The 72,089-nt window shown below is 38.7% G+C and overlaps 1 protein-coding gene across 1 annotated transcript; it reads right to left on the reverse strand.

Moving 5' to 3' along the window:
* Positions 1–21,216: 21,216 nt before the first annotated feature.
* On the reverse strand, positions 21,217–46,647 carry LOC113833499 (CXXC-type zinc finger protein 4-like). The gene is given in 5 exon segments (XM_035451141.1): positions 21,217–25,176; positions 42,717–43,323; positions 43,325–43,386; positions 43,388–44,013; positions 46,572–46,647. Coding segments are annotated over 4 exon segments (1,083 nt in total). The 5' UTR covers positions 43,757–44,013; positions 46,572–46,647; the 3' UTR covers positions 21,217–25,131.
* Positions 46,648–72,089: the final 25,442 nt, after the last annotated feature.

Consider the following 72,089-nt stretch of genomic DNA (forward strand, 5'->3'; position numbering starts at 1 on the left):
TCACTTAATTTTAATAAGGCATGAATCTATCTAGTGTTTCTGTAAAAGTCAGCCATAAATTATTATATGGTGGCATCACACATTTAACAAGAATATTCTAGTTTATGTGTTGGGTTGCATAATGCATAGCAGTAACATTAATCTAATGACCCTTACCTTTGCATTTTTCTTCACAGGGACTTTCCAGCTCATAGTCATAGCATGTGATTCAGATAACTACCATGGGTATGTGAAGAGAAACCTGATATAAAGGCCATCTATTTCCAAATTGACTTCACCATCTGTACCTCAGTGTAATACTGAACTGAAAGTGAAAATTGTGGCAATTCTCCAAGAACGATGTAGAAGTCTTTAGTATCATGGGTCTTTTAATTCATTGATAATACATTACATATGAGAGATAATTCAACAACAGTAAGAAAAGCCTAGAATACTGGTCAGAGGTATAAAAGATAAATCAGGTTTATCAAAATATCCCATATATATTCTATATATATTATTATTTTATAATTTATATATTATACTAAATTTTATAATTTATATAATCTATAATGCCTTACTTTAAAATAAAAATAAATATAAATAAAAACATATCTGGATCTTAAGGAAAGCACAAAAGAAAAACTAAGAATTTGGAACTGAAACCCATGGTTCAAACACATAAAATAAGATTATATTTCTGAAAATAAAATGTTTCATACATTGATACATTATTAAGAGTAGGCAACCATTTTTATAATTTAATGTACTTCTTATGGGTCCCAAAGTATTTTCTCTATATTTTCCTGCATTTTAATCAAGCCCTATATCCAAAAATTTGCCTAAAATAAAAACAGTGAGGAAATTATGCGATAGACAAAGAATCAAAGGTTTTGGACATTATTCTCACTTTTACTAATTGGTAGTATTCAGTGTAAGTTTATCTCTATAAATTAGAGTATCTTCATTTGTAAGAATGAAAATATAAGGTGTCTCTAACCTTGCTGCATGTCAAGACCTGATAAGATCCATGGCAGTGACACTTGAAAACACTACCATGCCCTTCATACTAAATAACTGTTTTAAAGTTACATCTTAGATTTTGCTCTACTGTTCCAGACTTCCTTAAAAGCATCCTGAACAAATTCCATGGCAGAAGTGACACCTGTTTTTAGTGATGCTCTGATCCATGTTATTGGTGGAGAGCTTGTTTCTGAGCATTCTCCTTACATGTGTTAAAGAAACTCAACCCCAAAGTGAGTGAGCCAACAGTCCTGCCTTCCTGTTTTACCTCAAAACCTATTCTTTAGTAACTCGAGTAAAGGACTGATTTAGCTTATAGTTTACAGTCCTTCATGAAGGGAAGTCAGTATAGGAACTCAAGACAGACACCTGGAGGCACAAACTGAAGCAAAGATCATTGAGGAATGCTGCTTACTAGCTTGCTTTCTATGGTCATCTTCAGCTACCCTTGAGATACACACAGACACACACAGACACAGACACAGACACAGACACAGACACACACACACACACACACACACACACACACACACTATATATATATATATATATTATATATATATATATATATATATATCAAAGAAAGGATAGAACTGTAACTATGCAGAATAGGCATTCTGAAGAGCCATTATTTCATGTAGGCAGGTTGTGGAGTCTTGTTAGCCATATTACTGCCCACAGTGGGCTTAATCTCCCCACATCAATCATTAATCAAGAATATTCCTGACAAACTTGCCTACAGGCCAATTCTGACAGAGGTATTTTCTAAACTGAGGTTCTTTCTCACCAGTTGATCCACTTTGTATCAAGTTATTAAAAAATTAACCAGGACATTATCCTCCCACTGTAAGCTTGGGCTAACAAGACTCCACAACCTGCCTACACATGAAATAATAGCTCTTCAGGGTGGCTATTCTGCATAGCTACAGTTCTATCCTTTCTTTGGTCAAGCCATGGCCAGACAGTTCATCGTTCAAGGCATAAGCATAGCATTAATCCATGACACCCTCTCTACTATCCTTCTCTCCATAATACAAATTGCTTTTTTAATCTGGCTTCTCTGAGCTTTATATCTGCTTCTATAACAGCTCTTATAGCTCCCAGTTCCTTCAGTCTTTAGATGATAGTTTTGATTCTAGTGCTCAGTGCCTTCTAAGCACTACTGTATCTAATTGCTCACGCTGTCATCAATGTCCACACTAATCTTTGGAAACTGATGCTACAATCACTTTGTGATCTAAGAAGTCTTTAGCGATGGGCTTCACTTTATCAAGAGATTGGGGCAACAGTCTCACAAGTTCAAGGCCTGTTTAGGGATTCAAAGTTATCCTGGTTAACTTAACAAGACCTTGTTTTAAAACCTAGAAAAATGATAAGGGGTTATAAATGTTTCTCAGCAATGAAGCAACTGCCCAGAATTCAAGTCCCAGTATTGCTAAATATATGAGTTAATAATTGAATAGGCACTGCAAGATATGCCAACTGAGTTTTGAGAGGTCAGTAAAGGATTAGGCTGAATTTGGAAAATAACACAGAGGAAAGGATGTCATTCCAGACCCAAGTGGGTTAGTAACACTGAATGAGAAACATGTCCCTGTTTACAAAAATGCAAATCCTACATGGAAAGAGCAATGATAGCCAGTCCTTGACAGTGTTTCCAAATGCTCAACCCAACCCAGTAGCTGGAAGGAAATGTAGTGGCCACTGGCATAGTCCATTAAGTTGGACTGAAGAGGGGGATGGGATCCCAGAGCACAGCAGAACCACCAAGAAAATACATAGTGCAAAATCTTAAAGGCTTTCATAGACACTAATTGCATACTGAAAATTCAACAAAGGATTGTTTGTGGGCAATTATTGAAATCTGCACAAAATGGACAGTGAAGAGTTAAACACAAATGCTCCAAAATAGCATTTCTACTAGCTTTATACAGGATTATGTTGTGCAGCCACTTAGCTGCTTCAGCAGAGAAACGCTTTAAAGGGAAAGTGCAGGAAACACTGGAAAGAAAGGTTCTGTCATGTTTCCCAGGGGAGAACTGTGTTCCTGGTGCTGTTACCCAGAAGGCGGTCCTCTCTGACAAAATGGTGAGGACGACAACGACGGCGATGATGGAGGATAGATGCAAAGGAAATTAGGAGAGCCTGCATATGAATGCAAATAAACAAGTAGACACCACAAAAGTAATGATGCTAAGTAAGCAATGCCAAGAGCACAGAGAGGGAAGTGAGCATCTGTGTAGAGGGGAGGCAGCATGACTAAGAGGGAACAAGGAAACAGAACTAAGGAGAGGGAATAAGCATTTCCTGGAAAGGAGGCAAGCAGTGGTATCCGCAGGAAAATAAGATATCTGCAGAGACAATCTGTAAGTCTCCCTCAAAACTCAGAACAACTGTGAGAGCCCTGGAACAGAGAAAGACTCTCCTGGAAATGACAGCCTGCTCATCCAGCAGACTGTGCAAAGACAATGTAGATTCTAAAAGAAAACAAAGAAATAAGCTAGAAAGGTGAGAAGGAATAGCCTGTGAGCCAGCCCAGCCAAATCAAGACTAATGCATTCCAAACAATTAGTTTGAAATGCCTTTCATTAACCGTACATGTACAAATTAATTCTTCACTAAACTGATTATCATTTTAACATTCTGTGTATACAGAAGTGGTTTCAGATAAATCAAATAGTTGATTAAGCTCCTAATCATGGAGTGGCTCAAAATATTACAGCCAGGTATTGTCTAAGAGAGGAATTCAAGACTTCACAGATGAAAAAAAACACATGTGAAGCCATGTGACACAGAGTCAGGAATGTGAACTTTGGTGTCAATTTCTGCTCTAATGCCCAATGGTCATGTAAACTTGGTGTCGGTTTTAACTTGAGGATAATGCTGGTCTCCCAGCAGAGGCTTTCCTGGAGTCCCTTTAAAACATAGATGGTTAATGTAAGCTAACATAGTGCCTGGCACACGTGTGCACCCATGTATTAGACTGTGAATTAATTATACTGGAGTTTACTATTTACTTGATTCCCATGAGGTGAGAAGGAAACATGAAATGTTAATATCTTACAGATTATAAACTACTTCTCAGTTTTAAGATCCTATCATTACTTCTAATTATTTATGATATATAGGGATTGATTTTGTAAGTGATTAATAATGACAATTTTTAGAGCATCAAGAATTTGCATGGGTATGCTGGCTTGCCATAAAGGTTCAAAGCCTTATAATTATAGCAATAGACAAATTCAGGACATTATTTTGTAAATTAGTTATATATTAGTAAGAAATCCATGATTCCAAGAAATATCAGAGGTTGTGGCTATTTTCAATTATATTTTCTTTTCTCTAAGTTCTTCTGCTTGCTTTATTGTAAAATACAGAAATATTAGGGCAAAGTATATATTTGATTACACATTACCAGGTAATTCCAAAATAAAATAAAACTATATATACCAAATATAGGGTCTTGGAATTACAGGAAAGAAAATAATCACTATATTTTTAATGATTTGTAACATCAGGTAGTATATATGCACATGTATATGTATATATGTATATATACACACATGTATATATACACACAATTGTAATGTGTGTGAAATGTTAAAAGAACTCAAATTAAGTGAAGAACACCTATTTTATCTCTGTTTAACAACTAATGTTTATATTTACTACAAAGTTTTCTACAGTTACTGTCTCTTTTAGTACCTCATTACAACCTTGCAAAATACCCAGGATAGGCAACACTCCTGCCTCCATGGCTGACAAAAAGGGGAGTGTAACCAGCTTTGTACCAAAATAACAGTGCAAGCAGTAACTATGTATTTCACTCTAACAGTATGGAGTAAAGACACTGAGTAGTGGTTTTATTTAAAAAAGAAAAGAAAAAAGCTTATGATGTGCTGATTTTTCAAAGATTAAGAGTATGTATTTATTAGAATATACATAATAAACCAACCAAGAGGCCTTCTGCCACTGATAGGCTTTCCTCTGAGTTGATGGTGTTTGGCCTGGAAAACAGAGGGGAGGCCTGCAGCCTGGCTGGTTCTGAGGTGGGAGGGGCTTAATGCTGTTGAAGAGCAAGCATCTGTAGGTATAATAAAAGGCAACTGCAAGTACCAAGGCCAGAATACGTTCCTCTCAACCTCTGTTACAATATGACGAAGTACCGAAAAGGACTTCTGAAATACACAAGTCTCCATGTGTGCCACAAGTTGGATCTCTTGGGAGCAGGCTCTGAGTGGCAGGTGGGTGTATCAGGCATTTGCTAAGGAGTGTTCATGGGATCCATTTTTGTGAGAGAGGAAAAGAAAACAGGAGTGAACAGGAAACCTAAAGTCACAGTATACGGCCAGTGTCAACCCTCCATGGATAAATATGCTTGAAAGCCAAAATGGCTAGATCTCATTTTTTCAAATTATGTTTTCTTGAGTCATACAGTTTTTAGAAACTTATGACATCCAAATCATGTTGTGCTTTAAGAGTTATTTCAGTTTTTGAAAATTGTTTGAAAGTCTTATATACATACTAACTCTTAAAAATGTCAGAGTGAATAGGTGAGACTTACTTTGGTCATAATAATAGTGTCTAAAGAATCAAGGACAAGAAATTAAAACCTTAGTTATTGATTCTTTTATGTAGATAGAAAAACTTTGTATATAATTTATGTGCCTGACTGAAAAATTGATGGGTTTTAAATGCTGTATTAAGGAGTTGGAGCCAAAACAATTCAAATGGCCTTTTGTATTCTCATCATACTACTACTTCCCGGCTACCTCATCCCCAACAAATGAAAAATCAAGCAATGGCAATGTCTATTATTAATTACATAATGTAACGCATTTTCCTTAACTTTAAAATGTCTGATTTTTGAGTGAGAACATTACACTCTTTGTTCTTTATTTCCATTTTCTCTAGACCTGTAGAAAAAATGTTTGTGAAGTATCGCTGTGTTACCAGGAAACCAAATGACTGAAAGCATTCTGGAGCAGCAAACTAGAAGCTGAAAAGCTGCATTGGCTCGGGGAAAAACATGACCCCCTCTCCCTCCCGCCCTGGTGGTTTTTCTATTCTTTACAACAGGAGCTTATAAAACAAATTCCAGAAGTGAATGTCTCTGTCTTCTGTCTAGAACATTTATAAAATTAAAACCAAAGCAATTTTGCTATCCCAAATCCCTGCATAAATTGGCATAGTTCACTTTTCTTTCTCCAACACTGTTTACCACAGCCCTAGCTGGCTTCTAAGAGAAAGGTGTAAGAGGGAAGTCAAGAATATATATTATTTTAGAAGATGAAATGCCAGAGTGACAGATAGATAGATCAATAATCTTACCTGCTTTCTAGTAAGTAGAACATACCTTTTCATATTTTCTTCCCAGTAGTTGATTGTGAAGAGTAAAAGAGAGAAAAGAAACAAAAGAATAAGGGAAGGAGGGGAGGGAGGGAAGAAAGGGTCAGGGAAAGGAGAAAAAGCTATTTTTAATCTCTGAAAGCTAAAACAATTTATTGGTGACCTACTATATTATACAATATTTTTAATTTTTAAAGTGTTACCTGACTTGAAAATTTAAAGTGATACTGGGATGACAGAACTTTCTGAATGAAGTGTGTAGTAAGAAACCACAAGAGTCTGTTAAAAGGTCTCAGGAATTTATTTGAGTATAGGATAGGGACAAGCACTGAATGATACAAAATCAATTAAACTCTGCTGTTGATCCAGCCACCTTTGTCTAGTCCTTCTGCCAAAGGGTGAAGAGCACCAATAGTAAGCTGCCTCTCCACCACCTGCTCTGTTCCAGCCAGCCAAGAGAGCAGAAGAGCCACAGTGAGAGACCCTCACCCTCAGCTTTTAAGTTGTCATGTAGGCAGACAAGACCACATTGTAGTGCTTGCTGCACCAAAAGTCATTGACTAAATGGATGGAAATCCCACAACAGAAGTGCTAGGCAGGGATGGTATGACATGAGTGATTTTGACTAGAGATCAGGTTACTGGGAGAAGCATGGTGTAAATCTAAACAGATTGGAGAATCTAAATCATCCTATGTTGTAACGAAATATATCTTATACAAAATGTCTTTTTAAAACATACAATATATAATTCTATGGTCTTATACCACTAAACTCTTTCTTATGTTACCAAGGCTGAAATTCTAGGTGTTCTTTCTTTGTGCTTCTGCCCACTGCTTAGGACTCACCTGACCCACAATCTCTGTCAAGGCTTCTACAAGAAACAAAAGATGTCTGTTCTACACTTTCAGGTTAATACACACATTGCTACTCCAGGGTTCTTAATCCACTCCTTTTCTGAAAGCTACCACAGAAACCACATGCTCTTTAAGTCCTACTGCTATAACAATCTCTGGCCATGATGGAGGTCCTTCATTCAAAGCACTGTCTCCTGAGCCTGGTAAAATGGGTGACACAATGTAGTCTGTGCAAAAGTACGATAGTGATACATTGCACCTAGTTACGGCCATGTCAGTAATGCACAGTAACAGATAAGGCCCATTCAAGGGTCCAGGGAAACACAAGTAGAGATTCAAACAAAACTTTCCTCAACTTCCTATAATTCAACACAATAGATTCTACTTCTTTAATTACTTCCTTTCTCTATGGCTATGTTAGCTACTGAAAGTAATATAGGTTCTGAAAGGAAAACCTTTTCCCCCAGCCAATTAGGAACAGATAATCTAGAGGGGAAAAATGAATGTGTGAAGATACTGAAATAATGTTAAAAAGAAACACTTGAGTTGGAGTAAATACACAATACTTCTGAATAGAAGAGGCACCCAAACTTCAGCTTAGCTATACAGGACTCTGGCTGGTGTTAGAAAGAATTTTAGAAACAGGAAAAGCCCAAGCAGAGACAATGTAGAAGGGTAATATTTTGAGATATTAACTAAGAATTTTCTCCTATAAAGCATTCCCTTTACCTCTCCCCCTTTCTTCTCATCTCACATTAGAGGGCAAGATAAGATTTTACACTGCAAAGAAAAACTTTTATAAATGAAAATGCCAGGTCTTTTCTGTGAAGGAACTGAAGGCCTCAGCCATTCAACACAAGCTAAGATCAAAGTTTATGCTATAAACAAGGAATAAAGAACCAGAGCTCCCTTCGAAGACTACATAAAGATTCCACAGGCAAAGGGAAATGGCAAATGATAGAGGAGGAAGCTAGGGTTTAGATACTTGGATGCTCCTTGAAAGATCACTGCATTCAGCTCTACCCTATCTGCAGAAGTTATAATTAAACCCTTATATATGACTGGGATATCAAAACCATGGTGAGAGACAGACAACATGAAAATAAGGACAGACAAAATAAGGTAAAAGCTAGCCTTGCTAAAATACTTAGTAGGAAAGCATTCTTATTCTGAGTAGTTTATCAATTATGAGAGACTTATCATGACAGTATCCTAATTTATAGATATTAACACTAGGTCACAGAGAAGTTATGTGAGCTGAACCATTCCTTGACAGAGTTTGTGTTTGAATCTCATCATAGTCCAGAGTTCATAAGCAATGTGTTGAGGGATACCCAGAATTATCAAAGATGTTGTTTCTAATACAATTTAGGATCAAAAATCAACAGGAAAACAATCAGTTGCAGAAAAACAAAGCAAACTACTTTTTAAGTGAAAGAATTTATACTATCTGAAGAGAAACCAGAGTACACTATAGTTTTTTGAAAGGGTAACCTGTAGACATAATTAAAACAATGATAGCACCAATTAAAACTTTTCTAATCCAATTGAAGAGCTTTTAGTAGGTATAAGTACTGATATTAAATTTAGGAATGAGAAGTTCATAACATCAAACTTGCCAAAAGGTCAATAGCTAACAAATGATCAAATGATAACTACATGTTACCATGCTATTTGATTTCCAGACATGTGCTCATAATCCTTGAGCCAACTTTGTTCCTAATTGCTATACAATTAATATAGTGGATAAGTGACAACAATTGCATCTGTAACTTATACATCCTGCTAGGTTTCACTGAGTTCCCAAATACTGTCCTTCTATATCCACCTTTGCATTCATTCCCACTGGACACCCCATCCAGTGATGATGCATGAAGAGCATGGCTCAACCATACACTGCTCTTCCAAAGTAAATTTGGACTCAACAAAGCTCTCTACTGGCCTAACTGAATCTCTATTAATTGTACTATGTCTTACGCTTGATCTACTCAATTCTGCTCTTTTTTCTTTCTTTCATTTTTAATCCCAACTGTCGAATTTACAATCCAACTCTTTTCTTGCTTCCTGCTTTCTCTCTTCAATGAATCTCTCACATCTCTAACCTCTAACCCATCTTTGGCATCTGCTTCTCAGGGGACCCAAGTGACTTGAGTGGTATGTGAGTGAGTGGAGGGGGAAGAAATTTAGATGTGGGTTAGCTTGGCTCACAAACCGTCCATTCTGACAGAGACACAGTCAGAGTGCACGGCACCAGTCCCAGTAGCTAAAGTACTCAGTGTGTTGATAGGTGATGATCTGATTTGCAAGTGTCATGGTTTAAGGCATTTGAAGGACAGATGAGTTGGCTGGTTAATTTTAAGTTATAGTGACACTAACAGCCTGCAGAGACAGAGAAATTGAGACCCATTAACAAATAGTGCATAGGTGTGAGAGCCGGAGGGACCCTTCAAGTCTTGCCCCAAACTGTTCCAAACATAAGAGCAGCTTGATTTAACAGTGGACCCAAGACCTGAAAGACCCAAACTCCAGAGATTTCCAAACATCCACCAAAGGCAGATGAGTTGTGTTAAACTCAAAGGCCAGATTTGGAAAACCTGAGGCCAATCCTTAAATATTGGATGACAAAATGCAGATGAATGCTCTAGAGGCTCCAGGCTTTGTACAATCCTCTAATCCCTCAGAATTTGGAAAGGAGGTCTACCACAATCTACCACTAGAGAACACTTCCAAAGACTCTTGCAGAAGTTTTCAAGGCAGCATTGCCTTTATTCAAATCTTCTCAGGCACCAAAACCAAATTCAATTCCAACATTATATAGCTGCCAGTTGTTGGGCTTGGTGAAAAAAGGAAGATACTATTTTCCAACAGACTTTCAAAAATTAGCTGTCGTATACCAAAAAGAATCTGGGAAGTGGCCCTGGGGTTAATTCACAAAGTGCTTACTCTAAAGGGCTAGGAAGTAAGAATAGATAAGGAAAATTTTATCTACTTGAGAGTATTTTCTCCAGACCTAATTTTCTTCCAATTTAACACTCAGACAAGAGTCCTCAAGGAACTAAGCTTGCTGCTCTTAAAAATCAGCTTTGACAGCTCTCTCTCGAAACCATGTGGCATCACAGTACTCTTTGAACCACATCTTCCATCCTCCATGCTCTGTTTAAACGTGTCAGACCCCATTATGCTCTGAAGATTCTCCCACCTTCCCCTGTTCCTGGTGACAAGAGTTCCCTTGCATTTTTCATCCCATGATAATACTTGCTCCTAAGTGGACCTACCTGAACCTGAAAAGTAAACACAGATACAGATTTTATAGGAACAAATACAGGGAAGAAGACTCGAAACTAAAACCTGGAAATGATAGTATACCTTGAAGACCAGGAAGAGGAAATAGATCTTAACAGAGAGAAAAGTTGTGAAGATGTAAGTTCAGTGGTAAACATACACAAAGACTTTGTCAGTAGGATAGTTTTGGATCATGGGTGGGGGGCAAAAACTATTAGGAATCAAAGATTTTTGAAAGTGGTATAAAACTTCAAAACCTAAGGTATTGACACATGCATCCTTGTGTTAATATACAAGATGTTTATATTGAAAGACTTAAATAAACAATGGCATATAACTAAGACCAATACTTCTTTTTTCATGTTGTTTTGAGGCCTAATTAGGGGGATGTGACTTTCAGCTCCATTAGCTGTTTTGGTGAGACTAGGATACATTTAAGTCAAGATAGTGCTGCCTGATTTAAGTGGTTAATGTATTTATAAACAGATTTCTGAAACCATGAATCTATTGGTGCCAGATGAACTATTACTGAGTTATAATTAGAGTCCCATTTGGCACTGTAGGAAGAGGCATTCCTAATGCTGAAGTCTAGGTGATATGGAGATCTCAGAAGGAAGGCTTCTTTCAAAGTTGGTAAAGCAAGTTTGTTTGTTTCAAAGTTGGTAAAGCAAGGAGGTAGCCTCTCCTCTGTTGCTTAGATTGTAGTTGGTGTTATCCTTATAGATTTCAGAGCGTTCCCCTGGAGCCCGATTTCTCTTTAACCCATAATGGCTCCCTCTATTACAGTATCTCTTATCTTGCTCTCCTCTATTCTTCCTCCTCACCCCTCCTCCTCTCCCCTTCTCATTCTCCTAGCTCCCTCTACCCTCCCCCAATGCTCTCAATTTGCTCAGGAGATCTTGTCCCCTTTCCTTCTCTGGAGGACCATGTATGTCTCTCTTAGAGTCCTCCTTGTTTCCTAGCTTCTCTGGAGGTGTGGGTTGTAGGCTGATAATCCTTTGCTATATGCCTAAAATCCATATATGAGTGAGTACATGCCATCCTAGCAGCTGATGGAAGCTGAAGCAGACACCCACAGCTAAACACTTGAACTGGAATCCAGTTTCAGAGAGGGAGTGATGAGCAAAGGGGTCAAGACCAGGCTGGTGAAATCCACAGAATCAGCTGACCTGAATGAGGGGGAGCTCATGGTTCCCAGAATGATAGCTTGGAAGCTAGCATGGGATTGGAAACTAGCATGGGATTGACACCCCATGAATGTGGGTGTCAGTGAGGAGACCTCGGAAATCTATGGGGTCTCTTGTAGTGGATCAGTACTTATCCCTAGCTTAGGAATGGACTTTGGGAGCCCATTCCACATAGAGGGATACTCCCTCAGCCTGGGGGAGGGCCAAAACCCTATCCCAAAGGATATGACAGACTCTGAAGACCTCCTATGGAAGGCCATATCCTCCCTGGGGAGCAGAAAGGGTATGGGGTAGGTAGGGTGCTACTGGGGGGCAGGGGAGGAGGGGAGGGACAGGGAACTGGGACTGACATGTAAAACAATCTTGTTTCTAATTTAAATAAAAAATGGAAAAGAAGAGCCAGGCGTTGGTGGCGCAAGCCTTTAGTCCCAGCACTCGGGAGGCAGAGGCAGGTGGATCTCTGTGAGTTCGAGACCAGCCTGTTCTACAAGAGCTAGTTCCAGGACAGCCTCCAAAGCCACAGAGAAACCCTGTCTCAAAAAAAACAAAAAAAAAAAACTGGAAAAGAAATAAAACACCAAAAAAAGAATGTGTTAATATAAATATAGACAAAGTATTCACAGTATTAAATCTAAGAATTTATCTCAAGATACAACACCTAGATTTACAGCCACTGTAATATACAGATGACAAACTTTTCAACAAATATGTTGATTTATAGGTCAATTGGAACAATAAATAAATAAAAACTGAATAAAGAAAAACCATATGTAGATTTCAGAGCAGTGTCTCTGCATCGGGGTTTTTCACATCAATGTCCTTAATGAAGCTCTATTTTATTCACTCAAATTGTTTCTCCTTATGCAAATTTAAAGAGAAACCCAACTCAAAAAATTACAAATAATTATTTCTTAGCATTTCTTGTTTGTTTAGGGATTTCACTTTAAACATAAACATTTTCATCCCTCTACTTGTCTATTTTAGTTAAAAAGAATGAATTACATATACTTTTATAATTTTTCTTCTAAGGAATGAGAATTCTATAAGTCCAGAAGTGCCAGATAGAAAACATGTCTTTATAGGGCAATATATCCTTTTAGTTGATTTTATTTTCCAGTTGGATATTTGTATGTTGTGCAACAGATGAAACATGGGTTCCAGATCTTGGGGGTCACTGCTTTATTTATCTAAGAACATCACAGGCCTCACTTCTTCCTTTATGTTAACAGATGTATGTGTTGAGACCTTGTGAGTTTCCATTTCCCCATATAAGAGGCAGGAACTTTGTTGATTCTGTGCCTATACCACTTCTTACGTCAACGAGTCTCCAAGAGCCTCTAGACACCAAATCCCCTCTTCCACCAGCCTGGTTGACAAGGATGGTCCATTCCCTTGAATGAGTGTTGCAGGAACAAGTGTCATGCATGCTAAGCCAAACCAGGATGCTTTTGTTTCACTCTCTCCAAGAATTCCCTAGAAAATGAGAGCCTCTCTTGCCACTACTCAGTCAAAGGGGTATTACAGGGTATGTTTTACAGGAGCAGATTGTGTTACCAGCAAGAGCAGAGCGATAGCCTCGTTGATTGAGGTTTGTAGTTTGTCACTTAATGAGCACAACTACATAGGCTAATCTCCGGTGAACAGGATAAGATTGTGAAATGATATTGACACAGATTTTAGAGGAACCGCAACCATGCCTGCAAAGCCCTATCAAACAAGAGATTGCTAGTATTGTAAAGTACCATGGAATCAAATGCTTTCCTTGTGTCTTTTACAGCTTAATTGAAACAAACCACACATGCCAGGATGGCTAAACATTAAGTAAAAGGGACATGAATTGCCAAATAAATTGATATATTTATTTTCGGAAAAAAAAAGATTCTGAAATAGGCCCTTTAAGTTAGTACTGCCTTTCAAATACTTACAAATGGTCTTCCATCAAACATATACATCAGTCTTGAACAATGGTACCTATGGAGTATGTACTGAAATCCCAAAGTACCTCTGATATAGTGCATTTGCATTCATCCCTGCTGGTGTCTGTTTGAGTGATCTCTACCTACCGATCTGTCTTCATGGGCATGAGTCTTTCTTTCCTCAGCTACATCAAAAAGACCGAGTAGCCAGTGCAGGCCTATTTCATCTTCACCAGGTACTTCCTTTCTGGAGGGTCCCCAGATTTTCTCATGTAGTACTGATCTCTGTTGACATCACTAATTGGGTTCTGGGTGCTGCCCACCTCTTCAATGACATCTCCTGCTGAGATCCTTTACATAATGATAAGTTGGAACTCACATCTCATCTTTCTGAGTTCGGGGCCTGTTAGGTTTCATTAGACATCTCTGGGGAGGTTCACGAATACGGCCATTTGTCTGGGTTCTTTTGATTGTAGCCTGACAGTGATGTCATTCTGCTGTTTTTCATTCCCAAAGGAAAACTAGAAACTTTCCAGATAGGATTTAGACTTTTACCTTCTAAATAAAGAACATGCACACCGAGCCAGGTGGTACTAACAGTCATGTTGTGACTTTTTCAGTTTTTCCAACTTTGTCTTAGAGCAAGATTAGTGTAACATGCTCAATATTGTGACCTATGCCTTTATTATTATCAAATAATAGCAGAAAATGGGAAAGGGACTGTTTTTGTTTCTGAAATAAGAATTTTCTCTTAAGCATGGGGTAATTAATTTCAAACTGTAAGCATGATGAAACGGGAAAACCTTTGGCTTCATCATTCTCAGTGGTTCAATAATGAACGAGGAAATATAATGGAACAATTTCTATAAATATAATTTTAAAGTTAGTGGCTAAGGCCCAATTTGTACTTTGTGACTTTGGTGGTCTTCTGTTAGTTTTCTGGAAACAACTCATTTCCTGTACAAAAAAAAAAAATCCATTTGCTTGTGTTCTATATCAATAACATCAGCACAGATTTCTGTAAGGAAATGGGTTGACTGTAACAGAATATTGCTGCAAAGCTAATCAGATTGATTTCGAACAATAATCTTCCTTTCAGAAACTGTGTGTTCACTGAACCCCAATCATGGGTAGAAGGCATTGCACATGTCTGTTTGTTGTGTGTGTTTATGCATATACATGACTAATTAATAAAAAATGAATCTTCTGAGTTAACCAAATTGAGTTATCAATTATACAGAAATTAATGACTCTATTAGGATTCCAACCAAGATCTCAGTTTCTGTCTCCTCCCGTTGTTGCTTTCTTATCCATTAACCCTTCAATAAAGCACTCTCCTTCCTTCTCCCTTATGCCTTCACTCTCTCTATTTCCCTTATTTCATTTTTTGTTCTCCACTGTTAGTCCTTCACTGTATTTTCCCTTTCCTTCCTATTTTCTGCTAGTTTCCTTTGCTTCTTATCTTGTCCTACTTTTCTTACCATGCAATCTTAATTGTCTGTGAATAACTTCATTCATTCATTCATTCTTTCTTTCTCAATGTGAACATATGGGGAAAGGCTTGCCAGCCAGCACCTTGATCACACACACTGACTGGTTAAGCACAACTTCTTGAGCTTCCTCCATAGCTGTTTAAATGCTGAATGACCCCATTCAAGCAAATTGGCTTCACCAAGAAAGAATTAATTGTTGGACTGCTGCAGAAAATGAGAGAGATGAAAGTGATCAATATTCAGGAATTCCTAAAAACAGAAAATTAACCCCAGGTACCCAAGAGGCCACAGTGTGAACAGGTGAGAGCTCCAAACGAAGCTGAGAAGACCGGAAGAATGACAGCAAGATGAAGTGTGTGTGTGGCTTTTGCTGTAGCCTTTCGTCAACACTTGCCACCTCAGAAAGAACCTCCCACCTGTCCATTTAACGTCTTGTCTACGATGCACTTTCTACCTTCTTTGTGCAGTAACTATGAAGTAAAATATTCTGAACTGCTCTGTTCTAATAGAAACCATTTAATCTTTAATGAATTAGGAAGGGTGGTTTTATGGGATCTAGTATCTGTGGATTCTACAGCTCAAGTAGAGATTGGCAAAGTAGAAGACAGATTGTCTCGATATACATAAATTTTATAATGTTATTAAGTTTTTCACTTTCAGTGTACAAGTCTGTTGTAAATTACCATTTGTTCATACGCATTCACATAGGGAGTGTGTGCTGTGGTTACTTCACTTCTAATGAAATGCCCTTTCAAACAGTAGATTGTTCTAGTAAAACCCATTGCCTCACGGGTGTCTGGAGAAATTACTAAGTAATCTACCACATGAGGGCTACTGCTAAGTCATTTGTTACTTTTCTTTTTTAAAGTAATCATATGAGAGTCTCTCCTAATTGTCAAAACTATTAAGAACAAATGTTCAAGGAACACTGTGGAAGTATCACTGGAGTAGTATTCCTGAATGGTCCCTGCCTTAAGGTTTATGAAGTGAGACATGTGCAGCTCATGCCATAACCAAAATATAAGTTCACCTTCCAATTCCGATTGATTTGTTAGAGTTTACTTTCTGGTGGTCACTGTAGACACAACTACCAGATTCTAATTTAAAGCTACTTGAGGTACATGGCAACCATAGAAGATCCCACAACCTAATGAAATTTCTGTCTCTTAAAGACATAAGAAATCAATGGGTTTTCAAGAATCTGTCATAAGTAGTTTTATTGTCCTATTATGTGTTAATTTCCACTAAGAACACAGGGGAGGTATACATAGACTGTGATTTGGAGGATATAAATGTACAATACTGGCAATGTACATAATGATTACTGACAAGAATTAATCATCACTCTTCCTTCCATACACAGAGCAGGCAGAACAGACACAACAGAATAGACAAAAGCTGTGCAAATGGCCAAAAAAGGTGAAAGGTTATTGTCAGCTGTGACTTAAAGCACATCCATTTATCTCGTGCCAGTTTCCTTTAAATACACCATTTTAAGAGCTTGATTTCATGTGTACTCTGCCTTCTCAGGCTCACACTTTTGTTAGGTATTGGGAGGATACTACATAATTCAGCTTACTAAGTAACCCCTACATGTTTCCATGAACATTTATTTATGAGATGTTTTCTTTAATGATGGAACATGTTGATAAACGAAGTTGTTTTATAGGCCTCCCGACTGTGCTTTTCCTTTAAAAATCCTTAATAATTTCATAATATTCTTGGCTTTTTGTTGAGCACTCATGGAATCAAGAATTTTTGTGTTTGTCATAGTTGTTTTCTTATTCTGGGCATAGAGATTCTTGGAATTACAATGGAATAAAACAGCAACCCTCTGTTTCTTCAGATTTGGAGCAATTCAGTCCTCAGAACTACAGTAACCAGGATGTACCTGGGTCCTATGGAAACTTATGTAAAATGGTGGATTCAAAACCCAAAGAAGACTAAGAAGTAAAGATAGTAAACACTTTCTCTACAAATAGAAAATACAAGCTCTTGTCTTTCTGTTCATCGTGCACCCTGGAAGGAATTTCAACTCCTAGTGAATATACTTATAATTAACTCTGTAAAGAGTTACAGATTAGAAACAAGAATGAGAATTAATGAACAATTTATATTGCGGTATTTTTATCATTAAGACTTTTTCCCTTGTGAAGGATCATTTGGGCAAATCTGAACATCTTATTCCTTTTTTTGTCACTGGAACTCAACAAAGACTAATCTCAATTTTCAATATCTACCCACTTTCTGTTCCAGCACTTCAGTCCCAGAGATATCAGATAAATAATAAGAACATCATTTCCTTATTAGGGACAGACAACAAATAATACAAACACAGAAAAGATGAACCGTGAACTCAAATTCAGTGCAATTATGATTAATTTTTTAAAATGGCAGTTATCACATTAAACTTTTAACTCAATGTACCTATGCATTAGAGGAAAGATTTGCATGGGTAATAAATTAGAATTATGTGTGGGCAAATATTTATTGATCACTATACAAATTATGCCTGTGATGAAGAGTTGATTGGGATAACAAAAGGTCAAAAGAATCTGAGTCCAAGAGAAGGGAGGGTAACTGGAATCATTTATTGCTTGTTCTTCCCTTGGATTTCCATTGGTTCTCTTGCTTTATCAATCTGAGATATGGACTCCAATTACAAACTGATTAGAATAAAAGTAAAGATATAATAATAGGAGAGTCCCAGACATGCCTTAAGTTTCTTCTTCCAGACCACTCAAACTCATCTTTTCAATAGCCCCCACGCAGGCTCTTCTTTGTAAATAGAATTTCTACCCACAATCTGTGAATCTACCTTGACCTTTCAAACCATATGCCAAAATTACTATGTCTAAATCCAAAGTATAACTTCCCCCCATATCAGCGAATGTTGACTTCACTTTCCCAGCTATTTATATTAAAATTCAGAGAGTCATTACTAATTCTTCTCTTCTTTATATATCTAACTCCTGGCATGTCTACAGATCCTGTTATCGTTGTCTGAGTTTACAGTCTTCACTATCTCTATCCCGAGTCCACATGCATTACAATAGTTTTAAGCTGATGTTCCTACCTACCACTTTGACCATCTGTAGTGTAAAACTCATGTCTAGTTCTTGGAATTCCCTGCTCATCATCAGTGGTTTTCTAGTGGTCTTTTCAGCAAATGTCCAGTGTGATATACAAGGTCCTCTGTGATCTGACCCTACAATCTCATCCCGTCTCATTACTCCCTTCTCACTAAGCTCTAAACACTTAGACTTTCTTTTAGTCTTTATATTCACAAGACAGGTTTTCCCTTTCAGCACAAGAAAATATGTCCACACTGCTCTCAATGCCTAGACTCTTCTCTTTCCACCTGGTATTACCTTTTCATTCATTAAAGCTACAAATCAAGCCATCTATCAGTATTTAGATGCACATTGAAACTTCAAGTGTATAAATATCTTAATAGAATATAAACACATCAAATATTCAAATGATGGGAAGGTAAGTAATACACCTGGGGAGCAAATAGTATTCACAATTTCAGTACAGCTCCTTAAGTGATTGAAAGCAGGACACAATAACTCAAAAGAGGACCTCAATAAAGAGCACTTACAAATCCCAAAAGGTTTGGCATAATTTCTCCCAATTCTCTGATTTGAAGAGAATACAGTAAGAACTATATGACCCTAAATCTCTGCATTCAACTCAAACATACAGTACAAAAGCATCCTTTCCAAGGCAGATTCCTTAATAGCCCATGATAATATCCAGCTATTCTGGGACACAGCCTAAACTGGTGAATAAAAAATGCACATGTGTACAGAGAAAGACCTAATTACACACCAACATAGGTGTGAATGCACCCACGCATGCACACACACACACACACACACCCCCATTCAACATGTGAATAAAAAGAAACATTAGGACAAATCACAGAAAAAGAAACATTCTTAAAGTATGTAATAAGAATTTCCAGTTAACCATACTTCATGTTTTTATCAATGGCTAACAGGGCAAATCACAGAAAAGAAGTATTCTTAAAGTATATAAGAATTTCCAGTTGACCATGCTTCCTGTTTTTATCAAGGGTTAACTGGCAGAATTTAATTTTGTTTCTTTCCTAAGCCCTCCTCCTCCACAGGTGCCACATCCCTTCAGCCACAGGAGCGCTTTTCAGGAAGGCTGTAATCAGAAGATGGTGATTGAAACTGGGCACCAGGCACCAGATTCTCCTTCCACAAATCTTTAAAGCAGTTGTAAAATTCACTTGTGTATTAAAAATCAATTCACGTTCAAGATAGGCTCAGGCTTGTTTTAATCAGCAGCACTCTTAGAGAGAGATAGCAAAGTGACTCCAGTTTGCCAACTGTAACACCTGTAAGAAGACATGGTCATTTTCACCACAACCATAGAAAGGAAGACCTGAGTGTAGATGGATTTTGGTTAATAGCTCACAATACATAGAAATTAAAAAATATTGACTTGATGAATAAAAAGTAAATAAAAATAAAATAACCTGAGTTATGAAGGACACAAACAGAACTCAAGCCAACATGGCAGAAGGAAAGATTGGAGGCCCAATTCTCATATAAACAAGTTTCCTTTATAACAGCTAAGTATACAGCACTCGAAAATAGGTCCTTACATTGTATACAGTGGTGGATTTGAATAATATTTTTCTTCACACACACAAAAAAAAACATAAAAAGGAATGGGAAAACAAGTTCTGCTTAAAGCTATAAGCAAACACACTTGGTACACTCATGCTGTATATGTAGAAACCATAAAAATTATCTGGCTCAATATTAGAAAAGTTAATAAGACTTTCTCCTCTCCAGATTATCCAAACTCTTGAAGAATCATCTCTTCAAGACATGTGAACTTCCAGGCATTCATATGCTTGCTGGGTTGAAGTAAAGAAAAGTAGTATTTGCCAAATTCCAGTTGAATATATTTAGCATACTTCTATTGCTTGCACCAAAATGTAAAAAAGCATAGTGACTTACCTGAGAAATTGTTGCCTATTGGGGAGTCTCTTGTAATTAGAATTACTGAAGTCCTTCTTCTTGCTTTATATATGTGTTGTGTTCCAAATATTTTCTATTTACAATGTTAGACCCTAACAGCACACACATCAATGTCCAATATACATAAAAACCATCTTCTCATGTGGTAGTCTGTGAACACAACACTAAAAGGTAAATTACCAATACCGAGTCAGGTAAAGATAATAGGATATTTATTAGGGAGTGCCTTACTTACTCAGAAACCTCGCCAGCCGGCAGGGAATGAGGTAAGTACAGCTAGCCAAGCCGATGATGAAGGGGAAGAAGGGGCTCCCTCGTATGTGTCCCTCACTCTTAAACCTCCCTCACATCACCCTGACCATGCCCTAGGGGGTGTGGCCAGGTACACGTGCAGTCAGCCCCGGGGAGGCATGGTTAGGTTATCCCCTACAGAAGTCTTTGAATAATATGAAGTTCTGTGTATTCCTATATCAAGGATTTCCAAGTTTTAATACTATGTCCTAGTTGGGATTTGTGTGTGTGCGGTTTCAAAAGCATCAAATAAAACTAGCCCTTTGTACTGAGAAGCAGTGAAATAGGGGTTCAGCACATAGGTAATGAATAGCAGTGTACTATGGCATTTCAGTACAAGAAAAACTATGCAAATACCAAATCAAAATGAAAGGGAATAGCCAGAGACACAATCCCATGTGACATATTTCTTCAAGTACAATGTCTTCAAGAATCATCATTAAAGATTTTCACTCAAGGCACAAGGAAGGCTTGAGGTGTTTCCTATAGGCATGCTTACAATGGGTGAGGAGGAGGGAAGTTGGCTCATTTGTTCAACTTAGTCTTTAAAATATATCCTGAGCATCATATTCTTCTTTCTTTATAGAAAGTATATAGAGAGATGATAAAAAGATGATGGTGATAGGTAGATAGATATGGATGAACAAAAAGAACAATAATGGCACATTTTGTGAAAGATTTGTACATAGCATCATGCCACTGAGATAAGGGCACATGTAGAAAATACAAACCTTTACCTCGTAAATAATATTAGAATTTCAGAGCTGTGTGTTCATTAATTAAATCCCACAAATAAAATTTTGTCATGGAAAAATGGAGATATTTTGAATACTAAAGTCCTTTATTTAACAACACAGAAATTTCACAAAAACAACTTTACTGGGCAAATTGAAGTGATTTTTAATTTTTTTACAGTTTTGTACATGCCCCATAAGTGATTTTTTTCTTTAATAAATACACTGTTTTCCAAAACTGCTTTTTTTTAAATAACTGCACAAGCTTACATACACCTTTACACAAATATCTATTAGAAAATGTAACCGATAACTGCACAGTTTGGAACAGGAGGACACTGGGAAAGGAGTACAGTTTGTGGCCCATGTCCTAAAATATCTATTTGGCAATTTGAAACGGAATCCCTCTGAACACAGTAGCTGTGTTTTATTCGATAGGAATACAGATCTCAGTGTGAAATGCCAAATTTAATAAAAACAAAATCTGAAACGTTTAGCTGCTACATGAGAACCAACTGTTTGATATTGCTGTGAATCTCACCATGATCAAAGACCCACTACAGCTTTCTGCTCAACATATTTGACCCTGAATCATGCGTTCATTTAACTGTGTCCCTCTTTTCATTCTTTGATTACTGATACTATCAGCTTCAAGGCTTTATATGCTTTAGCACTAATTGAACAGCGTCCATGCCAGGGGTGCTGACAAGGGATGGAATATGTCTTTCTTTTTGTGATTACTTAATATTAATCATAGGAAGCCCATCATCTCCCACTCCCTGTGGTTGCTCAGAAGGAAATTGAGGGTTGGGGATTTAAGCAACCAGGAGACATTTTACATATGTATATCTTAGGGGAAGATGATTCTATTTATGTCCCACGGATGGATTCAGTATTACTTTGTGAGCGTGCCTCTGTTGTATGAGGACAGATGGAGCCTACTAGAATGACACTCACCTTAGTCTGAAGGTCAGAGAAGACGATACTCTTCCAGAGTGCTGGGAGATAGCTCAGAGGAACGTTTCCTTAGTACACTATGTGCCAATGGCCCACATATTCTCCTGTGCTCTCCTCAAATGCTGCCAGGGCATGACATCCACTGGACACTGGACTCTTTTGTGTGTGGCTTTCTCTAGTAGCCTCAGCAATAGCTGATATGTAATTTTAAGTTGTACATACAATCTACAATCTGATGGCTAATTTCTGAGTTTCCTTGGTATGGAAAATGAAACAAACAGTGAGCAACTGTTAAAGGTTATGTTTCATTGGTATTTTGGAATAAAGAAAATGCATACCTCCAAGTCACTGCCCTAAGGCTACAAGTTGTCCATACAAAGATACTTGAGAAAGAAAACTAAAGGGAATCTAGAAGGATAATTTCCTTACCATCACCAGTGAGAACTCTATATGTACCCTACATTTTGTAAACTGAATTTAAGTGAAAACATAAAACGTGTGTGGCATAAAAGAAATTAGCGTAAATAATAAAATGTAAGAGAATTAAAGAAAAAGGCCACACTGTTCATTATAGTAACAAATTCCTTTCATTAAAAATAAATGAACTGCCATGTGAAACAACACATTTACAATACACAGATTCATTGTCTTGAAAAAAAAAAGCCAAAAAGAAAAAAGCAAAATACATTAAGACATGCAATACCACCTTGAGTTTTGACTGTCCATACATTGCTATGAGGTCCTTATTGTGTGCCTAATACAGTCTGAAAAAAGTTTGTTTCATTTATAATCATTTTTACAAAAGGAAGGGAAGCTTCCAACTCAAGTGTGAAAATAAGTTTCCATGTACACATAGTTAACAAATTGCCAAAAATAAGAATAAAGTAAAATAATAATTGCAAAGATGGGGGAGAGAAGAAGGAAATATGAAGAAAAAGGAGGAGGGGGAGAAAAAAGAAGAAGGAGGAATAGGAGAAGGAGAAAAAACAACGGGACAATGAAGAACTCATACAGCACTCATTGGTCCTACAGCAGAAGCAGAAATTAGAACTACCAACCCTCTAAGGAATACATATAGAGTAAAAAGCTATCTCAAAAGTAATATACAGCACATTTTAGCTTCTGATGATTTCATTCCTTTCTCTAAACACAGGCAAGTGTAATACATAATGCATTTTCCTCGCAAAGGCTGCTGGACCATGCTGCAGACTAAGCATTGGTATGCTAGCTAGGCACATCCGTCCCACTGGTATCCCACACTGGCATCGTACAAATCTCCTATGCTCTCATCAAGGTGCTCCAGTGATGGTGCACTTGACCTGCCTTTAGAAAAACAAATGTGTCTTTCCATTTCCCATTTCAAAGATTTTTAAAAAGTATCTGCCTGCCAGCCTTTGAGGTGCTTTACAGTTTAAAGCCCTCACTGACCTGCCACTCCCTTCGGGTGTTTTTTTTTTTTTTTTCTGACTCATCTTGCTCAGCCATTTGACAGGCATAAAGAGCAAAGATCTTAAGTGACATGGCAACTTTCTATATGTTTTTCCTAAACTACATTTTATTCCTGAAACTGATACATACATTGTAATTTTCTAAAAAATTAAAGTATTTGCCTTAATGGGATAGGAGTCCTTTAAGAAACATGACTGTCCTAGGAAAACCCAATCCTACAGGACAAGGTGCTGTGGTTCTACAAGGCATCCTGGGAATGGGCTGTCTTGTTTTTATGAACTTCTTCATACTGTGGTCTTTTGCTTCATGGAAAGAAAGTGTCCAGTGGTGAGAATGGAATGGTAGCAGTGGATGCCCCTTGGAGAAACTGGGGGAAGAAACTAGTCCAACTGAGAGATACGGAAAGGAAGATAAACAAAAAACCCCTCACTTTTAATGAATGTGTTTAAGTATTTTTAACTTGTAAATGTGCCCATCCTTGTCTTAAAGCAGGCTTCAATGAATTCAAGTATTGTTTTAAACCTATCCATTCAATGTCATACATGGAATTGAAACATTTGAATAGCCTTCTGTTTTTATTTTTCTTGCCTCTCCCCCAAAGCAAAAAATAAACAAAGAAGCAAAAAGCTTGGACAGCCTGTGTATGGCTAGGGAAAAAAAATGTCAGGCAGACTTTCTCTTTCTATAATCTGATAACTTCAGCTTAGAAAACACTTTTTTAATAAAAAAAATTATACAACTGATTCTGCATTTTCCAACTATTCTGTGTACTCCCCTTACAGTGCAACCCAAACAAGTCAACTACACTAAGTATTTGGGGGTAATACCCTCTGTACAGCTCGTTTGTAAGCAACGCAAGTGCATAACCACTACTCTAATATAGTGCTCAAAAGATTAATTGAAACCTTCACAGTAGCTTCCCCTCTTATATTGACACAATTGAAGGTAATTGCTGGATGCAGCATTATCTTTTAGTCTTGTAAAAACCGGCCATCAAGTCTCTACAGAAAGATTCATGAATTACCACCAGTGTTGTTGCTGCTTCTACAAACAACTGGCAAAAATATTTAAAGCTAAAATTTATTGCTCCAGATTTAACTTGCAGAACCGTATTGTTGTGTACAAACTGTTAATCTCCATAGATGCTCAGACATGATTGTCTCCTTGTGTCTAAACACACAAAATACAAGCTGCTATCTGTACAGTTTACAGTACTGAATCACATAGATTTGAAAATGAAGTATAGATATGTACTTTGCAAAGATACATGATTTTACAGTCGGGGGTTACCCAAACTTAGTATTTTTTTTTACAGCCACTTTCAAAATAGACAACAACTTCACTAGTATAGCTAAATTACATCAAAGGAAAGATCAGTGTATTGAAAGTAAATAGACTGGCCAATTCCCCAAGCTTCCCTGTTATTTTTTGTCTTTTTCTTTTCTTTTCTTCTTGTTTTTTGAAGAAATCCCTATACATAAAATGAAAATAATTTCTGGATATTTTCTTCAATGGTGGACTAAGTGGTTTCTTAAAACAAGACATTAGTTTGCCCTTCATTTCCAAATGCCTTGAAAATAAGATATACTACTGCTTTAAAAGAACCACCGGAATGCTTCAGCGCTGGGAACAGGTGTTCTCTATAAAAAAAAAAAAAAAGAGCAAGAAAACAGGTTAAGCTCTCTTTCCATGTCAGTATAAAATTAGATTTTTCTCCTTTACATTTTAGCAATAGTTTTAGTCAATGATACACAACACAATGACACATGCAGCAATATATATAATAACAGGAATGATATATATAACAGAGGAAGTGCTCAATCTTAAAATATGAAAATGACACCATTCAATTTAATCCTAATACTGATTATAATTACTGAAACACATCATATATTTAAAATACAGGAAGTACATCCTATGGTACATGTATCAATAAGAATAAAGGGAGGGCCCAGGTATTAACCAATAGGAAGAGCTATGGTAGCTGTATGTAAATTCTGCAGCTGCCTCATAGGAAACCCATATCGTTTGAAGTTGATCATATTGGTGTCTACACAGAAATGGCACATTCACATCATGGCATAGGAAATAGATCTTTCATGATTTTCAGATGTATATCTTAGCTATTGCAAAAGTTCATAACCAGCTATGCATGACATTTTCAATGTGATACATACATATAAGACTTTTATATAGCCAAAGTGACTATAACTGAATTATTCTGTCCATTACACTAACAAGTATGTCACCCTGCAGTATTCTGAAGTTTTATGCACAAAGTTGCAATATATAAATGCATACATACATAGATACATAGATACATACATATGCAATGTATACAAGATTAATGTCAGAGCTGAGTGAAGCATTTCTTTATGGTGGCAAACGAAATGAATGAATGTTGTCAGAGAGCCAGCCACCACTGTGTGTGTGTTTGTGTCTATATATATCTTAAGAGAACATTCATAGTACTTGAATTTCCTAACAGAATACAATGAAAAGTTATAATACAAAACGCTCTAATAATAGGTGTTGGCTTTGACTTACATTCTCATACATAAGTAATTTGGTTATCATTCTCTTTTCATAATAATGCTAATTGAAAATAAAAATCTGTACTAACCTGGTACGTTATCTGTCAGACATTACCCTACTCTCCTTTGAGAACACCATACCCATGTACTTGGGTGTATCTTACTTATTTCAAGCACCTTTCTTTGTCTTAGACTTAGAGCTTAAGTCTATGTTAAAATATTTCCACTGTTAAGAAAGTTTAAGTGAATAAGTTAACTGTTTTGGAAGGCAAATTTCATTTGTACTGTTGGCACTAACAATTGTTTTTAAAAACTGCCTTCAAGAATAACCAGAACTTCAACTATTAAGACAAATTAATTTACTATAAATTAACATAATTCAAATTTGCGTGCATATGCAAAAAAAAACACCCAAACCCTAAATTGTAACTTCTCAAAACTCCAAAAGGTCTACTCTACTCAGCAAAGTAGCACCTACTGTAGTGGGTCTTGACTCTTGTACTGGTGACTTAACTGGCTTTGTCCTTTCCAGCTCAGTGTAAATACTGGACTTCCCTCATTTGGTTGCTTGTGAAAAACCTCCTTAAAATTTAACCTCCTTTCTAATTTAATTTTGAATACGAAATGTAATAATCATAATTCTAGTTACATTTACTTAGTCATTACTGAAGGGACTATGCAAAGCTATAAGGAACACAGCATTCTCATTCTAGCATCCCTACTTTACATAGGCACTCACGTGGCATACACAAATACACACACACAAGCAGGAAATGAAAACTGAAAAGTTACAGCAGATGCCACCTTGCTTTTTGATGCCAACTAAGAATAAATTCCATATAAGTAACTTCATTTATAAAAATGTAGTCATTTTTAACAAGATACATTAGATCCAAGTGTATCCATGTAATTATATATCTACACTCAGATTCTCATATGAAAAATAAACATGTGCATATATACTCATATATATGCACAGTTATGTGTATATGTATGACAGAGATGCCAACTTACTCTCAGATGCCAACTGGAAACAAGTTTATAAATATATACTTATGCAGTCGTGTATCTTGATAAACAGATATGTTTATGAAGATAAACAGAAAAAGTACAGAGTGCGTTTTTTAAACGAGATGAGTCCCTATGCCTTAGATAGACTTTTGAATCTATTTTCTAACTTCCTCTGGCCCTTTCTGCTATTCAATTTTATTTGCACTATTTAGAGAAAACAAGCTTTTAAAATGCCTCATAGAGTCAAAGGCCACTTTTGTAAGGAAAAGACGGTCCTTTCGCAGGACTAGCACTAAGAATTCTTCAGACAGGAGGAAACACAAGAGAAGTGAAGCAGAGGTTCTATACTGATGTGCTCTGTCCTGCAATAGCACCCAGCGATGCTCCCCTGTGATCTCACTTGCACTGTGCTGAGATTAGAAGGCTTCTGCTAGCAGGGGGATGGAGAAAGTATGCAGAGAAGATGTGTTTAAAATGACTTTTCTTTGCATTAAGATCTTTGAGGTCATGGCACTTTAAAAAATTAGTTAAGAAATCATCAAAAAATGTATGAAAAATTAGGAAAACCACCAGTGCAATAATTGAAACAAATTATCAAATATTTACCAGAAACATACAATTTCCCTGCCAGTTTTTTTTTTTTTTAAGATTAAAAAAGGAGCAAAACTCTTTAATGTCCTAGAGGTTACACCAAACTGCCTTCTCTAACATTCTATCCAATTGTCATTTGGCTCACCAGAAATTTACTTGAGGGTAAGGCTGGGTTATTTGCAACCAAGCAGCTAGAAGCAACTCTGCTTCCATACCACTGCTGGGTTAAATCATAGGTTTCTGATTAGTCTGTGCAAATTTGGACAAAGTCTTCCTGACTTTGTAAGAAGACCACTGTAAATTGTTTGGAAGCTCCACACATCAACACAGGGGATTAGATGCCCTCACCAGCTACCTCCAAGTTAGATAAATTCAAAGTCCCAGCTGGGGAATAGCACTCTTGATAAGATTACTATGACTTTGTGGATCTCAGTGATGCTGGCAGGGAACAGTTATCCTGAGTGACAGGAAGAACAGATTCCCCTGGAAGGAAATGGGGTGGGAGGTAATGAACAGAATTGAGTTGATCACATTGTTTAAGGCAGCTTTCACTGCTTGTGCAGGTGTGAGCAGCCTGGCTCCCAGGAGGCCTGTGGAGAAATCTGCAGGTCCTCACCTCACCCCACCCCACTGTCCCTTCTCCTGGCATTGCTATAAGCATGCTGCAAAGAATTCTCTGACAGAGGCAGGATAGAAAATAACCTTCAAGCTTGAAAGAAGGGCCATGTGTTTATCCCCTAAGTAATGCTTCAAAGAAAGGAAATGCCCTTCAATGAAGGCATGACAGAATGAATGGAAGCCCAAATACATTTTACATTTACCTATAAAGCAACAATAAACATCAGCTCTTGTGAAATGCGTTTCAGTATACACTTTTGCTAACAGAGTAATGAAGAACAAACAACACAGCCCTCAAATAAATGCAGATGTCCTACGCTCTGCTTTGAGAATCCAAGAAGGTTTCTTTTTTGGCACCTGTCAAGTGACGGCTGGTACCTTAGGGTCTTCATGTCAAGCATTTACCTGCACATTCCTGTTAGAAGTATGTGCATAATAAGTAAAATTCTCCTTCTGAAAGCTGCAAGCAGGGCACCCGAAACTGTACAAATGAGGGTGTGGTCATTTAGGTATAGATACCACAGACACTAGTGAATGTTACCACAGACACTAGTGAATGTAGCAGTATTAATCACAGTATGTTTAAAAACTTTTGAAGAGATGGAATTAGAATTTTCAACTGAGAATGTTCAATAATTTTCCAATATTTGTTTACATTGCTTTCTAAAACAAAGATTCCCATGATTCACCTGGACCTTCAAATTTTGACTATGAAACAGGGTGGGTCTAACACAATGATTTTAAAAAGCTAGAATTTGAGAATAGCATCATTCATGCATTGATTAAAAAATAACTATCCATGTTCTTATTGAGGACTCAAGGGAGCATACATCATGAAATCATTTTCTGATTCCCATGTAGTAATGGAAAAATGTTTTCGACCCTAACTCAATGCAATTTCAGGCTGCACAGAGCCAGTGAAACCTCGTTTGAGACCTGTTGGGAAGTTGCTTTCTCATGAATGCCACTACCAGTTTCTTAGACTTGGGGGCATCTTAGGCCTTGAATTTTGAAAACTTTGCTATATTTAAACCTACATATAAGTACTACAACTTAAAGATTTTATTAAATCCTTGAAAACCTGCATTAAAAATTACATAGATGAGTAAGACAAAAGGCAACAGACCCCCACTGTTATCCTTTACCATTTGACTCTGTGTGTGTGTGTGTGTGTGTGTGTGTGTGTCTGTCTGTCTGTCTGTCTGTCTGTCTGTCTGCCTGCCTGCCTGCCTGCCTGCCTGCCTGTCTGTCTGTGTTTATAGCTTTTAATAAAACTTCTCAACTTTAGGATTTTCCTTTTTGGATAAACAAAAGCAAAAGGATTCTTGATAATGAAATTTTCCCTTTTTTCTGATTTGATCTATAAAACACCATCGCATATGTTGAATTTCTTCCTAGCAAATTTCAAAATCTGCTTGGAGACATGAGACATTGTATTACATGTACAATACCATGAATATGAACATATACCTTAATATATATGTTTATACATAAATAAAAATCTTTGAATAGTTATGGTGTAAAGTGATACCTAGCAAAGGTGAGTATATCCCCAGATTTTAACAAAAATGTCTTTTATGCTTTGCTTTTAACTGTTATTCTGTAAAAAGCATAGTCTAGTACTTAGTCACTAGAAAGTATAAGTAAAGCATAATCATTGTAGGAGAAAACTTTGATCACTCTGATAGCTTGGAATGTCCTGTTAATAAATAAAAATAACTTCATAGTAAAAATAGCCTATAAAATATATGAATAACGGCATGATTTCACTTTCTACCATCTTTCTCTCTTTTCTTTTTCTTTTTAACGAGGGTCTCACTATGTCCCCATCTATCCTAAAATTCAAGACCCTCCTTCCTCAGCCTGTGTAGTACTGAGACTTAGACTTCAGTCTCCCAGCTCACCTTTCTTCTTCAGGCCTGGCAACATGCTATAACATTAAATAATTGTTAGCATATCAGATTCATTTCTCTCACAGTTGATTCATTTAGCCCACACCTAATAAGGAAGCCTTATTTTGGTCAATGTTTAGATGTAAATAAAACAAGTATAATATTACCTCTAGCTGGTAACAGCTAAAGGAGAACAGGCACTAAATAAAGAACCAGTGATTACAGGGTGCATTCACCCTTCCAGGCTTCCAACTTGACATCTGACATAAACTGACACTGGGATTCCTTGGACTAGTGGTGAAGAGCTGGCAATGGCATTTTCTGCCTCCATTATGTTGGCACTTGCTCCATTACTCTTTCTACCTTGGGAGTGAGCCTCTTCCTCCACCTTCCTGTCTACCCCTCTAGACCCACCCTCACTACTACACCAAGGTGACATGATTTCAGAAGGCAAACCTAGCTACCTGTGAACAGAAGGATACATCTCTAAATCACACTGCAAGGAACTCAGTTCCTATGGTAGTAGAGTCAGTGAGGGAAACAAGGTTCAGAGACATATACTTGGGGAGAAATGGAGTGGGGGGAAGAAAATTGACTTGTGGGCACCACAGACCCAAAGGACAATGCACTTTGTCCCTACTATCTAATGCAACCAAGTTCTTCAGACATGAGTCTTCATAAATGCTCCATATAATTAAATTTGGCAAAAAACCCTTAAAACCACAACAAATGGGTAAACTTATTGTGACATAAACAAGTATTTTAGTGACTAAAATGTTCTTAGACAGAAAAAAATCACCAAGATATAGCAGCAACATGCTATAGAGAAACAGGTAATTTTTAAATGACCCACAGATGTTAAAAAGTATTTTTTAAAGTATTCTTCAAAAGTGATTGCATATAGTAACTTTAATCTTATGTGTAAACAGGGGTATAAAGGTAAAATTGAAATTAAAACCACAACATTTAGCTGGCCATGGTGGTGCACACCTATGACCTCAGTACTTTGGAAGTGTAGGCAGGATGAGCAGGAATGCATGCTGACCTCAGTTAGAGGATAACCTGGCCATATGAAATCATCTCACAAAAATAAATACATAGAAATTAGGCAGATGAAATCTATGCTACACTGTTCATAATTGAAATGTACAGAATGTTATTGATATATCCATAAGCTTGATTAGGGTATAGGTATATATAAATATATCTGGTATAGGATTTGAGTATGTTTCTGGGTACACACACACACACGTGCGCACGCACGCACACATACACACACACACACTCACTCACTAAAAGTTTAATAATCCAATCTCTCCCTGATACTACTCTGCTAATTCCTGTCTGAAGATTTCCTGTAGGTAAAATTAGCTATTTAAAAAATTGAAGAAGCGGTTTAAGAATTTTGAAATTTAGGGTAAATTTTGTTACAGCCAGGGATTGTTATCAGGCTCACCACTCTTTTACTGAAAACAAGAAGAGATATTTGTATAAACACAAGAAAATTGTGGATCACTTACAATACTGAAGCTATTAAAGCTGGATTTGAATAGCCTCTAAATTTCAATAAACTAAAACACAATAGTAACAATTACCATGCATAGCCCACCTAACTTATGGTATTTTCATTCTTATAGACCTGGAGAAACATTAAGTTTTTGGTATTGCATAAAGGTGTAAGTTGCGTAATGTTTTGATTGAAGTCACTGGCACATTGCTTAACATCTCCTCAACATAGCCCCAGCCCAGAATCCCCTGGGGGTATTACACACCTAAATTGCCCAAAGGAACCCAGAAAATATTAATTCTAAGTAGATCCACCAATTAGATGTCATCACCAAAACAATTCACTTGGCTAGAAGCCTGCCCCCAAGAATACCATGAGGCTTTTGAAGCCTGGCTCTCCCAATATCTCCTTCTCCTCTCCCTTTGCCTCTTCTCTCTTTCTGCTCTCAATTTAGAATCACTAGCACAAAGAATGTCCACAATTAGTCTAACTTCTTCATCTTTCCTCTTAACATTTTAAAATAAATAATATAAAACCAATAATTAATTAATCAAACTTGTTCAAGTTTTGTACCTGTGTCCTCAATCACTGGAAGGATATTTAAGTTCACTTTCATGAAGAGGATACACACATGAAGGATTCCATGACTTTGACATCAGAGTATCACCACATCCCAGAATAATCTAGTCTATGGGTTCAAATTCACCCTCAGGAAATATTCATGGGTTTTTCTACATCTTTGTGGAAACATAGTAACTCAAAGAAAATTAGTAAGCCCAATTTTAGTCATGGGATTTGTTTATAATATGTAGTAAGCAATTATCTTCACCATCTATCTAGAACCTTTTTCTCTATGTTCAATTCAGTATTTGTCCTGGAATTTTTCTCATAACCACTTTAAAATTATGTTAACATTTTTGGATACTTGGTTGTTTATAAATAAATGTCTTTAGTTCCCTAAACACTATTATTAATTAATTTTTTTCTTATTTTTTATTAGTTCAAATTAGGAACAAGCTTGCTTCACATTCAATCGTTTCTCCCTCTCACTCTCCCTCTTCCTCTCCTTCTCCCATCCCCCACCTGCCCCCCCCCATCCACCCTCCACTCCCCCGGCAGGGTAGGGCCCTCAATGGGGGCTCCCCAACGTACACCACATCATCCTGGGCAGGGCCTAGGCCCTCCCCCATGTGTCCAGGCCAAGAGTACATCCCTTCACATGGAATGGGCTCTCAAAGTCCCTTCTTACACCAGGGAAAAATATTAATCTACCAGGAACCCCCTAGAGTGCAGAGGCCTCCATGTTCAGGGGTCTGGATTAGTCCTGTGCTGGCCTCCCAGACAGCAGTCTCGGGTCCATGTGTTCCCCCTTTATCAGGCCAGCTGTTTCTGTGGGTTTCACCAGCCTGGTACCGACCCCTTTGATCTTCATTCCTCCTGCTCTGCAACTAGGTTCCAGGAGAGGAGGAAATGGGGGAGCAGAAATAGGAGAAGAATAGAGGAGAGCAGGATGAGAGATACCATATCAGAGGAAGCCATCATAGATCCGAGGAGAGATTTGGCACTAGGGAGATTTCCAGAGATCTACAAGGATGTCAGAACTAATAATCCAGGCAATGGTGGAGAGGATAACCTAAATGCCCTTCCCCTATAATGAGACTGATGACTACTTTTTATGCCATCCTAGAGCCCTCACCCAGTGGCTGATGGAAGCAGAGGCAGACACCCACAGATATACACTGAACTCTGGAATCATTCATTAATTTTGAGGATTTGTCTTCTCACCTTGGCTTTCCTATGTTTACAACTAAACAGCTAAGTTAAAGAGAAAATTGAAAGAGGAAAAGAAAAGAAAGGAGAGGGGAGAAGGGTGGGACTGGAGAGAATTCAGCAAAGGCAAGAAAAGCTGAGCTAAGCTAGTTTCCCTGGAACTAACTTTTCCATTGTGACAAATGACGAGAGAGAACACTGAATGGTTCTAGTGGGTGTAATCCCAAATCCATCTTCTCAAATTGTAAAACACTGACAGCATCTGTTCATTTCTGATTTAAGGAGACTTGGGGTGACCTAGAGCAACTCAATGTTTTCCCAGTCTGCAGCAATCCTGTAGCCTGTGTGTGCTCCTGGCTCTCCTGTGCTTCTCACTCCTCCACTGTCCATCCTTGTTTCTTCCAACATTCCCCTTTCTCTTATTCAGAACCTAACAGCACACCTTGAAACACAGCAGAAAATCTTAATATGACATCATGTACCACCCACAGTGACAGTGCAGTCACCATATACCCCTTTGTGTCCCTTATCCAGATACAGAAGACAAAACCAAGGTAAGCCATGCCCACCAGTGTGCTGTTGCTTCTAGAGTTATCTAAAATTTCACTGTTCCATTTTTAATTAGTTGATTTCTTAGATGGGAATTGAATATAAGAATGTGTAATGTTTGTTTAATGATGCAAAGATGTGTTGGGTTCTCATGTTGCATTTGTTTAACTCTTAAAGTATGATACATTGCCTGCCTAAAACACCTTGATTGGTCTAATAAAGAGTTGAAAGGCCAATCGCTAGGCAGGGAGAGAAACAGGCAAGGCTGCCTGGCAGAGAGAATAAATAGGGGAAGAATGGGAAGAGGAAGGACTGAGAAAATGGAAAGAGAAGAGGAGGACACCAAGGGCCAGCCACCCAACCACACAACCAGCCACGGCATAAGAAGGAAAGAAAAGTATATAGAATAGAAAAAGGTAAAAGCCCAGAGGCAAAAGATAGGATAATTTAAGTTAAGAAAAACTGGCTGGAAACAAGCCAAGGCTGGGCATTCATAAGTAAGAATAAGTCTCCATGTAGTTATGTGGGAGCTGGGTCATAGGCCCCAAAAGAAAAAAAAATAAGCTACTCCAGAGTTAGGGAGTCATAAAGGTACAAACAGAGTGCAGTTGTTGGGAATAAAGAAAAATGGTTCTTTAAGCCTGAACACAACAGTGCAGCTGTGTGGTGTGTGTGTGTGTGTGTGTGTGTGTGTGTGTGTGTGTGTGTGTGTGTGTGTGTGTACAGAACTCAGGCATCAGAGAGCAGTACATGCACAACACAGGCAGAGGACTACCTCGAGAATCAAAGCATGCCCTTTATAGAAACATCTGTGCTTTACTCCTTGTCTTGCTAACAAATGTTCAGATATAATTTCCTTCCACACTATAAACTTGTTTCATTGTTTTACTTATATTGCTAATGTTTTTCCATTTTTTATTAGAAAGTAGCCAACAAGTTCACATTAAACACAGCAGCCTAATGCAGTTGAAAGTACAACTGAACAACACTCATTGCCTGTGGTACATCCATGCTTTCTGTTCCTTTCTGCTTTATTCCACTTCTCATGTGCTACTAAGAAGCCAACACATTGGTCTCATGGACCTCTGATATACCAGGCCTACAGTAGTCTAATATCCTGTCACCTGTGCTGTGAAAAGTCAGCATCAAGCTCAACTCACCCCCCACATCACGCAAATCCATATTCATGTGAAGAGACTCCCATGAGAAAAACTCCCATGAGAAAAGTACCACGTTTCAAATGATCCCCAATTCTACACAAAGCAGCCTTGCAACTGATAGAAAACACATTTTGTTTTCTATGGATTAGAAGTGAGATGCAATGTATATAAGATTTCATAAAAGATTTTGCAACTGACTTCTCCCCCATCTGTGTCTCGCAGTTCTCCTTATTCTCGACTCCATCAAAATCATTAAGGCACCTCATTGAAACCTACAGAAACATTTCCACAGATCAGTCATTTCCCAGCACAATACCTTGACCACTGATCCACCATCACTAATTACCACCACTTCCAACAATTGCATTTCAGTGGTTTCCTTTCTTTACAAAAGTTATTTCATCCCCTTGTGCTTTATGAAGTTTTGGAGAAAAGAGGTCTTTTGCAGAATTTGCCAGATCTGCTGAAATCCGCAGAAATGCCCATCACTCTTCCTGCTCTACAGACATGCGCCGTGTTCTCTCCATTTGATCTCTACCCCTTGGACACTTCTATCAATCATCTGGTTATGGTCTGGTATGCTGAGCAAGGAAGAGCACTTTCAGCAGAGTTTTCTCCCTGTTTAACACTTTTCTCAACACGTTAGACTGCCCTCTAAAATGTAAGTTAAATGCAGATGAGGTTCAGACAGGATCCTACTAATCTTGGAAGTATTTTAGCTCTGCTCTGGGATTACGCTGCTTATTCATGGGCATAAGTCAAAATAGTATCAGCTGTGACACAGACCTCCCCATCTCAAATTCATCCCCTGCTAAACCTGAAGTCTAAGCTACAGTCTCAGTTCTCACTCTCAAATCAAATGTATCATTCAGACCTTGAGCCTTGTTCTTTCCTTTTGTCCTATTTTCCACTCTCTGCAGAATTTCAAACTGCTGGAAGAGTGAAGGAATAAACACTTCATCTTGACATAGCATTTAGCATCCTATTTTGATTTTCTTTTTTAATTTCTGAAAACATCCTTGGAGTTTGGAATTGGACTTCCTTTAGGACCTCTCACTTTTTCCTTGTAGAAACACTAGCTTTCCTATATCACTGCTTTAAAACAGTCACCATCTCACCATTTAAATAACTCTATTGGGGAGGGTGGAGACAACTAAAAAACAACCAAACAACAACAAAAACTTCACATAGTTTGGGTCACTTGATTTTTCGATCTCAAAACCATTTTTACCTGCCTCACATGTATACAAATGCATGCCTGTATCTTCTATCTATACTGATGTTTACTAATATATACATTTCAGTTTTTCAACACTAAATGTGTTCTTTAGCTGCTATTTATAGGGAGCATCTAACCCTTTCCTTGCATTGATTCTGTTGAACTAATTGACATTTTGAATAACTCCTCAGTGAAGCTGTGTAATATTAATGATTGTTCATTTAATAATATGTTGCTTGAGACTGGGAGCATTTTTTACAGCCTCTCTATGTGACAACATGACCCCAATATTATTTTTTTAACTAAAAAAAAAAATAAAATGAAAAGCAAGTAAACTAGTATTACATTTCCCTGAATATAATTTATATGATTTTACATAAAAATACAGTGATTATGACTTATTTTAAAAGTAACTGCTTTACCATTAATAAAAAAGAATGCATTTGAACAGTTGAGATAAATATTCAAAAAAGAATGTAGAAGGAATCCAGTGAGCTTGATTTTCTACCTATTTATGTAGTCTTAAGTTCCTAAAAGAAGCCAAGACACAGCCTGTAAGTTTCACAGAGGAAAAAATATCTCTTATATTGCTTCAGAGTAGAAGTTAACAAGCCTGCAGACCCTATCAAGCCTTGCAGAGATGAGTCCTCAACATTATTAAATGGCTGTCTCATCTGAAGCATGATACAACATAACTCAACAGAAAACAGAAATCATGATGCTGAATGGAGGGAGGGCTTTCAGTTGCTCTGCAGGATAACTCAGTTTCTAGACAGGTGTCTCTGCTTGTGATGGAACAAGATATGACTTGGATAAAATCATTCCTGCACCCCTCCACAGGTACCTTGGAACTCCAAGAATACCAGAGCAATGGCAAATAAGTAAAAGATAGGCATAAATACTGAAGTGTTACTGAAGAAACAAAATTATGCACACATATACCCACAGCACTAACAGGGTATACAAAATATATCCTTGAAAATGGGTTTTTATACAAACCACTTTCCAGACTGCTCTGTTCCTTCATCTAAATCATGTAATGTGCAATATCCTCAGCAATAACTGAAAAGGCACAACCAATCACTACTCTGCACAAAGTATTCTGAGATCATTTCTGCTTTCATAAATTAACCTATTAATCAGAGAAAATTATATTTAAACACATCTTAACTCCAACATATTACTTTATCTAGATATCTCTGTATGACTAAATCGTGACTATTTTAGTATTTTGTATAATGTAAGAAATTGAGACATACCCTGCTTTGAGTAATAGGACACCATCTTATTAAAGTTTTCCAATGCAAAATTAAAGTGATTTTTTTTTCTGGTAAAGGTGAGCTATATAGTCAGATTATCTGATTAATTATGATTGATTAATAGATTTTAAGGGGACTGGCAACTTTAAAAAACACATTTGGGCTTATTCCTGGGAAATATTAAAATAGTTAAGTGTTTAACTTCGTTCCCAAAATGAACATGCCAACACAATTTCAAGGCTCATAGCAACAACTCCTGTCTCCAGTTTGCAATGGTAAATAATGCTCCACTTTTCTCTATCCTTTCTGCAAGCTTTCGAATTATTCAGTCTTACAGATCACTTCACTGAAACATTCCACACAGGTCTGTAAGTTTGTGTGAAACTCCACCATTCCACCCAAAAGAAAAACAGACTGGCCCACAAAAGAGTAATTTAGTAATGAAGTCATTAAAACTTTTCAAGCCAAGTCGCCTTTACAACCTCCTCACTAAATGAACAACCCTTTCTTCATCAAATAGCTTTATGTGATCATGGGGAAGCCTAAAGTTCAATGTTATTCAAAATTTTTCTCATTGAGTTTCCAAATGTTTGCTTATGTTTTGCTTGACGATGTCTAAGTTTCAAAAAATATTCTCTATATAGTATAGTCTATAAATGGCTTTTTTCCCATTTTATCTCACTGCTTCTAATTATCACATAAAAGACTGCTTAGATTTTTCCATGCTGCTTACATGGATCAGGATATTGGTTTCAATTACAAAGCATTATCCTATTTTCAAAAGCAACTATATTTTTAACCGACAGATAAAGTTGTATGGATTTACTATGTACAATATGAGCTCTGTTGTACACAAAACATAAACACAACCTTGACTCCTACGGCCTTAATCTAGTGATGGGCTGAGAAGATCATTGGTTAGTTCAATGTCTTCATGATCAAGGTGTCTTGGGGCTTTGATCAAAACTTTTCTGTGCTCCTTTCCTTACCAATCCTAGATTCTGGATCTTCTCCATAGATTGTACCATTGTTACATTGTAATATAACAAAAAAATTGTCTTTTTATTTGGATTTTATTGAAAAAATGTTCCTTTTCCCTCCTATAGGCAATATACATTGCATCTTTGTCTTAAAAATATTTCCTACTAGCATGCTTTAGTTCCAAAACTGAAAATTCATTTTGAAATTATTATACGAAGTGAAAAATTGGAAAGTGTTTCAATTCAAAATAGGAGAGATTAGTATTTTATCTATGCATATTTATATTTTTTTAAATCACTAAACTTCAAAACTTTATGAAGTGTTCAGTCATTTGCTGTTTCTCCCTGCTGTACCTTTCTGAATGGGGGTGGAGCATCTACTTTGGATGTGGGCTACAAAAGAACTTGCTTAGCAGATGTGTACCATCATTCTGCACAGACTGCAACAGAATTTGTCCAGAACTTCACAACTCGCATTGGTTGAGGCTCTTAACACTTAAAACTTGCATCTAGTATGTCTCCTCCCCTTCTAAAAAGCACACTTCTAAATAAAGTTACCTAGTTTTACTTGATACCATCGCAATGTTCGCCATCCAATCCCTTACAATCTCAAGCTAGCTTCCTTTCCCCTGATTTCCAGTTTCTGCTTCTCTGTAAAGCAGCAGGAAGAAGCAGGAGTGGGGGCGGGGCAGCCTCCCAGAGGCACCTCTTCACTAATGTAATTCCATAAATCAACTAATGGGAGAGAAACCAGATCTGTGTGGTCTCTAATGCTGCCCCACTGAGATTAATCATGTCACCTGAACAATGTTCAGGGACTAAGAGGCCTGGCTTGCCCATGGGACAACTTTATCCCTTGAGTTACATTAGACTGGGATATTTGAAAAAGTTAAATCTTTGTATCAGAAAAATAACCGTTGTGTATACACAGTCTGAAGGATTACCTTTGCAAAATAAAGTATGAACTTAGTATCATAATAACCTCCTACATGGTCATATTTTTAAATGCATCTAGGAACTTAATATTAATTAAGGACATACATTTTTAAAATAAATTTTGTCCCACAGGAGTACAACACATTTGTATCAACTGCTCTTAACAATTAGTGGCTATTTGCTAATACAGTGGTTGATGAGTGAGCAGTGACATATGCAAAACGGCAGTACACAAACATAGAGCAATCACTAGTTCATGGGTATTACCATACTGAATGCCAAGGAGGAGTGGTTTTATAAACACTAGTTGCTCTCAAAATGGGACTAAGCAGGGCTAGGTCCTGTTTAAAGGAAGGGTAGGAAAGGGGGTTTAAGAAAATGTGGGCTCAAACCCAGCACATTCATGTGACCCTTTTTAATCTTGTTTTACATAGCTTGAAAGCAACCCCACTATGCCTTCAGTGTTTGAGATAAGAACAGGTCAAAGGGACGGAGGAGGGCACATGGGTTTGGAAGGCTAAGCAGGAATCTGAGCTGTGGTTAGTGTGCAGATGTTAACTTCTCAAGTGTCCCTAAGTTACAGCCATAAGTATTAGCTACTAAGTTTATGACTGAAATTCAAGTCCAGAACTTCAAACAAAAGTCCATCCACCATCAAAAACATCTCCTGAGATGATAATGGGTCAAATTAGAGACAGGAAACGATCTCAGCAGGGGATTTTCCAACATTGGCTCAGTCATTCAGGGTCTGTGACTCCCTCCATACAGAAGCTTTGGAAGATAGCTTAAGCTACAACTGTAGCTGAAGGTTGCATGTGGGTTTGAGGTAACGGCACTGTAATTACATTACATTATTCATGAGCTAGATAAACACTCAGACAACTTTGAAAACTTTTTCCTTTCATTCTTCGGAGTATTCCATTAATGATCATGTCCTGGATACACAGCCAATGCTCTGGTAGGAAGGAACCTTCAGTCAGGGAAACATCTACAGAGGGCAATAGGCATTCTCTCTACCCACGCCCCCACCTTCTGAGGGGCCACACAATTTTTGTACTTGCTAATTTTCAAAAACAAAATGATTCTATGTTTAGAATCACAGGGAAAAAATAAAGTTTGAGGGAAACCATCAAGAGAGAGAAGAAATCTATGAAACCTGTTTAGATGAACACAACAGAAACATTTCTGAAAGTCAATCAGAAATCATAGCAAACTCTTCCAGAGTACTTACTAACTAAATAAGCAAGAATTAGTCAGTGTTCCTGTCTGCTACATTCCCTATAATGGTGTATAGAGTGATGCAGGGACTGTAGCTAAAGCTGATGCCTAACTATACCAAACCTAGAACTCTACATATTACTACTTTTCAAAGAGAAAACAGAAACCATATAATCCTATTCACTGGCATTTGCAGGAAAACACAATGTAAGGTGAATTTTAATTTCCTATGATCTTCCAGACCTAGAGAAGTCATTGTAAATTAAGCCCCAAAAGAGAGTTCAAAAAGTTAGCTTTTGTCCTCTGAGAAAGTGTGGGGACCTGTTCTGTAGCTGCTGCTATCCTTGCTTGACCAGAGTTGTCCAAAGAAAGAACACTGAAGTAATGTGGTAAAATTAAAGCTCCCAAGAAGATATGGCTTCTTTATAAAGAGAAATACATGCACTATTGTGATAGAACTGCAGCCCATGATGCTTCTGGCTTTGGGAATCCCAGTCCCTTGTCCTTGGCTTGTACCCAACAAAGTGAAATGATCCATCTTCTTCACAGTCAAACCAGAAGCAAGATCTTTGAACTTTTTCCTTTATTTGTTGAAACTCCAATTCTCGATGACTGAAAGAAAACATCCCTAGACTATGTTCCTAATTTTTAAAAGGATGTATAAGTATTCCTCAGGACAGACTGTGACAGTCACTCAACCTGCACTCTAGGCCACAGACCTTCCCAAACACTAAACAGATTGCCCGGTCTCACATATGCACAAACCTTACTCACTCTGTTTCCTCGTAGACTATAATTGCCTGTCCATATTTCCTTCTTAATATGTCACCAAAACAATATGCCTATAACTCTGCATTTCTCCCTTTTGTATTTTGATTATGATATCAAATAAGATGTTCATCACGCACATCCATCTTAATTTGGAATACAATTAAAAGTCTAATTTTAGCATTACTTTAGTGACTATTGTCTGTTTTCAGGACCTATAGGAAAAGTAAGCTATCACTATATATGGTATGAAGCAAAACTTCTCTGTTTGGAATAATTTTGCAGCCATCAAATAGATACTTTGTCAGATAGAGAACCCCAGGGAAATGTGAGAAATAATACAACAGCAATAACAACAATAACAAAAAAAAAACACTGAGTTTTTCTGGAACTACAGAAAATATTTTAAAAATCAAGCCCCCATTAGCCTCAATAGTAAATAACTACCACTTTACTCAAAGTCCCATTTCAAAGATGGCTGTTGACTATCAGCAGTCTATAGGATTTTTGCTTCTCAAATATATATATATATATATATATATATATATATATATATATATCAGGAAGGCAAAAAGTAAAACAAACAAAAGCATTCTATCAGACCAAAGAGAAAATTACTGTAAGAGAGGACAAAAATCCCCCCTTGAGTCCAGGCATTTCAGCACACACACCTATATATGATATATATAATATGTATGATCATGGTATATATACATATGTATACGTATACTGTAGGTTGTGTGCATATATGTATGTATGTATGTATTATGTATGTATGTGGTGGACGTGTTCAATATTTTTGGGCAGAGCTATTTGTTTTGGATTTTCCTGAGAGCACAGTTCAAACCAGCAAGGGAAAAATATTAACCATACTCAAATGTAAAACTTCGGATTCTTAGATCAATCGCTTTTTTTTTTTCAGAGATAAGAAAGGAGGGGCACCCTTCTAGCAGAAGGGCTGTTCCAGGTGAAGTGGAGACTGGAGGGTGGTGTGTGTAAAGGCCATGCCCTCTGCAAACCACCTATGGCAACATGTTACAACCTGCAAGAAGCTTCAGAAAAGGGGGTGCTGTGTCTTGAAGCCAGACAAGAAACCCTGTGTGGGAGAGGAGAAGGGGGTGAGGAGGGAGGGGGCAAGACTGGGAAACAAGAAATCATCTCCTCTGACCTCTAGCGAAGTGCCAGGTTTTTTCTTTAGCTCTTCACATTTTCTAAATTTGCAGATCTGGTGTCCCGTTTTGCGGTTCCTGCAACTGCTGCAGACGCCACAGTTGATGAGCCTCTTGCAGGGCACACAGACCCCACACCTTTTCCTCTTCTTCTTGGCCGGGTTGGCTCCGCCAGCTCCCCCCGAGGAGGACGAGGAGGAGGAGGAATGATTCTGCGGGCAGTCTGCCAGATTGGCAATTTGAAACGCACTGTCTGTGACGGCTGCTGAGGCTGCTGCGGGGGAGTGAAGGGCTGTCATGACGATGACCCCTGGAGGTAATGAGATGCCCCCTAAAGCCGGGATAGCGGAAAAAGTCCCCACCCGCTCGGGGAGATTCATTATCTCTGCTTCAGCAGCGCCGCATTTGAGCTTGTTCATGCATTCCCCCGCCAAAGGTCTGCAGTGTTCGGGGGATAAGGTGGAGAGGAAATTAGTATTTGCCATTTGCAACGACGGCTCTGGCGGACAGCCAGCCTTCCCCAGCCGCTGGGAGTCGTTCCGGTGGTGCATGCTGGTCCTGCCGCCACCGCCGCCGCCACCACTGCCGCCACCGCCGCCGGCGGCGGAGGATCGCCGAGGAGGAGGCGGAGGCGGAGGCGGCGGCCGAAGAGGATTTCCTGCCGGCCCCCCGCCCCACCCCCGCCCCCGCCGCCCCCGCCGCCGCCCCGCCGCCGCCCCCCGCTGCCCCAGAGCATCGCGGTGGCGGCGGCGGTGGCCGCGTTGTCGCAGTTCCACGGGGACATGCCGATGCGCGCGGCGGCCGCGGCGGCGGCGGCGCTGCTGGGGAAGATGGGGGTGGTGATGCGCGCGATCTTGGCTGCCTGCGGGAAGGCGCCCCCGTTGGTCTTGTAGAAGGAGGTGGCAAAAGAGCGGTAGCGCTCCATCTCCGAGTTGTAATCCACAAGGCTATTCAAGGCCCCCTCGGGCAGGTGGCTTTCCTTGGGCAAGCCCGGGGCCTCCGGGCTCGGCCCGGGCTCCACGCAGACATTGGTGTTCATGGTGCAGGGGGGGAAGAAGGGGTGCAGGGTGGAAGTGGGGACCGCCTGGTCCGACACCTGGGTGGGAAAGGGGGTGAGGTGGGGGGGAGGGAAGCGGGTGATGGTGGGGTCGGGGTACCGGCTGGGCCGGGCAGGAAAGGGGAATCCGGGTGGGGAGAGCAAGGTGAGGGCTGCTTTAGTCCTCTCTGGGGCGCATGTCCACAGACGGTGAATTCCCAGGCAGCGTCTTCCTTTGCATTATCCTCCAACTGTTACAACTAAAATAAAGAAAGTCATTCCAACGAGCTGCACGAGGAGAAAAATTAAAAATAAATAAACAGCCACCCTCGCTAGCCCCACCGCAGACACCACAGAAAGCTCCCACGTTCTCCAGTCGGGTCGTTTGCATAACAATCATCAAGACGTGACCCCCCCACCCCTAACATTCCCAACCCCTGCTCCCTCCCTCCCTGCAGCACAGCACACGGCTCCTCCCCCCCTATTCTTGTAACCCTCCTGAGAAAAAATGTATTAATAGCTAGAGTACCCAGGGAAAGAGGAAAGACGGGGGTGACAAATGCCGAGGGAAAAGGGCAATTGGAGTGCTAAAGACATGCAAATCAGGGGTGGGAGGGCGATACTACCTATAAGCAGAGGGCATTTAAACATTATGAAATGTGTGAACAAGTGCTGCCTGGGCATGCAAATGCTGCTGTAAAGTAGAAAACAGCAATGGCCCTATGAGGAAAACGAACAGGAAATTAGCAAATGAAGTAGTGAGAAAGTCTACAATACATCCGAGCATCAACTGTAAGCAAACACAATACAACTGAGAGCTACAAGACTGCCCACATACAATCTGAACTAAAGAGGCAGGGGAAAAAAAGAACTACCAGCTGCCACAGTGTCCTTCTGTGTCTGCGGTCATTAGTTTGAATCCCAGCACAGCTGGCTCTGTTAGGGTCTTAATTCAATGGACCAAGGACAGGTCTCAATTGTACAAGCCATTTGGTGGTGGGGCTTGGCAGGGGCAGGAGGGTGATGCACTACTGGCTACTGGTTTAAAAGAAAGGATAAAGAGAAAGATGGGATATATATATATATATATATATATATATATATATATATATATATATATATATGAATGAGAGAGAGAGATCTCAAATACAAGCAATGTCACAGGCTCAGAACTGTCTGCTGCCCCTGTAAGAATAGCCCCAATCATTTCTAATGGAGATTGCTCTCTCTTCCCAAGAAAACAGGAAAGCAAGAGACCTTAAAAAAAATCTTTCACCAACACTGATTTTTGCAGAGTGAAAGGGAGAGAGATTCCCTTCAGGTGCTGTTTACCCAAAGAACCATTAAGATGATTTTTTTCTCTTTTGCTATATTTTAAGAAGAAAGTTTAATGTTAACTGGGTATTTGCATTTCTCTCTCTGCTTACAGGCCATCATTAAGCTTCAGGAAGATGTATTTTGGTTGCTTACTAAAGGGGGAAGAGGTACCCTGCAGCCCTTTAAAAATTAAAGCAAAGATGTAAAATGTATATTCACCTAAAAAAAAAGAAAAAGAAAACAAACCACCAGTTTCTTTGTTTCCCTGGTTTTTTTTTTGTTGTTGTTGTTGTTGTTGTTGTTTTTTGCCTGAGTACCTTTCTCTGGCATCTTCTGAAGCCTATAGATTGGTCTAGAAGGTGGAGTTCAGGGAATTTAACTGAAGGCCTAGTAGTGTCTGTCTCAAATTTTCGGTTTCAAATGCGTATCAATTATAGTAATTATGCTTATAATTAGATTAATGAACCATTTATGTCCAAACTCCAAGTGTGAAAACTTCAAGACCTACTGAGGAGGCACCCTAAAAAAAATGGGTTCATGTAAACAAATCCCTATTAGGCAAAGTAAATCAAGATAAGGAACCTCCCCCAAGGCTGGATTAGAAGCCAGCAGGCATCCTTCAATCACAGCAAGTCCTTAATCACTCAGGAACCACCTCTGTAGTTTCACATTAAGGAAAACTGCTTTCTTCAGAGGTCTGATGACAATACAAAGGTGCCCCCAAATCGTCCTGCTACATATTCTTGGTACTTGCAAGGGTTTGGGGGGGAACAGCAAGAATATGCCCCACAGCTTCAGTTTCTGTGAGTCACATTGAAGATGCAAGACCATAATAACTGCTACTCACTAAAAACTAGTTATGCCAACCATGCAATAGGCATCATCACCCTGAGTAGAGGGAAAATTTTAACATTTCAGTCTCTTGACCTTGTTCCAAAGAAAGAAAGAATTTAATACCCCCTCTCAGAGTCTTCGTGTGGTGTTTCCAAACAAGCTGTCCTTGCTTCTTATTGCCCCCACCTCTCCCCTTCCCACCTCTAGGTTCAATGCCACCAGAAACTGTAGAAAATGATTGTGCCCAGTATCCAGGCCATTATTGCTTAATCAATGCATCCCTGGAGCATGAAAAAGGTATCTAAGCCACAGCTATTGTTTGGCTTTTATTTAGCAACAAAATAAAACACACACCAGTAACTATAGTTCTAATACTAAAGCTAAATTAAACATCCATACTTCATGATCTTGCTTTGCCTCTGAACAATGTGACTGTACATGCCTAATACTGTATGTCTGGTCTACCAGAGCCACGGAGATCAAAGGTCATATTTAACATTCAGGAGGAGGGGCGGGTGCAAATTAATTAATTAATTAATACAGCCACCGGTTTTTATTGCCGAAGTCCAGCATTAATCTACTTTTACAATCCCACCGGACAGCAAACATTTAAGAGAGAAAGAGAGAGGGGGAAAAAGCCAGAGGAAGAGAAAGAACAATCACTTACCAGTCTCTTTTTATTTGGGGAGCCTTAGAATTTGCAGACGCTGCCAGTCTGCCTTTAATTAGTTGCACTTCACCCCCTAACACAAAGAAACACAAATCCAGATGTGTCTTGGCAGCTCCCAATTACAACTTTAATACTTGTAAACAAACTGTTGGGGATGGGGGGGTGGGTAAATAAATATGCGGATGAAAAAAAAATACCTGTAAATGGCTTTTTTTTTTCTTGTTGCAGAGAGGAGGAGGAGGAGGAGGAGATGGTGTTAGTGGAGGGGGTGGAAGGAGGAGGAGGTGGGGGTGGAGAGGAAAGCGCCGAGTGTGAGCGTGTGTGGGAGAGCGCGGGGCTGTTGTCGGTGGTCTCTGCTCTTCCCAGCGCGTTGCTCCCGGTCCGTCTCCAGTCGCTGTGTGCGAGGGAGGGAGGGAGGGAGCCGGGAGTCTCTCTCTCCCTCTCTCTCTCTCTCTTTCTCACCCTCCCCCCCTCGCTCTGTTTGTGTGTGTGAGTGTGTGTGAGTGTGTGTGTGTGTGCGCGCGCGCGCGTGTGTGCGGTGGCTGGGGGAGGGGAGCGCAGAGAAAGGCGAGGGAGGCGGTGCGGAGCCGGGGGCGGGGGCGGGCCGCGGCGACGGCGCCGAGGTGAGCAGGACGCAGGCCGCGGACACCTCCCGATGATTGGCTGCAAATTACACGGGGAACAAGAGGCGCACGCGGGCCAGCGCTCCTTTTCACAAATCCCCAGCTCGCCGGCGAGGCCACGTTTCCCGGCCCGCCCGCCAGCAGCCGGCGCGGCGGAGGATTTGCTTTTTTTTTTTTTTTTTTGCTCTGGCAGATAATTGTTTGGAAGGGATGGAGAAGAGGGCGTTCCCGCCCCTCGCGCCCTCGCTCTCTGCGGGTGTGTTTGTGCACGCCGGGCGGGGGGGTGTGTAAATAAACTTGTCTGGGTTCCCTGGCTGAGCAGGGAAGAGCCATGCCAGACACAGAGGGGAGGTCCTGGGTGGTGCAGGGCGGCTCGGTTTCTCAGCCAGGTCGCGTGTTTTTTTAAATGATCTTCCTGGAGTAGCCGGGAGAGAGTCTTTGAAGATAATCAGTACCGTTTGGTGTTTTTTAAACTAACGGAGGAAAGGAAGGGTGTTCCAGTAGTTCGAATCCTTAAAATGTTATTATGGCCAGAACGTTTAAAAAAAAAAAATGATGTGATGCTTGACCGAGCTCAGGCTGCGGCTGCCTTTCTCTCTTCTTCCTCTTCGCCTTCCATTCCCACTGTGTCCGGGTCTCCCTGCCCAGTGAGGCTTCGCCCTACCCCCTAATTATTTTATCCCTTGGTTCCCAGGAGTCAGATATCTATTCCACCTCCCTGATTTTGATTCCAAACTTTTTTTTCGTATCTAAATGATCTATTTTAACTGATACTGCTGTGATGGACATTTTACTTCCCATCACCTGGGAAAATAACTTCAAACTGAAAGATAAATATTCAGCACACATCACATATAAATAAAACTTAGAATGCAACTATGTATTAACCTCTTCACTACTGCCTCAAAGAAAATGGGATAACCCGTACACATCCTCTCTGCCTATTGAATTACACACTGGTCAAAACAGGCATGAAAAAGGGTGTAAAATTTTGAGTTATTTCAATGTTTCCTTTTCCTACCCCCTACCGACTTGAATGGGGCACTGAGGAAGGGTCTCACACTGTAGCCCAGGTGTTTCTTGAATTTACTATATATATCCTAGGCTAGCCTCGGTCCCTCCTGGTTCAATCTCTAGAGTACTCGGGTTATAGGTGTGCTCCACAACATCTGACTAAATGAATTTTCTAAGAGGAAACAGGCTAAGCCTGTGGTAAGGTAGAATGAAGTTACACATTAAAACAAAAACGATATTGTAGAGTAATGTGTGGTTTCAGAGAAGGAAGAAAAATATGAGCTATTTGTTTTGTGAGAACAAATTGCAAAAACAGAACAACAACAAAAAACCCAGCATAGACCATTTTGTATTTGAATTTTCAAAAGATTTCCCTTGACCTTGTCAAGATTTGGTCATGTGTAGGTTATGGAGCATTGACAAGGCGATAAAAATGCTGATGTGGACACTCAGGGTGTTCTTTCAAGAGGTAGTGGCGGTTGAAATAGAGGCAGATATGTTTGTGACCCTGTGTGCACAGTTGTCATGTTTTTAGACATAGGCTAAGTTTGTTTATAAATAGTTATGTCCTTTTCAGACAAAATAATTGGGTAATTAATGAGACATTTCCACATTCTCGTGAATGCTTAGCATATTCAAGGAAAGAAAATTTCCATTCGATGTGTGTTTTCTTTCTTTCGTTTTTGAGCTGAGCATCATATGAGATCTATCAGCAAACTACAGCCATTTTTCAATGAGTAAATACATTCTACAAAGATTCCTAAAATCTTTTGAAATATATGGATATATAGATAGGATTTGTTTGTTTTGCATTGTTGAGACTAGGTCTTGCTGTGCACATCAGAGTTACCTTAAATTTTTGTCTAATGAATACTAAGATTATAGGTGTGTGCCATCACACCTGCTTAAAAGTTTTTAAATATTTAAAGCACTGGCTTAATGTTTAAAACTACTATTGATGGCTACTTTTGGTGACCAATTTGTGCCAGGCAATTGGCAGTATCTTATTTTATTCTAATATTTCCATTAAAAAAAGAAAATGGAATCCCAGAGAAAATCAAAATATTATATTAACTCATAAAGCTAAAGTTTCTACCAAGGCCTATCTCTATTCAAAGCTTTTTGATTATAAACTCTGCCTGAGTTTCATGATCAATAATTAATTGATCAGCAGATCCTCTCTAGATATTAGAATCTTAGATTTAATTATGATTGTAGGCCCCTGGCTAGTATGACATCAACTGAACACACAGGAAAAATTATAAGCAGTACTACTCACTTCTCAATATGGCTTCCATCTGCTTTCCACTGGAGAACTGACTGGAAGCTTCGGCAGATGCAATAAAGAAAAATTTCTTGTTCATTTGCAACCTCATTATTTTGAGATGATTTTAGATATCTGTATGTCCATAATCTCTAACATTAGTCCAAGCCCTATATTGTTGCTTCCAAGGTAAAATGTCACAGTTTTGAAAACTGCTTGCCACTTTTAGTTTTCAGTTCATTCTCATCAGGATCCATAATTCTGTGAAACACTAAACAGTAAGGGTGGCTCTACACAGTGCTTTCCACACACAACTTCCAACTAGTTACAAGTCGTTTGTATCTTTAACCTGCTTCTGTGATCCGTATCACTGTCATTATCCCAGAATCTTTGAAAAGGTGGTTACAGCTGTTATAACAAATAAACCTGCAAATATATCAGTATGAAACCATAGAATTACATTGGTTGCCCTTCTGATGGCCATTCCAGGTCAGAGGGCTGCTCAGCTCTGAGTGATTCATAGAACCCATCTCCTTCTGTCCTGAGACTTGGGCACCAACTGCTTCTTCAGTGCTGAGCTGACAGAAAGGCACAGAAGAGGCAAGGCTGATTGGTCTTCAAGTCCAACACAGTACAACCCAAGCTACCATGTACCAGCCAAGAACTGGGAACTTGCCACATGTGGCTGCAAATATCCCTGGATGGCCACCTCCTGAGTGCAACTCTATTACTGAGAAGGGAAAAGCATGTTGATGGACAGCTGGCGGCCTCCCACCCACAGTGTCATGGGGAGAATAAGCCGTTGCAGACTATACGGCTCTGAATCCCACCTCAAGATTCATTTTCATCCTGGGGACTGTTTGACTAATTACTGCCCTTTGAGATTACCACTGTAAGAGACAGTTTCTCTGTGACTTTATGGAAAGTTTGGCAACTAGGAACACATTATGTTTCCTTAAATACCCAAGGACAGGCAAGACAGAGCTAGATTATCCAAATAAAAATTTACTAAACAACAAAGAAATCAGAAATAATGTAGCCAAAGGAAGTGTCATAAATCTGAATTAAAATGGCCTGGAGATAAATTTTAGGTGATACTAGCTTCCATTTCTCCCTCTAAGAACCCCACTTATTCAGACCGACTTTCCTCGGCTAGCATAGTTCACCTTGCCATTATCAGATGGAAAAAGTTAACAACTTTAGTCTAGGTACTGTTACTTACCAAGAGACATGTCTATAATGATCATATAAGAGGGAAATAACATTTCACATGCTGTAATAGTTGATGATAAGGAAACTTCACAGTTGTCACTTGACTATACTAGGTTTCAAAAGTCTGCATGCTTATCTTTGTCTTTTCACTTCCGATTATACATGGGCACATCAGCATCACCACATTGACCTTCGTATTCAAGCTGGTACGTCTTTGCTGCTAACACACGTGGTTGTGAGTTTTCAGCTTCCTTTATAGCTGTCTTACCAAGCTTTTCTAATGACTGGGTAGACTCATCTATGGTTTGGCTGGCCACAGTCAAGGATGAAAACTATGACAATTGAGGGTAATGAAAATAATAGGCTCACAGGATTAAACCTATTACCCTGGCCCCATTAGCACCCAAGTCACACACACACACACACACAACACACACACACACACACACACACACACACATATATATATATATATATATATATAATATATATATATATATATTTCTACAAAAAATAGCAAGAGCTCTCCTGGGCTTCACATCTGTAAAATTGTTCTTCATGGAACCAAATTTGGTTTTTCTCCATGCTGAGTTATTATGGCATTTCTTCCTGTCATATAATTCCCTATTTCTACAAAATTATGTTATACTCACAGCAGAAGAGAAATTATCCTAAAGCACAAAAATCTATATACTTTTTATGATCACCTAACAAAATGGACATCCCAGAAGACTGATCTTTCCACAGGCTCACTTAGGTTGATGAGGACTGAAGGTGTTCTTCCTTGTGCTTTGCCATGGATATTTGGGATGCTTGGGAGGTTGTAGAAAAACTTCTCAGATATATTTCAGTATTTACTTTTAAAGGATAACACCAGTTGGTTGTGAAAACTATCAAGGATGGTAAAACAACAGATCTGAAAACAACCTTCAAATAGAGTCACAGGCTGTCCACTAAGGTCTCTCTTCTTTCTTATGCCTGAAGAATCAAGACCCCTAGCATGGACTTGTCTCCAGAAAATAGACCTCAGACTTGGTACTGTGTGCTTTCTGAAGGGGACTCTCTTCAAATGGTGAATATTGGAAAGCAGCATCAAGGTGGAAATCTGGTGGGGATATTTGTAATGATAAGCTGGCTTCATCTGTCACATGGCGTTGTTCTGTCAGTAGGCACAAAGTGTGACATCAGCCTGAGTCCCTGAAGCAGTCAGTTTGTGCCTTCTGGTCTTGTCCTCCTTAAGGTGTTATCTGACAGGGCTTACAGAGCACCTGAAAGAAAAGAAAACCCCTCTGAGAGGCCTCCTGGTTCTTGGTCAAAACCTTCAATTCAGTCTGCCTGGTGTTCTCTGTGGCTGAGGAGAAAGCAGTGAGTTTTTTCTATAAAGTGAAACTTCTGGGCAGACATAAAATGTTCTAGAAACAAGTCTCTTGAGACTTTTAATTGCCCAACAAGACACCAACCAAGGCTCTAAAGAGATCTCAACAGTGGAACTATACAAAAAATTGATTTTTTTAAAGACATGAAACTGGAATTATGAAAGTACTTTGCTTTAAGTTTCATAAAGCTGAAAATAAACATATATATTTGAAACTATTTTCTATTAAAATAATTTGCATTTTGCCTTTTGGTTTGTTTGATTTGGGTTTTGGTTTTTTGAGACAAGGCTTCTCTGTGTCTGGAACTCACTCTGTAGACCAGATTGGCCTTGAATTAGAGATCTCCTTGCTTCTGCCTCCATAGTGCTGGTTTTAAAGGCATATGCCACTATGACTGGTTTTTTTCACCCTTATCTTGTTCCCCATATTTTTAAAACAAATAAGGAAATTTTTCGTAAACACATTTGCAATGGAATTTAATTTTTCCTCCTAAATTCTAAGACTTAGGCTTCTATTGTAATCTAGATAGTCTCATTTGCAAAAATCCAAGCGCATAGATATTTCAGTCCTAACACTTTATTTTTAACAACAAAAAAATTCTCTCTATGCTTTTCTAAAACTGGATGTTTCCATTGTTTATTTTCAATTAACATTTAAAAATAAACAACACATTTCCATTTTCCTTCATTGAGAGGAAGAATTCTAGATAATCTCACTGAATTGTTAAAATTCAATCTAGGCAGGATCCTCCACCCACCCCAGTGCTGATCTTTGCTACTCTGTAGTTATTAGCAACAAGAAGACTTCCTTCTGTCTGTCTGCTGTGTTCTCTTTCCAAAGTAATGACAACCTTTTACATGTTGTTGTGTAATATGGAGAATGGCTTACATGCTTTGATTTATTGTTGCATTTAGCTAGACCAGCAGTTTACATGCAGATTAAAAAATGCAATTAATTGCCATGGTATATACAGTATATATGGAACATGGATTATTCTTTTAGATATTGTTTCCTATCATCTTCAAAGTTCTTTAATCAACTTGCAGTCTCAATAATCAAGTTTACTTATCCTGTCATTATATCTTAATCTAAGCATACAGAGAGGAATAGAACATAAAAAGAACAGGGCCCTTTATATGGTATCATCTGATGTAAGAATATGTAACTGAGCTACTAAACTTGTCCTTATGGTTTTCCTATGACCTTGGGTATTTTAAGTCTCATTTTACCAGTCTGAAATATCACTTTAATTATAGTAATTAACTATCTCATAGGGTTTGTGAGGCTTAATTAATGTTAGCCAAGTGTTAAAGCTCTTCAGTAGAACAGAACTATAGAAGCACACTACCTGGAACTACAGCCTCCCACCTTTCACAGTCCCTAACTCCACACTCCTTTGCTGTGTGCCTCGTTAGCATGAACACTGCACTTGCTCCTCCTTAAAACTTCCACTTCCATATTGTGTCTTTTCTTCTTGGGATTTACCTTCGATGAAAATATTCCTGAATCAGTAAATGGATGGAATTGGAAGAAACCATCCTGAGTGAGGTAACCCAGTCACAGAAAGACAAGCATGGTATGTACTCACTAATATATGGAATTTGACATAGAGCAAAGGACTACGAGCCTACAATCCACACCAGAGAAACTGGGAAACAAGGAGGACCCCAAGAGAAAAACACATGGTCCCCCAAAGAGGGGGAAAGGGACAAGAACCCCTGAGCAAATTGGGATCATGAGGGGAGAGAGGAGGGGTATAAGAAAAAGAGGAGGCAAGAAGAGGAGGGTGGAGGAGGACAAGAGGGATCAGGAAGACTGAGACAGGGGAGGAATAGAGGAGGGCAAGAAAGGAGATACCTTGATAGAGGGAGCCAGTATAGGTTTAGAGAGAGGTCTGGCACTAGGGAAATCTTCAGGGATCCACAGGGATGACCCAAACTAAGAATCTAGGCAGTAGAAGAGAGGCTGCCTTTGATGTCCTTCCCCTATAATGAGATTGATGACTACCTTGGTCGCCATCCTAGAGCCTTCTGCATCCAGTAGTTGATTGAAGCAGAAGCAGGCACCCACAGCTAAATACTGAGCCATACTCCTGGAATCCAGTTGTAGAGAGGGAGGAGGGATGAGCAAAGGAGCAAAGACCATGCTGGAAAACCCACAGAAACAGTTGACCTGATCTAGTGAGAGCACAGAGACCCTAGTCGTAAAGCTGGGGAACCAGCATTGGACCAAACCAAACCTTCTGAAAGTGGGTGCCAGCTAGGAGGCCAGGGTAGTCTATGGGACCTCTAACAGTGGAGCCAGTGTTTATCTCTAGTGCATAAATGGACTCTGGGAGCCCATTCCCTATGGAGGGATACTATTGCAGCCCAGATACATGAAAGAGGGCTAGGCCCTCCCCCAAATGATGTGACAGACTTTGATGATTTCCTGTGGAAGACTTCACTATCTTGGAGAGTGGATGGGGGTGGATTGGGGGGGAGTCGGTGGGGAACATGGGAGGGTGGGAGGGTAAGGAAATGGGGGATTGGTATGTAAAGTAAGATTGTTTCTAAAACAACAAAACAAAATAAAAGGAAATATTCCTGAAACAGACAGGCTATGAAATAAGAGTCCTCTCCATCGAGGAGTGTCACATTCCTCTATTCAGTCAGAATCATAAATGCCATTCAACAATTTAAATTTTGTTCCCAAAAATCTTTTGTTTGGAGCCAAGGAGTAAAAAATTGGGAGATCTGTTTGCTCCATTCTGGAAATGGTCCCTGGGGCCACTTCTAACAATGGAGTCTTAAGTTTACCAGCATTTTTGGTACTTTTAACTATTTAACACCTGTCCATCTAAGCGCTAGAATTTGCAACTCTAGGTCTGTGTACCTTTGCACTGCCTGCTCACTGCCCAGCAATGCCTGGCCGGATGGAGCAGTAGATGCAGATATCCAGCCCCTTGTTCTACTAGCCATGCCATGTTCCTGTGTGTCTAATTCCACAAAAGCACTAATGGAGATGAGAAATGACTGGGCTAGTAATGTAAGTTAATTAGTAGTATGAAAGTAATCATACCTATACTTACTAGTATTAAAAATAGCATCTCATCTTCAAAATTGTATCCTATAGGAATATATTTAGGGTAAGATTAAAATCATATGCTAATATATCTTTACTCCTTTCACCTAAAACACATTGCATCTTGTATCCCAATTTAAAATAAGAATGTAAATGGTATAAAATTCTCAGTTGTATTAATTTATTGCTGCTAAGGTAGGGGCTATATGTAATTTGTAATGTGTAACATAATAACTAAGAATGACCAGCTTCCCATATGGACCACACAATTTCTAGGCTAGGCCCAGGGGCAAAACCCCCGGCCCTTCCCACACATCTCAGCCACACTACCAGATCATCAGCGAAGACTCCTACAGGCAGGCTCCACCAACAGCCCCTACCCTGACCCTGTAAACTACAAGGTCCACTCTGCCACCAAACCCACCCATCACCCATGACCTCAGCAGCCCACTGAGACACAAACATCTACTGCACAGAGAGGGCTGGGAGAGAGGACTGAGGGGACTGGATCAAGAGACAAAGACACTGCCTGCACCAATGGGAAGAAGAGATGGGTAGACGTCAACACAAGAATACATTCAATAACATAAAGAGCAATATGGCAATACCAGAACCTAGTGGTACATCCCAATGCAGAAGCAGCAGAAGAAAACGACCTTAACAATAATTTGATCAAGATGATAAAGGCCCTTAAAGAAGAAATGAAGAATCCCCTTAAAGAAATGGAGGAAAAGACAAAGAAAACATTGGAAAAAATAATAACTAAATCAAGGACACAGAATAGTCATAGTTATGTAATTTTTCACTGGTATAAAAATTATTTGAAAGTGAACCCATTGGTCACGGCCCAGTCTCTTGCTAAAATTTTGTAAAGGTGTCTTTGCTTGAAGCACAGTTGTTTTTTTCTGTTTTTAACTTGCCTCAGTTGAGTTGCATGGTAACAAGACAGCTTTCCCTTTGGAATGTTTCTCTTTTTAAAAACTCCTATACCTGTAGACTTTGGGGCACACTATGCTAATGAAAAGCAAGCAACTCTATTTTCCAGTGGCAAGATCAACTGACTTACCATTCTTCTTTACCAAGTGTCAAGAGTCCAAAATTTGAATAGTGCCAATAAGAACTATGTCTAAATGCTTTGTTGTTCACTACCCTTTTTGGAGAAGTCCAGATGTGAAAGCTCTCTTCTAGTAAATTCATTTTTCAGCTACAGATAGGTTGTCAGAATGCTGCTGAACCCAAGGCAGGGACACTTACACTCACTGTTGAAATTATGAATTCAGAGCAGAGTTGGCTCCAGGCAAGAAAAAGCCATGGATTACCAACGTTATGGGTGACATGATTTCTCCTGTGTCTTACTGAGTCAACCCTTAACTTTTGCTCTTCCATCAGAATATTTGCCCCAAAGTCACCACTGCACCAGCTTCAGGCATCCTATCCAGACATAAAGATATTCAATGAAAGAGAAAGGCTTTGTTATGTCTAAATATTTGGCATAAAAAACTTGCCCAGAAGTGCTACTGCTGACTCCTCTGAGATAAAATCAGATCACATGTACACATATTAAACCAACCACTCTCAAAGACAATAAGACTGGCATTGACTTCTAAACATGTGTCATTTTATGGCACTAAAGATGGGATCCTCCTGAAAAACTCAACAGAATTGAGGATAGGAACCATGTTACTGTTAAGGTTCAAGGAGATTCTAAGAGAGTCATTGTTGTTGGCTAGACAAATATCAGTGTTTACTGCCTGGTGTAACTTGACTATCACTTGGTTTCTACTACCTTAGAAAGGCTATCCAGATTTAAACTTCATGAATCATGCCAAATTGTGTATAAGAGGAAGTTAGTTTGAATTACTAGGAATCAGTTCTTTATTGTGAGCAAATTAGTGAATTATAATATCATTTATTAATGTCTATAAATGAAGTTCATTGTGAATATCATGGCTTTCTGGGAGAGTTTTGATTTCTCTACTAATCTTTATTGAGTTCGTGGACACAAGGCCTTTTGTACTGTGCTATACAAATCATGGACTGACTAGCTGAGTGTCTGAAGTATAAGGGTTATGTGCCAAAATTCTCTGAATATGAAGAGAAAGAGAAAAATAATGAAAAAGCTGAAGGAAATTTAGCAGCATAACCTATCTAGTTCGACGATTTTGTCCATTTTGAACATTTTCCCATAATGCCTTCTGCCAGCCCTCAAATCTCATGCCCTAACATAATTGCAAAGTATTATAAGCAAATTAAATAGTCAGTCTTTAAATTTTCAAGTTGATCCCCAAACTGACTCAAATTTGCAAAAATCTGGCATAATTTAAAAGTAAATAAATAGAAGCAACGCTTAACAGAAGGTTCCCGACATAAACAAAGCTGTGCACGTTTTATTTATTTATGGGATCCTGCAAAGTGTCATATTCACTTAAAAATAGTCAGCATGAGAGTGATTGATTTTTAAAAACTGAATAGAATTCAGTAACGAGCATTTTTAAAATTAAGTAGTTTGGTAAGTGGAAGGGAAAATGGCTTTTGGATAATATTGTACTTCAGAAAACATTTGTCTATTCAGGTTTTTTTTTTTAAAGGTTAACTGAGAAAATAGCCACTGTTTTTTGTTGTTGTAGTTTTACCAAAAGTGCATTAAAATTGGAATTGTAAGGACTCTCGCCACACGTATAGTACCTGTATGTCTCTTGAGATTGAGTGTTAAATGTAAGTGTAATTATTCTACTTCAATCTTTTTCATCCAATAAAAGTTTACCATATTCTGAAAAAATGTAATGAGTTAAAAATCCTATGCAGTGGAATTTTTAATTTACTGTTGTTTCTTTACTCAGATAATAGCTATTTGCCTTTCCTCTCCAGACAGGATTGTTCTTTAGCACTCTTTCATCAAATAAATATTTCTTGAACATTTACTCTGTACATGGTATAATGTCAAGTGCTGAGAAATTGCTCTTAGCTTAAAACACGGTACTCAGACAACATTAACACACAACAACAACAACAACAACAACAACAACAACAACAACAACAATTACCTCTCTTCTTTTATAAAGAGAAGTAGTGGAAGTATTTATATGACTGTATGTAAGTGAAACATGACAAGAGGACACTCTGGAAACTTCCATCGCATGACTTTCTAAGAATGGCCTCATACTAGTCTTCTTTAAGTAGAAGGACTAACATGAGAGAAAAGGAAAAGGAGTATGATGCAAAAGACTCAGTTATCAAAAGCTAAGCAAACACAAGCACACAAAGGCTGTGCTGTTGAATATGGCTGCAGTGATGAGAACTTTCAAGAAACAAAAATAGTGATAGTGAACGAGGCACCAGAACAGGATCACCTTGTAAATCACCTTTAAAGTTATGTGAGAAAGGGGGATTTAAAATGTTAAGGATCTCTGTAGTCAGCTGTGCTTTTTGATTGCATGGTTTGCTCTGAGAGGATCCTGCTGACTTAATTTGGCTAAGATGACTTGGACAGAAGGGGTATTCTGTCCCTTAAGGACATTTTAGATTCAGATAAAACCAGAAGGAGATTCTACAGGCAATACAGTGAGAGCTTAGAGTTGATTTAAGGTACACAAGAGATTCCTGAGGCAAGGAAGGTGATTCAGAAAAGTCATTGACGATGACAGAAAATTCCCCAAAGAAAAGTACTCCTGAATTGGTAAGTGGTCCACAGAAAGAGTGATGATGCTTCCTCAAAGAAGCTGCCGAGGCTCAGCCCTTGTGTTGTATCAGCAAGTCAACTTTGGTAAATCCCTATTATTCTTACTGCTCTGAGTATGACTCATTTAATGCCTAAACTATGATTTATTTTATAGAAAATTATTATCTATTTTATGTGAAAATTATAAACTAGAGGCTCTTACCGCATATTTCAAATTGCTCAGTTAGAAGCTAATCATTGCACTAATAGTATAGACTTTTGCTCAGGTAAAAAGTGTTTCAAAGGCATTGTGGTTCCATGCATAACTATATAGTCAAAAACATCTCCCTTCTGGTCTCTAGGAGTCAAGATGTCAAGAACAGTCTGCGAATTCTAATCCTTCCATATTCATTACCACACTCACCTCCTATTCTACTGACCAGTGATTATCAATGTTTCTGTTAGTACATGTTTTCACTATTTTTGTGACAACTAGAAACTCCAAATTCCAAGGACCTTGTTTACTTTTCACATTATAGTTCTCATATGGCTCTATATACCGACCATTAATCATCCATGTGCCCTTAGCTCCTGAGAGTGTCTATCCATTATTATCAAAATCATCTCTTTCCTCCTCAGGGCCTGTGGAAGTCCCTTTATCTTCTTGTACTGGTTGAAATTATTTAGGAAAATTAATACCCCATTGTAACGATAAGTCTTTCTGTCAAGCCGTCTGAGCTCTGCTGCCACATGGGCGCCCAAAATAACACAGAGAGACTTATATTAATGACAATGCTGCTCAGTCTTAATTATCAACCATAATTATTAATCTATATATTTTAGAAAGACTTATCTGATCAAGGATGCTGGTGGCATGCATCCTCTCTTCTCCAGCTCACATGGTGGCTCCAGAGAAGAGAGGAGGCAGAAGAGAGGGATTTCCTGCTTGTCCCTGCATATATTCTGAGTCTGCCTGCTATGTTGCTTCCTGTCTGGATCACAAGACTTCTCTTTTACTACATTTCCCAGAATCCTCCTTGACTCCTAGTCCCACTTATCTTGCTTCCCTATTGGCCAACAGTGCTTAATTTATCAACCAATAAGACAAACATATACACAGAAGGACTTCTCCCATCCTCAGATGCAGGAGCTGTAAGGCACCAGGTGGTCGACTGGTTGTGGATCGCAGAAGGTGAATCCTGGGATTAAAGGTGTGTACCACCACTACCTGGCTTCATGGCTATGTAGTGTGGCTTCTGGGATTAAAGGTGTGTATCACCCCTGTCTGGCTCTGTAGCTTGTGGCTAGCTTTGCTTTCTGTACCCTCAGGCAATCTTCAATAAATCATAAATAATGTACCACAACAGAGTCCAGAAGGCAAACTTCATTCTGGACTTGTATATATAACTTCTCATCAGGAACCTTTCTTCCTCAATACTCCCCAAACTGATTTCTGACAATAACAATTCCAACATTTTAGATCAAAATCGTTGTGTTATTCTCTATTCTCTGTTATGTATACAATGGTCAACTCAGCTGAACAAAGGGATATCTTGCTATCCAGCAAAACATTATCTCATAAAACTGTTGGGGTGTTCTTGGGAAAGCCCAGTGTTTGAATATGAGAAGATCACTCCTGTCATTGGTGGGCCTCATGCAGCATGTGGAAATCCTAAAAGGAAGGAAAGTGTGGAGAGGGAAAATACTTCTCTCACAGTGGTCTGGAAGATCTATTAGCACTTGCTTTCATATATCACTGCACTCATGACATTTGAACCCAGGCTGTGACCCACACTTTTGCTCCCCAGGTTTTGTGAGCCTTTAGCTTGAACTCAATATATATACATACATATATATATATATACATATATATATATGTATGTATATATATTGAACTTAATATACATACTGAGATGAATAACTGATACGAAGTCCATAAAGTTAGGATAACTTTTAATAAATAAACATCAGCTAACAACAAGCCAAAGCATGTCAAACCCCAAGGCAAGAAGGGAGCCCATGTGCCTTGTCTGTCCCTTTAAACCTCTCCCAGGTCACCCTGACATCACCTTGACCACACCCTGATGGGTGTGGTAGGGCACACCTGTAGCCACTCCTTAGGAGGCATGGTTACAGTGTCTCCATATATATATATATATATGGACATATGTATATGTATATGGACACCTCAGGTTCTGAAACCATGTCAGCCTATCCTCTGTAATGCATTTCTCCTCCTTTTCGCTGTTTTCACACAGAATCCTGACTTATACAGTCTCTTCCTCTACGTCAAATTAATCTGCAAATCTTACTTTTGCCTCTTCTAAAGTATATTAAGGAAGTTGCTTATCTTCTGCTTTGCTAACCTCCCAACACTGAGGTGATCCCTCCTTGTTCCACTCAATTCTAGGCAGGGCGATCTTTCGCAAACAGTTGATCTATCTTTTCCCACAGGATTTATTAACTTTTCTAGTAAAATGTACTATATTACCTCAATTTTTCTCACATTCCAATGAAGAAACCCCTCATTACTCCAGTGACTTTGAACTATGCTGAGCTCTTCTTAGCCCTTGTTCTCCACTAAAAGGCAGTTTTCAATATTATTTCTCATTCTACTCTGCTTCCCACATACAATGTGTGGTGAATTGAAGAGGATGAATGACTTGCCTCCATATTTTTCAATATGGAACTACTAGGAAGTGCCAATAAACTGTGGAATACCTTCTACAATCCTGAGTCTATTGTGACTACATCATGAGTCGTTTCTTTTGCCAGAGCATTGAATTCTCTTCTCATACTGCCCAGTTGTTCTTGAGAGGAGTAACCACCCAATACTTTAAAGTCTCATCAAATTTGACCTGTGGTCTTTGAACTGAAATTATCATAGAACACAGACTCTATAGTAAATGTATGGAGCTAGGGCACCTGTCAGCCAGATGGTAACAAAAAACCTTCAGCAGACACAGAAGGAACACTATCAGGCTCTGACATTTAGTTGCAATGAAATTATTAAAAAATTTGGAGGCATAAAACTGAGAGTAGACACTAAAATTGGATTCAGTGGCAGGTCCACCATCTCCGGAGTTTGAGAAATTGTAGCAATGTTAATCTTAAGGAATTTGGATAGGGTGGCCCTTGGTATATTCCAGAATGTTGGAGAGGCCTGAGGATGACCAATCATATAAAGATGGCCTTCTGTGTCCAGCGAAGTGCAAAGGCTGAGATTATGTTTTGTTTAAAGAATAACTGAGTGCTGGTGTGTTTGTTTGAATGTATTTGGCCCCTATAAGATCATAGGAAGTATGGTCTTGTTGGATGAGGCTGGATAACACACAATTTTAATTCAGACCTTGAGGCTGGAGGGCACATTTTTAATCTGGGCCACATCTTCTGTTGGAAGTGCTTGACTGTGGGAGCAGGCTTTGAGGTCTTTTTCTCAAACTTCACTCAGTGTGACAGTCAGTGGACTTCCTATTGTCTCTGAGTTAAGATGGAGCACTCTCAGCTCTTGTACCATGTATGCCTGAATGCCTCCATGCTCCCCACCATGATGGACTCTGAAATTGTAAGGGAGGTACCACAATGATATATTTCCTTTTAAGAGTTGCTGTGGTCATGGGGTCTCTTTGAAACAATAGTAAACCCTAACTAAGACAGCTGGGGTCATGGAATTCCTAATGCTATGAGAATTCTCCAGCTCAAGAATAGAAGGGAGTAGGATTCTGAAACCTATGACGTAGATACCTGAGTTGAAGCACTACCAAATTTTAAATCCCCAAATTCGTCTGAGTCCTTGGAGACTCTCCTTCTTAATTAGTGGACCAGTCTATCTTTGACTGTGGCCTTTTGTTTGCAAGATTAAATGTACTTTCTATAGAATACAAATACATTACCATTCTGTTCCATCTATAGTCATTTCCTCTGACTCTGCATGACACTAAGCCAATAACTAAGCTTAAGTCATAACCTACTTCATTTAGATAATCTACTAAAGTAGTGAAGGGGTTGTTACCTAGAGAAAAACTAGTCAACCTATGTCATAAGTATCCAGGACAGTAAACATGGGATTCAAATGTGAGAATGTTAAATAAAAAGTGTTTTATCTACACAGGAGTGTCCTCCTAGGTTATAAGACTTAAAATTGGTACAAAGTCCCTGGAAGGGAAGACAGGAAGGTGCTAGAATGAGTACCTGTCACAGAAACCTGGAAAAATCAATGGGTTCTACTCCATGAGGTGGAAGTGTCAGAACTGTTTCAAGCTACAGTTGTAAGACATCAAATAGTCACATAAGGGGGCATTGACTGAGTCAGGGAACCTACCAGACCACTATGATATCTCAGGGAAAATTCCATGTACCAAAGGAAAAATGACATTGTTAGCCACACTGATAATAACCAGACTCCTTGATAGCAGTAGGGCTCATAGGGGTCCTAATTAATGGAGACAAGATGGCAATGCTTAGTTGTCACACTCCAGTTGGTACAATTATTATAATGAGTGGTAGCATCTGAATGGCAGGCAGGAGAAGGCCTGCAGAGATCTACAGAGGTAGAGAGGAGAAGGGAACATATGTAAGACCAAGATGTGTATGCATCTACACTAGTTACAGTGCAGGAAGCAAAAATGAAGGAAGATGGAGGCTCAGGGCAGTTACACACACACACACACACACACACACACACACACACACACACACACACACACACACACACACAATGTTCTTGTCTCTTTCCTACATTCCATATCTAAGTCTGTTTTTAGACTGAAACACAACACACACACACACACACAAAGCAACACACACACAAAGGTTTGTCTATCCTAATCAGACTTTGACATTTGCTAGTGTAATTATACACAGGAATAAAAACAGAAAAAAAATTTCAAAGGGTTTGATAGACAGAGGTCCAAGTTGACAGACATACCTAGAACCATGAGCATCATTATAGCCATCTGTTTTGAATAGAGTATGCTTGACGGTCAAATTCCAGCAGTGGCCAATGGTGGGTTTCATGAAGACCCCTGGATTTATTGAATTGTTTGATCAAGGAATGCACAACTGAAGCAAATTTGATAAACCTTGGTAAATGTCCTATCATGGATCTCTGGGCTATAGGCTAAAAGCTCCCATCCTGCCAAAGACAAAGGCAGAGTTTCTGCACTGACCACTTACCATGGTGGTGGATGTACTGACACTGAAACCAAGGAAGAGTAGCAAAGATTATTGCAATCCTGAAAGACATAGTAGACTCAACATCTCTTATCCACACTGTATTTCCATTTAATTATTTAGTCAGCTCTCCATAAAATCTAGGTTAATCCTAGGTTTACAGTTTACTGAAAACTCAGCAATCAAATAAAAGCTAACATATACTTGTTTTGTTAGTATCAATTAATTATAGTTCATGTCCAAGGGGCTAAGTGACATTTGGCTAGCTGCTACTTTACATTTCTTCAAAAACAAACTGTGTCTTAGGGTTTCTATTCTGTGAAGAGATATCATGACCATGGCAACTCTTAAAAAGAAAAACATTTAACTGGGGTGGCTTACATTTTCAGAGGTTTAGTCCATGTCACCCTGTGTGACATAGTGGCATGGAGGCAGACATAGTGCTGAAGAAGTACCTGAGAGTCCTATGTCTTGCATGCAACAGGATATGGTCTTTCTCACTGGGTGTGGCTTGAGCATATATGAGACCTCAAAACCTTTCTCCAGGGTGACACACTTCCTCCAACAAGGCCACACCTGCTCGAACAAGGCCATACCTCCTAATTCTGCCACTCCTTTGCAGAGGGACATTTTCCTTCAAACACCACAAACTGCAAGAAACATTTTATTTTCCCTTTGATGGGAAACAGTATATTTTGATAGTCTTGAATTAGTACTCAAATATTCTGCCCTGAATTAAGGTTGGATGTATTTAAAGTATAAATTCTGCATTCAAATGGGTCATGTTCACAGAGGGAGATGACTTCCTATAGGGTTCAGTGAGCATCTCCTAATACTAGGTGCCAGAGTTCATGTTTGTGCTAATATCCATATGCTCTTCCACTGCTGTTCTTCCTAGGAGAATCCTTCAAAATATTTCTGAATGAAGATCTCAGTCTGAAACCCTGCTTCCTCGGAGAAGCCTTAAAAAACATTTAACTTAACACACTATTTATTCATCATTATTTTATTGCTTCATTTTTCTTTCTTACTTGTACAACACGAGATCCTTGAAAGTGGGAATGTTGTTTTCTTTCTTTCTAGATATATACCCACCCCCAATCAGGGCAGATCCAAGCCTATCAAAAACATTAAAGAAATATTTAAATGAGGCTTAATTTATTCACTTTATATTTTGGAAATTATATTTGTTTTCACAACACCGTGGTGCCTCTAAAGCCACCTTCCGGCCATAACATCTTCTGTGTGACTTAAAACTTATTAAATCTACTCTCGAAACTATAGGTCTAATTTAAAATATACCCAGTTGTCATTCTGAGAATTACTGTTCATTTTTAAAGTTTTGTAATTTTCTAAATCACATGCCACATGCATCCGATTTTTCTGCTCCAAGAGACAAGAGTAACAGGAAAGCAATGTCACAACACAGAGATGAATACTATCCATGATCATTCTTTCATGCCCCAGCATTTCATCAACACGTCTTAAAGTATACCTTAACAAGACTTGGGTTCTTTTGTGCTTGCTAGTTTTAACCCTTTGCTTCTTTTGATTACCCTACACTACTTTCAGCCTAATCATTTACCCTGCTTTAAAACTGAATTTTGCATTCTTCCCAGTCTTATTTCCCAAGGTAGATTCCAAGATGCTCCCTAGTAAGTACACAAAACCTAAACTCCATTGCATACTCTGCTTTCAAGAGCCCCCAAGCTGTGAATAGATCATATTATATTTTTATCTCTGCATCTTACTATAGTAACAAATCCTGGGTCAGGCAACTGGTATAGATCCCATAATTTCCTTTTGATGACTATGTGATTTTCTAAGGTTTGCTTGAACTAATTTGTTCATTCTGTTGGTTTTAAGTTTCTTTTTTAATTCATTTTGTACATGTCTGTTCATGTTTGTGTGTCAGTGCATGGGCACGTGTTATTTAACACATGGAGGCCAGAGAACAACCTATGGAGTTGTTCCTCAGACACCATCCACCTTGTTCTTTGAGACAGGGCCTCTATCTAATTGGCCTGAGGATTGTTTACTAGGCTAGGCTGAATGGCCAGCAGGAACTGGGATCGAAAGCATTCCTCAGCACACCCATTGCTTTTCCATGAATTCTGACCTTGAACTCAGGTCCTCATGTTTGGGTGGCAAACTTTCCTACCTTCTGTCTTCTAAGATCCTCCAAATTTTTAGAACAAAATTTCAGAAATTTTTTTCTAAGCACTCCCATAATAGACCAATTTAAGCACAAAATTACTTCCAAAGATCCTATTACCTTTTCACTAATGAGTTCTTCATTGTTTGACTAAATCTTTAGAAGTTCATTTATTTTTCTTATGCTTTTCCCCCACTATCAACACAGGCCAATAACTTAAGAAATTTTTGGCTGGTGCATGTAGAATTAAATCTCTTTCTATTTTTATGCCACTTCTCTTTCTATGATTTTGTGAAATATAAGAAAGTATGCTATAAATATTATTATTTATCTGAAATAAATGTAATAATATCAATTTACTCTTCTATAATTTTAGTTCACATGCATTGAAAAGGATTTTAAAGTATAAAATTGAAATAATAAAGAATAGATTAGAATCCAGACTATATAAAATATTGCATAGCCAATATACAGGAATCTCAAATTGTTTTGAGCTTCTTGGTTTGTAAAATAACTATGCCTGCTAGATTGAGTGAGAAGTAAAGATTTTGTAAGTTCATTTTCTTGGCAGAGGATTTTACACAGAGAAAATGATCTACTAATCACTATAATTATTTTTTCATATGCTTGGATTTCCTTTTAGGTGGTGTGTGTGTGTGTGTGTGTGTGTGTGTGTGTGTGTGTGTGTGTGTGACTTTACTCACTTTTTCCCCTTAAAAGTTGTTAATTTTGAGATAAATCCACCTCTACTCTGTGTTGTAAAAGAAAGGGCTATATCATATATGGGCTTCATGATCCCTCCCTAAAGGTATTTACCTCCTTATAAAATGTCCATTATGTTGGCCATCACCAGAATAGTTCCAAGCCAAAATTTGGGAAGTATGCATTGATAAAACCTCTGACTTAAATCAAAAACTTAAGCTACAGAAAAATAAAACAGAAACAAATGTGCCCATTCACAAAAGAAGCATGCACACTCGCTCACAGCCATCCACCCACACGTATATGCACACACACTTGTGCGCGCACACACACTCACAAATGACACACCCCCCTATCCAGAGACACAATGTCCCTTAGACCAAAGGTTTCTCAGAAGATTCAGATATATCTCTGAATATAAACATAAGTGGAAGTGCATACACAAGTTGTCATGCAAATTACTAATCTCAGCAAAACAGACTGTGTTTATCAAAAGAAAAATTCTCTGAAGAGAATTTTAATAAATATGTAAATGATGATTTATTGCAACATCACTGGGCATCCCCAGATTTAGACCCAGATGGCTATGAGGTGATGATCATCAGGGCAGGGTGAGGACCGTGAAGAGCAAATGTTGATCACACTGGCTGAAATGTCTTTTTCCATCTCAAGGGTTTCCAACTGTTTGGAGACGTCTTCTTAAGCTTTTGTGAGTGGTGAGAGATTTAGACACTTACATCATGGTTTGAAGATTGTACCTGATAGGGTGAGTAACTGGCAGCAATTGAACTCTTGGGAATAGCAGTTCTTGGACTTCTGGGACAGGGGTTGGTTCAAAGGTGTTTGAGTTATCCCTTCTGTAATGTGCATCTTTGAATAAATGTAATTTTCCTTTTAGGTTTCAGATTTTATAGCCATCTAAATATTTTGTTTCCAAGTAGCTAGTTACTTAGAATATGTACTTAATACCTGAATATTTCTCATTTTATTTTGAAACTCATAGCAATAGAAAGTGCCTTCTTGCTTCTAGACTTCTAGGGGGTGTGTTTATTGTCTAATTGACTTCCTAGACTCATGTGGCTTTGAATTTCATCAAAATTCCAGATCTGTGAATTCATATATCTGCCTGTCAATCAATATTAGTTTCTTATTTCATGGAAAATCAAACATGAAAAGTCCAAATGAGCTTATTTTAGTTCTATTCCAGTTGGCCATGGCTAAAAAGATACTATATAAAATATAATCCTGAAGACAACAGTTCAAAATAATAATTACTGTCTCTCACATGATGGCAGGCTGGCTGGAACTCTTCCTCTTTAGCCTTCTACCCATCAGCAGGATGATGGGGTTACATTGCTCTAGCAGATGGCTCCAGCTTCAGGTTTGAAGAATATCACTTTCCCAGTGAAAAGTTCTGATGGGGAAGCTTTCAGCGGGGAAGGGTGGGGGTGAAAGAATCATCATGCTATGAAAAAGTGCAGAGCTGACATACTGACACCTCTGCCACATTGCCTTGACTAAAGTAAGTCACATGACACAAATTCAGCATCCCTCGAAAGGAGGAAATACATACATACATACATACATACATACATACATACATACATAGATCCATACGTTGAGAACTACTGGCTTAAAGAGATGTGCAGAGTGCATCAGGTAAAGGATGCATTCATCCCTCTAAGACTTTCTTCCTATCTCTAGAGAGACATTATTTTGGCCAGCTTGAAATAGATTCTCACAGGAAGCCATTCTCTTGTTCAGCTAAATCTCAATGACAATGACTGACATGTGTGAAACATGTGTTTTACAATGGGTCCTGTGTGTTAGGAGCATAAGGTCAATTTTATTAAGGATACCATTGCCTCTCCATTTCATAGGTAAAACTTGGTCTTTAAAAGGCATACTGACATAGCCAGACACTTGTATCTTGTTCATGATACAGCAGAAATTTGAAAACAAATTTGAAAACTAAGTTCATGACTTTTTTGTTTCTCAAGCCTGTGTTCTAGTCTCAGTTAATTAAATATATACTCTTCTACTGGTTTGTATAAATTGTCTTGTTATCTTTCCTATAATCAGCATGGCAAATTACATTTACTTTTATCCATTGTTGCAAAGCAGACATATCTTGCATATGTGCATGATAGAATCTATTAAAACATCCTATATTAAAAGGCTATGCAGTACTTTTATGGACAACAAGAAGCAATAGATATATTTTTCGAGAGAATGGTACATTTTTAGACATTTAAGAGAGAAAATGTTTGTGTTAATAAGAAAGGTGAACTAGAAAGACAGGAACTAGAAACAGCGATAACTGATAACTTCTAGTCCAAGTGAAAGAAACTGGGGTTGAAATAAAGCGTCATGGGCAGCCTAGAAATCAAAGGGAGGACAGAGGTGTGTGATGCATAATCACTAGACTTGGATGATTGGTTGAGAGGAAAACGATATGCACAGTTTTCTAGCTGAATGTACTCAGTGTATTCAATGGATTGATGTATCTCAATGAAAACATGAAAGAGTGAACAGATTTTAGGAGGAAGTGTGAAGCCAACTATTACATATGTGTGAGATATGGAGGAGGAAGAAGACACAGCCAAGGAGATGGTGAGTCAGTCTATGGTACAACCAAATCCCAGACATTTGATCTCCAACACATTTGAGCTGCAGGGAGTTTCAGTTCCTCACTATTTGTTGGTGTTGACTCATGTGGCTGGCAGTCAAATGGATTTATATGCAACACTTCTCAGAAGAACATGCCTCCCATGGCAAGACAAAGTCCTCGAAATTCTTTCATTTTAGTTGAAAAACAAACTTTTCAGTTGCTGATTTGTTTTCATTTGTTGTAGAAATGTTATGTATTCAATGCAAACTAGCATGATTCTCACCCAGTGGTTTTTATGGTTCCATGATCATAGTGACATAACAATCTGGTATTGCTTTCTGGATTTTCGTCAGCAACTAACAGCTAGCTGAGTCTTTGGGATCGACTGTCAGCCTCAGGGAACACATTCTTGCCATTTGATAAAGGAGAAAGCACATTGTAATTCTGACTGGCAGTGAGCCACACTGGAGTGATGAAGTCCCACTCCACAGCATCATACTTACCAATTGTTCCCACCCTTACCCACTACTGACATCATTTGCAATTTGAAAGTCCTTTGGAGCTATACTGAAATTTAGAATGAAACTGAGAGAGATCCTATTAATGATGTGGCAATCTACTTCTGTAGCTTATTGCTCTGGTTGTTGATCAGATGGCATTATGACAAACATGGAAGACCTTCTTGAGTACAGATTATCATCATATGTATCAGAATGTTTCCCTGTTCAGACAAGCCTTTGGAGACACTTAGGATTATTAAAGAGATTTGTAAGTAGTAAAATTGTCTCTGCTTAAAATCTCAGCAATAAGAGTTTGGTCATTAGTGCTCTCTAGTGGAACAAGAATTTTGTGCTGAACTCTGCAGATCTGTTTAAGCAAGATTGCTTCCGGAGAAGTTCCTTTGGTACTCAGCATGCCTTGTGTCTAGGACTTTGAAGGCTTCACTGTGGTGCTGAATGCATGCGCCTGGTACTAGAACAGGTGTTTTATCACTGTGGACATGGTATGGCATTACCTCCTTTTGATTGCATGTGTTTTGGAGTTATTTGTGTGTTACCCTGCTCCTCTGCCCAGGGCCTTGTATCTGTGGCTCACCCATGAGTCCTGGAACCACCTGACTTCAGAAGCAGCTCTTTGGTTTTAATTTCCCAGATGCTCCTAGCTCATTAGTCTTCAGTTACATGTGCTTGTGATTCTAAGGTTATTCAATTGTAGATCAACATCAATAATGAGTCCAAGACAATTAAATTAGTGTGCCAAAATTAATCTGAGTGTGAACTGAAAAAAAATTTAAAATTCTCAGGCAAATGAACATTGAGATGCTTTTCTTTTATAGGAAAAAAACCCACGCTTCAACTCAGATTTTTTTACATTGACATTCTTTGTAATATTTCAAAATTCAGCACATTAGAAATTCCAAATGATTGATATATAAACAAATATGTAAATGTGCCATTAAAAATGAAAAAAAGCCACATAGATCAACTTGTATTTTTGTTATTCCAGCTCGTTTGTATACTACAAAGCCAAAAACAGTCTCTCCTTCTCTCTCTTCCCGTCTGTCTGCCTTTTTCATTTCCATCTCTCAGAATTCCTTACTCACACTTGATTTCATGACATCCATTTTCCATGCATTTACTGAAGCTTCCCTTCCTGCGCATCAGCACTGTTTGCAACGTCCTCCCTCCCTTTTGTCCCTGGTCTTTTTCTCATCCCTGAAGATCTTTTTTTCCTTTGGATAAGCAAGTGAGTACTCTGAAACAAAACTCATAAAATATAGAGAGCAATGGTGTGGAGAGAATTGTAAAGACAAGGCAGATATTTAACAGAAAGAAAACACGGATGGAGAGAGCTTTCAAAAAACAATTGCCAGCACCAGGCAGGGGACGCTGTCTCCAGTGTGGATGCAGTGGAGTAAGGGGAAGGCTGTTTGAAAGAACTACATGCTGCAGGGGAAAATATCACTTTAAAAACTGGTCTCCCTTCACACCCACTGACAGACCAAGCATCTTGGACTTTGTACCTCTAATGGTCCCTAGTGTTTCAACTACTCTCATATAAAAATACTTCTGCTGTTTGAATAGCAATCTGGATCTAAAGGCCAGGCTCACTATATAAATAACATGCAAGAATGGTTCATATGGCACCATGTTTCACAGTAACAGTGGGTTAGGCTACACTGTCAACCACTCTGCTCTGATTTTATCACGATGGGCAACACTCAACTCAAAACTCCTCTTTCTATTATTTCTATGATTTGGGGCCATGGAAATCAAGCCTCCCACATTTGGATTTTTACTATGAAAAATTACTTGGGGTAACATGGATCATATCAATCCTAAGGGCTATTTTAAAACCATCATTCTCAGGGCTATTTCAGTAGGGGTTGACGCCCTAGAGAGTTCTTATTAGTGGGAAATTTTCCTGTATCTCATCTAGCTTATGCAGCCTTATTGAAAACCATGGTGATGGGAAATTAATGCTGTTGCAGCATCTGGAAAGATTAGTTCCGTGCTGTAGGTGGGAATAGGCAGGATCCTACATTTCAAAGAGTGTTTCTTACCCAATACCTGTAAGTATCTATGTTACCTTGGATACTGTATCCTAAATAAAAATATTTCCAACTTGTTCCAAAAAGAATTGGACAGGGTTTCATGCACCACAG

This window comes from Cricetulus griseus (assembly GCF_003668045.3).
Source record: "Cricetulus griseus strain 17A/GY chromosome 1 unlocalized genomic scaffold, alternate assembly CriGri-PICRH-1.0 chr1_0, whole genome shotgun sequence".
Taxonomy (NCBI): domain Eukaryota; kingdom Metazoa; phylum Chordata; class Mammalia; order Rodentia; family Cricetidae; genus Cricetulus; species Cricetulus griseus.